This window comes from Leptodactylus fuscus, chromosome 7 (assembly GCF_031893055.1).
Source record: "Leptodactylus fuscus isolate aLepFus1 chromosome 7, aLepFus1.hap2, whole genome shotgun sequence".
NCBI lineage: Eukaryota > Metazoa > Chordata > Amphibia > Anura > Leptodactylidae > Leptodactylus > Leptodactylus fuscus.
The window spans coordinates 25,296,929-25,369,017 of record NC_134271.1 but is presented as its reverse complement, the minus strand read 5'-3'; the positions used below and the strand labels follow the sequence as shown (position 1 = coordinate 25,369,017).

Below are 72,089 nucleotides of genomic sequence, written 5' to 3'. Positions count from 1 at the left end.
GGGGCAGAGAACAGCATTATACAGTGCATGTATGTATGGAGGCAGAAGACAGCATTATACAATGATTATGGGGCAGAGGACAGTATTATACAGTGTATGGGGGCACAGGACAGCATTATACAGTGTATATAGGGCATAGGACAGTATTATACAGTGTTTATTAAGGGTACAGTAGAATATTAATACAGTGTGTGTATAAGTGGGACTAGGAGCATTATATATCCAGCACCCATTGAAGTCTATGGGATTTGGTTTTACAGTGGTCACTTTGACACGTGCTTATGTGTCTGAATGAGCGGAGCGTAAACTCAGAGCGAAAACACCCCCTAAAGAAACTGTTTCTATCAATGATCTGCAGTTAACTTTGGGTTTGGACATCTGCCATACTAGAAGTGACATTTTTTTGTTGACCTTCTCATCTTGAGCATCAATACATTTATAATACTAAAACAAAAATCTCTTAATAAAAGCTTCATTGTGATATTTTCATATATTTAGTCCATATCTTTTAACTGTGCCCACCGTTATACCCACATAGAAAAAGTTGTATTGCGGATCTTAGATTTTATGTTAAATTGTTCCCCTTCTGCAGACTCCAGTTATTGTAGCTCTAAATAAATTTATACAGATGTACCACAGAACCAGCCAGCCCGATTGCTTGTAATAATACACCTACCCACTCATGTCAGGGAAATCTTTCACAGCAACATCTTGATCAGTATTTGAAGGGCAAAATCCAGAGGGGGATCAAAAAGGGCTTATTTTTGCCACATAAAGCTATTTTTCCCAATGCTTAGGGGGATTTTAAAGGGATCGTAAAGAAAGAATTCCATTGCTTGTTTCGGATAGGTTATCAATATATAACATTGTTGAGGGTCAAACACCTGTCACTCCGACCATGTGATCCCACCCCGGTATGGTTACTACACAGTGGACAGAGTCAGCAGCTTCAGGAAAGCATATCAGTAGGGATGCCGAGTGTCTGACCTCTACCCGGGGCTGATCATGTAAGACCTCTTTAGGATCGGGTATTAATATCATAAGCCAAAAAAAATAAAATTTGGAATTGGTTGTAAAAAATTTGACACCAAGAATAACAAGTCCTGGACTGTATTGTGTGTATTATTTTAGAATAACAAATATTCAGAACCACCTCAAAAAATATAAAGGGATTTGGGGGAATAAAAGAAGATTGCTCTATATTACAGAGGGTGAGAAGTAGCAAGACCTATAAATTTAACCACCAAGATTATACAAAACTACACAAAATATTAAAGGCACAAAGTGTAATAATGATACGGAGGAAGGACTATAGGACTGTGCTTTTCAGTTCTGTAGATAGGGGGCGTACTGTGACTAGACTCTGGTTTAGGACTTATTTTAATGTTGTTTTGGTCTAAGAGAGATTTTTTTTTTTTTTTTAATGATTTGGCATGAGCTATAGGAAATAGCATACTATGGCTGGTGGGGTCTAAACTGGGAAGGGGGGGGGGGCGTTATTTGAAATGCTGAGCTTTACAATATAGGTTGAAAATCTAAAGATATTGATTTTCAGTTAAAAATTGTCAAATGTTAATCAGACATTATTTCAATAATTCCCCACTATCCAGGAGAGCCAGGAGGAGTACGGAGTAAGGGAATGAACAATTCGATGTAAATACCATGACAACCATAACTGGAATGAAGTCTGGGACTCTGGCAATCTGCCGTGTGATACTGAGATGTATGGATGATGTCTGACTCTTCACACACCATGTATGACAAGCTAACAAGTACTAGCTGAACTTCACTTTGTACTACTTCACTAAGTATTATCACTTATACTATTTGGACGATGTCATCATTGAGAATTTCCTTACCAATAGCACAAAAAAAAAAAGTCAACATAGATGCTGAAGTCTTTGATCTCCTGGTCTGTAAATGTATGATTGACATGGAGTAGAGCAATGTGAATACTGCCCAAGTCTTGAGTTTGTAAACGGCTAGAAGGAATGAAGAAAACTTGGCAAAAGCCCTCCCTAGTTGGGTAATGGGTTGGTCCAGTGCCCTCACCTTTTACAGATTTAAAGCAGTCAACCACCAATGGAGAAGGCTTTCCCCAAATATAGTGTATGGATGTTACACAGATTAGACTCAAAGCTACAAATTTACAGAATGGCAGCTAGTAAAATAGAATTACGGTAATTCAGATACCCATAACAGATCCATCATGTATTGTATAAAGGAGAACATTAAAATAAAAAAAAAAAAAGCCCATGTCCCTTGATTAAGCTTGAATTAGGGTTTGTTTTTGTGTGATAAATTGTAGTTTGTTTTTTGTTGCAACTATATAATATTTTTTAAGCAGTTTTAGGATTGGGGCATAATAAAGTCATCTTTAACAGCACTAAAAAATTATATATCAATTTATGAATTTCACCCGTTACAATTGCTGAGGTACTAATTTTTTATTTGTTTAATATTGAATTTTTGGATTATTGAAAAATATATGGGGGTTTTTTTTTTTATACTGAAGAACCATTTTATTTCCTTTCTTAAATTTTTTTTTTAACAGTTCACATTTCTATTTCCATATTTTTTAGTTCTGTGTCCCCCCCCCCCCCCCCCCCAATTAAGTTTCTAGACTGCAACTTCCTCATCACCTACTGGTTGTAATTTGCTCTTAGGGTGTCTCCTAAACATTGGAAGATCGATATCAACTGCTAACATGCTATATTCTCTTAGGGTAGATTGCAACATTTGTTATTTTTCCTTTGAACATATTCATACATCGGATACACTGTCACATAATTATGATGTATATGCCCATTTATTATCTCCAATCTGGTCATTAGCCCCTGGGAAGCCATGACAGTGGAGCCTGCCACCAAACATGGGTATTTTGCCCGTGTGTATTCTTATAGCACTTCACTAGGTTGTACTATTTTACTCTATGTGATGATTATTACCATAACTTGTATATTGTACACCTATGCTGCATGCAGATACACAATGTCACCCATGACAGAGTTTCCAGGGATTTGGTAGGGCGGAATAGTCCATCCAAACGAAAACAGAAAGGCTGACGTTAAGTGGGTCCTATTTTTAAGTGCTTTTAGATTTCTTTGCTAGGAATTATTGTAACCATAAGATTGGGACACATTAATAATAGTCTTATGTGGTTTCATTTACACGTCTCTAGGGTTATTGTTTCATACAGCCCTGTTCCAATCTTGTGGACGCATTGTACAGCACCTATGAGATCATAACTATTGATATCAATTAAATGGGGACAGGAGCCTGTTCATGACGGATGAGTCATGGGGTGTTGAGAAAAGTTTAAATCAATTTAATGATTAATTATATTTTTAACTTTTAGTTTACAAAGCATAAAAAAACTGTATACACATACAAGATATGAATAGGGCCTCAGTAGTACATAGACCCATCACCATGACTGCGCCGTACAGTGCCAGGACTATTCTGAAAACCCACCCACACTCACTGCTAGTGTGAAAACAAATATTTCAACCAAGTTTCAGTGTACCGATACTGGAATGTTAATAAGTTACATATAAGTATATGGGGTGGTATGGTGTTCGTAGGTTACAAGTTGTCTTTGATGCAACATTTTGTAATTTGGGATCTTTATACCTACTCATTTGGCAGCAGATTATAATAAAATCCGTGAACAGATCAACTAAACCATGATCATTTTACATCATTTTGGCACGTTCCAGGGCATACAGGGGAGCTTAGGTTGAATTCACTGTTCAGCAGTAGAAATGTGAATGTTTTAATGGCACATTTTTTCCATCTGGTGCATTACTACTAGTACTAGACACGGCCTGTTCTACCATTATTAGATACCAGCAATTGAGGATTATGAAGGGACTCTACATATGTTGAAGGCTGATGCAATTGGCATGCAAATGTGTCACTCAGGATTTGAAGAGCAGGTGATCTGCATTGTGGGCATGAGTGTCACTCCCTCCCTCCAGTTTGGACTAAGGCCCCTTTCCGTACATTTAAGCTTTGTATTAGACCTCAGACTTTCTTCACTATTGTACATCTCAGTAAGTTTCTCTCAATTACTTGCTAGCTTCATACATCTAATAAAGTTGGCCTATAGCTTATACCTCTATCAGACTTAATTTAGGTATTTGTAATTATTTTTTGAATCATTTTAGTGCAAGTTTTCGTTATTCCACCCATAACTTGTGATATATTCCTTTGTGCCATTTTTTGTTACAATTTGTTGTTGGTACTTTGTGGTTTTACTTTTTTCCTTTCGTGTATACCATATTATTGTTATCTGGTACTAGAGTATAAAACATTTTATTTTGGATCAGTAGATTTTTCTGTTAATCTCTGTAGTGTCCTATCCATTTGGTGACATTCGCCTCTTCCTTCTATGAATTAGGCGAAGGTTTGGTATCAAACAGTTTTCAGAGTTTGTGACCTCATTGTATTTGTATGCAATATTATCTTATATAAAACGTATCACTATAAAGCACACCTATAAAATTTTCTCCACTTTTTTTTGGAGTATATACATCTTTAGTTTATGGGACTCCAATCTTTGTATTTATTAGATGAGAACTTTGGTGGACACGACTGATCAAGAAAGGAAATAAAGGCTTATTAAATGGGCAGATTATTCATAGGCTAACCAGAAAATGTAATTTACCAGGAACAAAAGTTTGTAGGATCTTGTAGAGATGACCAATCAGGCAGCTACTTGTTTGCCGGGGGGGCTAAATCAATTTTTTCATATTAAAAGAATATATAAATTATGTAGCTTGTATCAAACAAAATTTGATTTAAAACAAGCACACAACTTGTTACTTTGGTAATGCCACACTCAGAACTTTATAGCACTATTAACCTCTTACTGAACCTACCTTGAAGGGTTAAAGTGATCAACCTTAAAGATTTTGGCTTTATCTATTGAGGTCCGATAATTTTTTGGGCTGTATTAGTTAATAGCAGGGGTCGGCACTCCAGCTGTTGTAAAACTACAACTACCAGCATGTATACTTGCTCTGCCGTTCTTAGATCTCCCATGGAAGTGACTGGAGAATGATGGGAGTTGTAGTTTGACAGCAAGTGGAGCGCTGAAGGTTGCAGATTCCTGGTTTATAGATTAAAGAAAATTTTAAAATTTTCACGGAGATTTCCAAAATAATTTTAAGCTTTAAGTCTGCAAGTCTATGCCAAAATAAATTAAAATGGATTCCCAATTGTATCAGTCATTTTGATAGCCAGTATGTACAATCTCAGGTAAACAGAAGTATGGAAATTGTTTGCATTTTTTGCTTTTCTTCCCCTCTAACCAATTTTTTTTAATGTATATTTTGTTTAATTCCCCAAGAGATTATAAGAGACCTCTGGTGACAGTCACATTTATTTGCAATTTTCCACTTTCATAGGAACCTACAGTGACAAGTCACTAGCACCGCCGATCTGCAGCTTTCTCTCTCTCTCTATAACCTGCAAAAGAGAGGACAGAAGCGGTTCTAAGTATTTGTGTCTTATAAACGACCTCTGTCTTCAGGCCCCGTTACCTTAGCAGGATCTTTAACCCCAAGCCATTTATGTTTTAGGACCAAGTCAATGTTAACTTATGTTTTTGCATTTTACTCACTTTTCACTGACATAATATGAGGGCTTCATTTTTGCAGGACAAAATGTATTTCACACTGGCTCATTATATTATTATGTCTGATGTACCGGGACAAAATTTAGAACGGGGCAAAATTTGTATTCCCCTTTTTACTGCATTCACCATGTATAAATGTGACAGGGCCAGAGAAGTCACAGCAATACCAAATTTATATAGCTTTTAGGTTTTAAAATGTCTAAATTCTCAGATTTTTTTTTTTAATATACTTTCACATACAGATCTGTATAAAGGTTTAACAGTCCAATGAGTTTAACGTGGATTTAATATATTTCTACCGACCACCTATAATCGTTTTGGACTTTGTTGCTATACCACTGTACAGCCTACAACATAACCAGTTGCCATACTGCAACCCCAAAATAAGTTTACAATTACCATATTACATTCAATGTCACCAATGACAAACCTTATGCAAACTCTCCCCACATATTACATCACATGGGCAGCTAGAGGCATTACATCTCTGCCTGCTGGGGGGAGGGGCACTGTAGCTTCCTCCATCGATCCATGTTCTACTGAATAACTAAGAAACTATAGGAGTCTGCACTGTATGTAGCAACTGATATGAACGGCCTTGGCAGTAATTGGAAGCCCATGAGGAACAGTCCAAGTATACAAGAAGCTCTCATGTGACTAAATCATGTTTTTTTTTTTTTTAATCATTTAAGACACCATCGTCATCTAGGTTAGTGTTCTAGCGGAAAACAAATACAGGAAAAGCAGAAGTAGGTGCTCAAAAATAAAAACCATATCCCACATGTAAAACTTATTGAAACAAACACTAGGATCCCTCCCACAACAAGCATCACATCTATATTAATGGTGAGCAGCAACTTCACATGAGGCCTGTTCACGTGTTAAGTAGGAATACAGGCACAGGATACAAGAGCGGTTACAGGATAAAGTGGAAACTCAGCATGGGGGGGGGGGCGGGGGCTGTTCTGCAGCACTGGGCCTAGGGTAGTTAGTATATAGAACACAATAGCTGAACAGCTTAGTCCACTTTTATTAACACTAAAGCCTGGAGGAAACAGTCAGTACAATAAGATTCTAGAATCAGATATTATAATTCAACCATGGTTGGGGGTGGGGGACGGATTTATGCACTTTTCAACCAGTGGAATGTCAGCTCTGTGGTGACTTTTGTAAAGAACAGGAGCCATGCTACTTTAAAGAGGTCGCTGAGATCACATGACCCAACTGAGAAGGACCCGATACATTTTCAGAGTTTAAGCAATAACTAATGTGACAACACTGCCGAAACTGAATTGTATATACTGAAGGAATACATAACAAATAAATAAATGATACCAATACTCTATGTACCCATCCACACAATGACTGATTAAATGGTCCCATTACATAGAGAATGAAAAAAAAAAAAAAAAAAAAATCAGACACCCATGACTCCCAACTCTGTTTTACTTCACCAAAGCATGCACTAATACCATTTAGAAAAAAAAAAAAAAAAAAAAAAAAAAAAAAAAAAACCAAACACTACCTTGATACTACACAGTACACAAAGTGGTATAATCATTCTGTTAGGCTGCCTCCAGCAAACAGCTGATCAGTTAGGGTGCCAGGAGACAGCCCCCTGCTAATCTACTGATTACCTATCCAGAATTATTAATGTAAAGCTATGGACATCCCCTGTAACTACATTGTAATCAGAGATCTGTATAGTTACTCAATATATAAAAGCAGAAACCCCTCTTGTCCAAGACCAAGTATAAAGCTCAGATTCATAGCTTAGATTGGGCCTGTAGTAAAGTGGTTGACAGTTATCAGACATGCACTTGACAGCATTGAAGAGCTACCAATATATCAAATAATATCAGGTGTTCTGACAATCTGCACATGCAGGAGCAATGAACGCTAAAGCACTGGCCTATAATACAGGAAGCAATTCAGCAAGAACCAGAGAAGGAGAAGTAATGCAGTGCAGTCACACATGTATTTATACCTGTAAAGCGGTGCACATGCAGTCATGAAAACAGACATGCAACTACATATATTCTTCATTCTAGCCCTTACAATAAATATAATGATAATGACTATATAATATAATTGGAAATAAACACGCTACAAACTGCAAATACCAGGGCAGATGTCCTAATCATGCCCCATACATGGATCCGGTACATGACATCCTGTTTGAATGAGGCACAAAGTACAGTATATATACACACACACACACACACACACACCACAATGTGGCTGAAGGCATGTATGCCACACAAAGTTGGAATTCTGGATCAATCAATAATAATCCAAATAAATCTCTGAACTTATTACCGGTTACCATTTTGCTCATGACATACATACTACGTAATGCAGACACTAACATTATGAGCTACGCCATCATCATCATCCTCCTCCTACTATCCGGCTCTTGCCGAGTCCTTTTTATGACTCCACCTCGGCTTCTTCCCTCTTGGCACTGCTTAGATACACAAATACAGTCCCTCCTACACAGCACGGCCACCATTAATACGCCATGAGGCTTACACTTCAGTTTAAAGGACTGTCTGTTTTAGATGTACTATAAAGGCCAGTATTTTTATATTCTTATTCAAAAGCTATGTTTGAGGGTTTTAAAAAACAAAAACACACTAGTCAATGGAAATAGAAATCATATGTCGGTAGGTTGAAGTTTCTCCAGGCAAAATGAAGGACATTTAGAGCATTACCTGACACTTTGATCATCATTAGATTCTTAGTTACCTTTCCACAGGAGCGAGTCTGACACTTTCAAGACCATCAACATTTTATTAGGCTTATAAATATTCCCATGTGATCACAGCATCGATAGGAGTGCAGAACTGTTCTGAGCAATATCCTGTCACCAGCAGGTGTATACCGCCATACCGAAGTGCAAGTTTCAAAGCAGAAATTGTTAACATTTATACATGGACAGGTTCACACCTGCGCCCAAACTCCATTCTGCAGGTTTCCTGCGTGAGAAACTGGGTAGGAGACGTAAACCGGCAGACACTCTTCATACCCATTCATTTGAAAAGTGTCCGGCTGTGAGCGCCGGGTGAGCATTTGGTGCTCTCTGTGGAGAGATTTTTTTTTTTTTTTTTTAAACTGGACACAAAGTCAGTCACACAGGACTTTGATTAATAAAAACAAACAAACAAAAAAAAAAACGGTTTTGCCGCAGAGAGCACAAAACTCTCATGGGCGCTCACCAGCGGGCAGTGAATGCAGGTTTCTGTCTTCTGCCAGCAGAAACCGGAAACCTGCATAATGGAGTTCAGGCGCAGGTGTGAACCCGCCCTGAACAGGATCGCTCCACAGTTTGAAGAGGTTTTATAACACCATCCCCCTCTGGAAAATTGTTGTTAGCCTGATGCCATTGGTACTTCCCAAGACCAGACATTTGTACACACCTGTATAAAGCTGCCCCTGCTCCTTTTGCTTGTTATCCCCCTGAACTTTCCCCTGGTGCACGCTTACTTGGGCAGACATCTATACATGCAATTTAAATGGGGAAAGGAGAGCAAGTTACTTCTCTGCTAGGGAAAATAAGTTAGCATGATTAACCCTTCCCGCAGCGCACCATTTACATCCTGCTGAGCGAATACTTGACCATTGTAGTATGGACCAGCAGCCTCCTGTCTATCCACAGTTCCCATAGGGAACCTATGTGCAATGTACTGCAATACCATGTATATTATGTATTGCAGTACATTGAGATCCCAGGTTCAAATCCTTGAGGAACATGTAAAGAAATTTAAAAAAAAAAAAAAAAAAAAAAAAAAAAAGTTAAAAAACCCCACAATGCAAACAAAACAAGTTAGGTGTATCTGTACATACAAGTCCCCACTATCCAAAAAGAGTGTGATTTAAACCCATATAGTGAACACCGTAAATAAATAAAATACCACAATGCACAAATTAGTGAATTTTAGTCACTTTGCTTTCCCCCACAAAAATTAGCAAAAAATTACAACTTAACAGTTTGCATTGCCATATGGTAAAATTAGTTATTTTTTTAGTTTGCTCCACGCTCAAAAAAAAAAAAAAACAAAACACAAAAACCCACCTCATTGAGACCAAGTTTTCTGACAGATTTTCAGCTGTACCACATATACATAAGGACCACAATATATGAGAAGACCACAAGCACAGTACACTGAACAGATGTACCACGGACACCAAGACTCTCCATAGGACAAGTCTGCTATGGACTAGGACATGGACTACAGTAAAGAATAGTCTCAAATAATGAATACACTTGAGGGCCCCTTCACACGGAGCATACGCTCGCTGATTCTGACTGTAACACGTTCCGAATCAGCGGCGTTAAAACAGATGCCATTGCTTTCTATGGGAGCCAGCATACGTGCGCTCCCCATAGAAATGAATGGGCTGCTTTTTTCCCCTGTTGCTTTCAATGTGATATGCGCGTACCACATAGAAAGCAATGGGATCTGTTTTAACGTCGCTGATTCGGAACGCGTTACACAGTCAGAATCAGCGAGCGTATACTCCGTGTGAAGGGGCCCTAAGACTGAAGAGAATCCATCAATTTGTAATTCTTAAAAATGGTTTCATACACCAGTATTCATTGCACCATCACTTACTTTGTCAACCCTTTATATAGTGTTCAACTTCTTTGCTGAGTTTTATAATGACCGATCTGATTGAGTTTGACCCCACTAATGTAACACTGAAGACCAATCCTGAGAACAGACCATTAATACGGCAGTACTGAAAACCAGACCATGTATCCAAACAGGCCAACGCTTTGCTAGAATATGGCTATAAATTGTTGCACTTTGGATTAATGTAGATCTTCTGAAAAGGAACCTGTCGGGGATCCTAAACCACCACAGGCCCTTTGGCTGTTTATTGTCCCAAATAGCCTTATTGTAACACACAAACATGATTAGATACCATTTATACTTCCCTCATATGCGACAATATTCTTTTCTTGTACATGTTCAGTCCCACTTCCAGCTCTTCGATAGCAATGCAGAATTTATACAGCATAGTTCACACAGTAGGTAGTGCTACATCATAGGTGACCAGAACAATGGGAAAGTGACTTCAGGAATTCATTCTATGGACACTTCTCTGTATTACAGTCCTATCCTGTAGCTTATAAAACAGCAGTGAGCTGCCAAGCTAAGACTTTATAAAGAAAATCCAAGTGTTAAACGGATGAGACAGAGCAAGGACTGTAGTAAATGCAGTAAAGCACCTCACTGTAGTGTCCTCATTGATCTATTATACAACACAAAAATGCAATGTAATAGTAGCAACATGAAGATATTCCTCGTGTAGAGGCAACTGAGAATTTTCTGCCGTTGTTTGATTTGAGGACCCCCCCCCCCCCCCAAAAAAAAAAAAAAAAAAAAAAAAGCCTGGTAACCTTCGTTAAAAGCATAAATAAAACTTTCACAGATTTATTTTCGGCTAGTATTTGGACCCTTTTGTGAAGTCCTGCATTTCTTTATTCAGAGCTGTACGCTGCTTCTCAGTATATTGACCTGTATGTAAGGTAGAAAGTGCGATAGGCATCCACGTGATGGGGCAGCACATGCCTCTGATGTCATATGAGGAGATTCGCTTTCCACCTTTAACATTTACAGAGAGATCACTGGCTGAAAATACAGATATTGATATGCAGCGGTTTTTCCCGAATGTTTTCAACCAGTGACCTCTCTGAAAATACCAGAAACTAGTTTCTACGTTATTATAACCTTTTCATTACTCACAAGCCCATACACTGTACAGCTTCTAATGGAAAACCTAAGATTATAAAGAAATACAGGATTTCACTGAAAGGAGGCAAAATTTGTTAACTCATTACAGTAATCAATAAATCCTGGCAAAAAAAAAAAAAAAAAAAAAATTGCTGATCATCAACATGAATTCTCATTAGTCCCCCAAGCAGGTTTCTGTTAGTACTTGCATGAAAAGTCTACACAAGTGATAAGCTGAGTTTAAGCGACATGTGGATAGTAATAGAGTGCTTTAAAGCTGCAAATCTGAATATGATTAGAGATGAGCAAGTACTAATCGAAACAATTTCCAATAGCACACACCCATAGGAATGAATGGACACAGCCGGCACGCAGGGGGTTAAGCGGCTGGCCACTTCCATTCATTCCTATGGGTGCGTGCTATTCGAAACGGTTGTTTCGAATAGTACTCGCTCATCTCTAAATATGATCCTTGATCTGGGACTACCCCCGATGTCTGAATAAGGTTTTTTTTGTTTGTTTTTTTAAACTAACAAGCAAAGGCTAGGAAACCAACATAACGGTCCTAAGTATATTTATTTCACTGTATCTGACACCAAATTTAGGCAGTTCTCATACAGATTTTGGAGGTCAATACCTGTAACACCCATTGCACGGTTTTTGGTGCGGATGAATTTTATAAAGGATTTTTAGCGCTCATTTTGCCTACAGATGGGAGAATGAGATCTCCAAATAGCAAATAAACTCCTGCATTCAAGCAATACTGTAACACACTGGCTGAGATTTAGGAAGTTGTCTTACCAAACATATGCAATTACATCCTTCCCCACCAGAGGGGGCTTGAAGCAACCCAGATAACTCATGACCCTGAGTTTCTATGCATTGCATATTTGACATGAGAGTTGGGAGGACCCGTCTGCTCTCCTGACTTAGGCCCAGTTCACATCTGCATTTGAGCCTTTCCCCCTATTCACATGAAATATGCGGATTTCTCAGGACATCAGATGGGGTAATGTTCCTGCACAGACTGGAATCACTATCTGCAGTGTAGACTGTGCAGGGACACAACCTATTGCTAAAGAGCAGCCATAGGCGGAACAGAGGAAAAAGCACAACAGATGTGAAGAAAAATCCAGAATCACATTTCATATGGAACACAAGTCACTAAGACAGGAGAGCCGATAGGAGGACTTTAAAGGTACCTCAAACCACATAAAATGGCACTTACCAAATCCATTCCAAAAAAAAAGCCAAGACTACATAAAATAGTAACAATAACTCAATTGAAACAAGCTGGATGTCAAATCAAGATGTGCGCTTTATTAAAGAAAAAATAAAGTTAGGTAAAAAATGACACAGGGGTAAAACCCTGAACGTACAGTTAGGAAAATATTCATCACTTACTGTTACAATAGTACTCAAAGCCACTCCGTATAAGCGCACCAAAAAGTGCATTAACTGTAGAGAGTACTAGAACGTACCCAACATTACACCAACCACTGCAGCAACAAACACTCCTCAGTACAACAAGACGTGATGCCGGCTTCTCGTTACAGGTATCGCGACTTATGGAGTGAAGACGGGTTATTGCGTTGACTTTGCAGTTTATACTGGTAGTATATTACGTCACAAGAGAAGAGGTAGTTTTGTTGGTTTTTTTTTTTTAAGTTTGTGGTGGTTTATGATGGTGTAACCATTATATAGTATTAGAGTAAGACTGTATAATGTAACAGTAACCAGTTCTCCAAGTGCGATGCATTGATGCGCATGTTTGGTGAATAAGGTATTAATTGATAATGTAGTTTATTATTTTAGTTAACCCTTTAAAGACGGTGTATACAAGTTTAGTTTACGCTGTATAAAGGTTTTATATTGTGTAAAAACCTACATTTTATGTATAAAGTAATGTGAATGATTTTATAGCAGTGAGAAGCTGTAGAGAAGTCCTCAAGGGTAAGTGAATAGCGCTGAATCCTGATGTAACTGTTCCATAGTGTGTCCCGGGGAAGGGGTGGCTGTAGCTGGGGTGAAGCTTTTCGGTTTTTTTCCTGTTATTCCTGGTTGTAGGTTCTCATGTTTTTAGTAGTATTGTTTTATTATGATAGTGTCGTTTTTATGTTAAGAGTTTTATCATTTGATACCTCATTCAGCAAATATACCCTTTACATTGGTTTATATCATGGATAGTTACGCAGTAAGTATACGCACACACCAATACCTCACCAATGAGATAAAGAATTAACCACAGGAGGCAAATGGGGATAAAAGCGCTCAACAAATACAAAGCACAGATCTGGAAAACAGACGTACAAACTGTGCTCATCTGGCACGCTAAAGCTATAGGCGCATCAAATAGGTAACGCAAGTGACATTACATGAGAGAGTTCATCCGCAAACAGAATATAAAGGCAACATATAAAAAAAAGATGACGATAATTCCCTTCCCCCAAAATACAAAGAGGTAAGATTAGCATTCTCAGCCATATAAAAGAATATTTAAGATACGGATTTCTTTTGCCATTACAGTTCTTGACTCGGATAGAGGTTTTGCTTCTACACAACAGTTCTTATCGGGATAGCTTCTCAGCAACGTGCAAAACAATATACAAGTTCAGATGCTTAAACGTACCCTTCTAGGGCTTAGGCATTTATATAAGGGACCGCACTAGAAACCCATCTTTATTTGGGGGATAGGGCATATGACGATGGATAGGAAGCAAGGAGTCCTTCCGGGTGGACGGTACTTGGGATTGCAGAACACCACCAGAATGTGTAGCGACCCATGCTCCTAAGAAATGGGGGGAACCTTCTAGATTCTCATCTTTTATTAGGGGCCCCAAGGCTAGGACATGTGATGATGGATCAGCAGGAACCAAGGAATCCTTCCACTGACTGGACAATGGGACTTTAGGATGTAGAAAACCACTGGCACATGTAGGGAACACCTCTGGCTCACAAGGTAGGGAACCAAGCTCCTAATGGTACACTGGGCTGTTGTACATCACAGGCTAAGGTAAGCCTCATCTAAGGATCCATTGTAGCTCTTGGCAGGAACACGTAGTGCTTGACATGTGGGTGTGTTCTGTAAAGAATCTAAAAATAGCCATTTATAACCCCTCCCCAGCCCACATTGAATGGGCGTACACACCCTTCCTTATTCAGCTAGCTACTACCCAGGAGGAGTGTCAAACTACAGACATAGCCCCACCCCCATTTAGATTGGGTCCTGGCTACAAACTAAGGCTCTATTCAGACGATGCAACGCAAGTCTATTTTTCATTGCCGTTTAAAATCCATAGCGTTTTAGACACCAGAGATCCATAAAAACTAGCAAAATACATAATCTCAAAGTCATGTGACCAGCACAATTGAAATTTTAATGCAGATGTCACAGCTGTGACATATACAGCTGCATTAAAATTTCAATTGTTCCGTAGATGTCACAGCTTATATATATCTCGTGTGATTAGAGCCTAAAGGGTTAACTCCCACAGATCACAACCCCATTATATACCATGATCAGATGTATAAGCCGCCTTTAGAAAGTAAGGTGAACATTTAAATTTACAGAACTGCTGATGGCGCTTAAATTTGTTCAGCTTATGACGTCATATAGTTCATTAAACCTGGAAAATAAAATTAGAAAAAAAACTCAATGTCCTCCCACCCCCCCCTTCCTCCCCACCAGAGCGCTCATCTACTGTAATAGCAGCTGGATGCATACACCGCCACCTAGTGGTTGCATTTAGTCACACACTCACAAGCCCCAGCCACACCCTTTACGACTGACTGTATACACCTGTATCCTGACCGCACTTCTGTCTGGGCTTCTAGGCGGGGGCTCCAGAGCGCGCCATTATGTTCTCCCCTACTGTAGGTACATGGTCACACTTCTGAGGATTATCTTCTCTTGACAGATCCTAAGAACCATAAAAGGACCACACACATGTAGATTGTCCCGACTACAGACCACTGCCCCATCCCTCCCACACAGCAAGCCATCCTTACACTTGCGGAACTACAACACCCAGCATGTCCAGTTTACTTCATAGACAGCTATAGCTTATTGAGTCATAGTCTAACATTCCTATTATGGCTTAAGCTTCATGTACCCGCTCACAGCTTGGGCTAAAATCCTTATAAAATCTCCTATATTAATCTCTCCCCACCATATACTCACCACTGAAGCTGTCCATATACATACCGTGTGTCTTCTTATGAAGAACCCCAGCTCCCCCAACGCCATCTCCTTCTCCTCTTCATTCAGCAGCTGCCCGACCCGTCCGCGCACTGACGGATCTCTTTCACAGCGTCTTCTTATATAGAATCCAGACACATCACACAGCGCTGCCGCAGGAATGCTTCCGCCCAGAATGAAAAAAATAGTCCCCTACTGCGTCACCCATTTACCGCGCTCTTACCCGCGATAACAGGCGATAAGATAGGAATGAACTGTGTCCTACACACAACGTGAAGCGAAATAATCGGACTCGCGCTTTTACTAAGTGAGAAGGCGGCATTTTCCAAAGCTGCTCGAACATTCCACTCGCGCATGCGCAGCTATGGTTTGACAAAGTTTGAAGCCCCTAGTTAGAGTAGAGCTATGGTCATTTTTACATAAAACAAAGGAGAATAAGGAAAATTCTATTCACAGTAAGGAACTTTAATGAACTTACAAGAAAAGGGACAAAGTCCGGGTGCGCTTTACTGCGCGGAAGAATACAGACCGAGTACACTATTTGCGGAAGGATTTTAGTTCAACATTACCTCAGCTGTGCTGTCAATTATGAAGAAGGCGGATGGATATGCGCTGAGGCTGTATGTAGATCTGGAGAAATCCAGTCAGAACTGGTTCTTACTCACACATGAATAATAGACGAAGGAAGGTTCTAGCAAAAATGATAATAACAATACCTAAGGGCTGTGACATATAACTAGTGTGGTAATAACTGGAAAAATACAGATTATACAACATAAAATATACAGAAAGTGATGAAGAAAGATACAAATACTCAAAATTGGGGGGTTTAGGCTACATTCACATCTGTGTGGTGTATCTGTGGCATTGTCCATCAGAAATTTGACAAAAAAAAGTCCTGCAACCCCATCTGGAAATTTCAATAAATAAAAACGTCATTATAGTCAATGGGATCCATTACTGTCTTGTTCGGTGACGGACCAAAAGAACGGATAGGACAGCGCAAATGTGAACGTAGCCTAAGTCTCTGTTCACATCTGCCTTCTTTGTCGCTTATGTGGTGGTAACACATTCTGCAGTACCTTACAGGTATTCATATACCTGGGTCTGCGGTGATAGAGGAGCCGAAAGACACCAGTGCCATATCTGATACCTCCTAAGATGGCGTTCACCCTAGTGCCCGTGTCCATCCGCCGTACACAACGTCCTACATGTCCGACTTTGCATCCAGCCAAAATAAACGGTTTCCCCGCGGAGAGGCTGTATACGGACATTGGTGGTTTGCTTTTAAAAAGCATTCAAATGAATGGGTTTTACAACTGACCGACGGGAAGCCGTCCCCTATCCAGTTTCTCTGGGGAAAAGGACGGAGACCCGGCGGGCGGACACGAGCGTACGTGTGAATGCCCCCTTAGGGTCCATTCACACGGAGGAAAGTGGCGCTGATTCTGGCACGATAACTCGCATAAGAATCAGCGCTGAAAAAAAGCCTCCCATCAACTTCAAAGGGTTCCGTTTTTCCGCAAGGAACACATTGAAATTAATGGGAAAAAAAGCCTCCCATTGATGTCAATGGGTTCCGTGTGAAAAACGGAACTTATTGAGATCAATGGGAGTCTTTTTTTCAGCGCTGATTCTTACGCGAGTTATCGTGCCAGAATTAGCGCCACTTTCCTCCGTGTGAATGGACCCTTACACTGTTGTTTTCCGTCCTGGCGTCTGGCATTATACTAGATAAACTGATACAACGTTCTGCACTATTTTGTCTGCTACTTTTGATTAAATCTTCAAAGGAAGCTTGTAACTAGGTCCTCCAATACAGATGTGGTTTAAAGGGAACCTGTCTGGTCCATTTAGAACTGTAAACCACCCTTGGTCCATATGGGCAGGTGATTTAGTGTCCCAAATAGCTCTCTTCTATCCCTATCTGTGCTCATAGTTCAAATCTATCTTACCCAGCTCCTGTACAGTTATTCACTTAAAGGGGTTATCAAATGAAGGAAGAACTGGAGACCCTTTCCCCAATGACACACGTAGGCCTGACCAATGGTGATCGACATTCCCATTAATTTCAATGGGAGCGCTGGAGAAAACCAAGTGCTTTACTTTGACTGTCTCTGATGCTCTCAATGAAGTGAATGGCAGTGCCAACCACCATCAGTCAGGCATATAGTCATGGCTGAATGTGCACCTGGGAAACTGGGTACACTTTGTACTCAATGCGTATGAGCTGGACAGCGGGTGTATGTATGGTGAGGCTGGGATGGCTGTGGAAATGAGTCTGAAGAAACTCACCGGACCAATATCTAGATAAGTATGAAGGTTTTTTTTTATTTTGGGGGGTATGTCCAGCCTCAAAGAGCACTAGGACAGGGCTATTTGGGACACTAAACTCCTGGTCCATGTACAGGGTAATCACTATGGGACAGAATAGGTCCAGAAATATTTGGACAGTGACACAATCTTCATGATTTAGGCGCTACATGTCACCACATTGTGATACAATTGTCGGGCATACTTTCAGGTTTGATGCAAGGGGTTGAATAAAAATATCCCTCATGAGCCTCCAAGCCTTCTCCATATTTTCTTCTTCCCATTATTCTGGTATAGGCTGATCTTAGTTTCATCTGTCCAAAATACGCTGCACCAGATCTGGGCTAGCTTCTTTAGATTTTTTTTTTTTTTCGACAAAGTTTAATCTGGCCTTTCTATATTTAGGGATGGTTCTGGTTTGTACCTTGTGGTGAACCCTCTATATTTGCTCTCATGAAGTCTTCACTTTATGGTAGACTTAGATTAGATACTGATCCACCTACTTCCTGGAGAGTGTTTTTCACTTGTGTGGATGTTGTAAACAGATTTCTACACCATGGAATGGATTGTGCAATCATCCACCACTGTTGTCTTCTGTGGATGTCCAGGCCTTTTCGAGCTCACCAGTGCACCCCTTTATTTTCTTTTTACCAGAATGTATCAAACTGTTGACTTGGCCACCTCTAAAATTCGCACTATCACTCTAGGATTTTCTCTCAGATTCCCTATTTTTTACCCAGCCTAATGATGGTCTGTTTCACTTTCATGGAGAACTCCTTTGACCACATGTTTTTACCTGGTTAATTGATGATGCCCATGCAGTCCATAAGGGTAAGTTCACACAGGGCTTTTTGGATCGGAACCTGAGGCAGAGGCTGCATCAGGTTTCCGATCCAAAAACTGGGTAGCCATGACTGAAAGCCGGTGCAATGCATCGGCATCCAGCCACGCACTCCGCTTCGGATTAGGCCCAATGAGTGGGCCTAGTCTGGAGGAGGGAGTGTCTTCAGACTGAATCGCGAGGCTACTCGGCCTGAAGAATGAGCATCTCGTTTCTTTTTTCCAGGAACCTGAAGAAACGACTCCCGGAAAAAGCTCCTTAGCGGCTCCCATTGATTTCAAGGAGAGCCGTCTTTTTGGTCAGGATTTTGAGGTGAGTACGGACCAAAAAACTACGTGTGAACTTACCCTCGAGTAGCTTTTAAGGAGATCTAGTCACCCCGGCCTTCTATATCGTCTACAATAATGATTGGGTATATCGGATTGGGTACATCCCCTATATACTCTCTTTCAGGTGAGATTCTTGCTAGCGAATCCATAAGATAAAAATTGACTCCAGCCCGGTCGTAGCGGAAAATACAAACTTCTTCTTTATTTGTTTAAACTCCACATCAATATTGACACACACACGAAACAGGAACCAGAATGTGGCGTCAGACTGACGCGTTTCGGATAGGTCTCCTTTCTCAAAGTCTGAGATTCTTGCTATACCCATCTCCTTCATACATGCCCTTTGGCACTGCTTACTCCCCTGTAATTTCCCCTAAATTGGTTTCAGGAGTTAGGAGTAACACACACAAGCTATTCCAAACTGCTCATCACTTTAGTTTTTGTTTTTTCCTTTCACTTGACTCAGAAGTTATCAGTCAGGGGTGGGTCCATGGTCAGAGATCCCCAGATCATAACAGTTCCCAAGTGGACTCCCCAAACGGAAACCCGAACGCAAATGTAAACCGGGCCTTATATTGCTTTCTATGTTTTCTCTTCCTGCAATATTTCAATAAATATTTTGGAAACTAAATAACTTTTGGGATAATTGTTCAATTATTTTGTTCCCTTGAAAATGAAGCAGCTACATATTACAGAGCTGTAATTCCTAAACCCTTCTCCCCCGTTAGGATGAGAGTATCCTCATATTAAAGCACTGTAAGCCCATATAGATTATATAACTGTATCTTGAATATGTTTTGATAAAAAGCTAAAATTCCAAATCTTGCGTCACCGTCCAAATATTTCTGTACCTTGCTGTACGTGTTTATGCAGGTTTTCCTATACCTATGATATACATTTTCGTAAAATTCTGTTTTGTGGTATAGAAAGTTACAGAAGTAGGCAGCCTTTGTGTTCCATATTCACTACGTGCTCAGCTTTGCCTCCGCATGTTCTCTATAATAGATGACTCACTGGAAAATTCCATTCTGGCCGCATTCCTAACCAGTTCCTCCCTTCCCCCTACTTGCTGCAGTGAAAAACAAGTTGATCATATTTCAAGCGCCTTCAAACCCGGATGTTAGGACTACGCCTCCCTCACAAAGATTAGTCAATATGTGCTTGGTTTAACCCCTTTGTGACCATTTTCTTCGCTGTTTTCGTCTACTTTTGAAAAGCTGGATTATTTTTCTTTTCTTTTAATGGTATAACAGAAAAGAAAAATCAATTTTTTTAATCTATTGATAGATACATATGTAGATATAATTATATATATATATATATATATATATATATATATATATATATATATACAGTGGGGGAAGTATTTAGGCCTGTAATTGACATCATAGGTAGACCTCAACTATGAGAGACAAAATGAGAAAACAAATCCAGAAAAATCACATTGTCTGATTTGGAAAGAATTTATTTACAAATGATGGTGGAAAATAACAAAAATTCATCTCGATACTTTGTTGGCAATGACAGAGGTTTCAGCCACAGTTGTGGCTGAAATTTTGGTTGGTTTACCTGACCGTAGTTTAGTTTTTACAGAGCCCCTGAGTTTGCATTTGTTAATCACAGTCTGAACACTGCTGACTGGCATTATAAATTCGTTGGATCTCATTTTGTATCCATTTCCTGTTTTATACGGTTCAACTACCTTTTCCTGTAGATCCGTGGACAATTCTCTTTGCTTTTCCCATGACTCACAATCCAGAACCATCAGTGGCTGGAGGAAAGATGCAACAGTGTGTCTGGATCCCAGAAACCCACTCAGCTTTTATGTACACACAGGTCACAGGTGAGGATGTTACCTTTAGTAGCCATTCAAACCCCTTTGTGTCAACTTCTGGGCATGTTGGGGTTCATTCACACGGAGGAAAATGGTGAGGAATTTGGTGTGGAATATCAGCGCTGAAAAAAAGCCTCCGATTGACTTCAATGGGTTCCTTTTTCTGCTAGCAAGTTAGAGTATTCATACTGACCCCCGTCCACTGTCAAAAACACCTACAATGGGCAAATCAGCATCAGAACTAGTCCATGGAGATAGAGAAGAAGAATGACTTTTATATTATGTGGATGGCCAGATGTGTGCGAGTTCCTTATCTAGGGAAGAGATGGCAGCAGGATACATTAAAAGGATTCTATCATTAAAACCTCTTTTTCTGTGGATAAGACGTTGGAATAGCCTTTAGAAAAGCTATTCGTCTCTTACCTGTAGATGTGATCTCCGCCGCGCCGTTCCTTAGACATACCGTTTTTTACCGGCATGTAAATTAGTTCTCTGGCAGCGATGGGGGCGGGCCCCAGCACTGAAAATGCGATGGGGACGTCCCCACTGCTGCTCGAGAACACGACCCTGCGACGCCTCTATCTTAGGCTGCATCCTCCTCTTCTCTGTTGTCTTCCTCCTGCGTCACCTCCGACGCCTGCGCAGTTGGCTCTGCCAGTGAGACACTAGCAGAGCCGACTGCGCATGCCGGCCGGCGGCCAATTTTGGGAGGCCGCTCCTGCATTAAACTACAAGAGAGAGAGCGGCCTCCCAAAAATGGCCGCCGGCTGGCATTCGCACTCGGATCTGGTGGTGTCTCACTGGTACCGTAGCTCTTCACTGTCAGAGGGGCGTTTCTGACAGTCAGTCAGGAACGCCCTTCCTCAGAGTAGTGTCTATTGTGCTGTACTGTGAGAGGGGGCGTTCCTTACCGCCTAGCGATCACGCTGAGCAGTGAGGAACACCTTCCCCACTCCTGATAGTACTTGTCCATAGATGAGTATTGGGAAGGAGTTCCTCACTGCTCAGCGTCATAGCTGGGCGGTAAGGAATGCCTCCTCTCACAGTATGCAATACAAGCTACTGTGAGGAGGAGCGCTGCTGACTGACTGAAACACCCATCTGACACTGAAGAGCTACGGAATGCCTCCCTCCCCTCCTGATAGTGCTCATCCATAGACAAGTACTGGGGGGAGTCATTCCTCACCGTTCAGCGTCATGGCTGGACAGTAAGCAATGTCCCCTCTCACAGTACAGCGCTATAGACGCTGCTGTGAGGAAGGGCGTTCCTGACTGATTGTCAGAAACACCCTTCTGACAGTGAAGAGCTACACAGAACGGGAAAGCTGATAGTGTGCTGAATTCAACGCATTGTCAGCTTTTTAGCGGTGTATTACACAGCATGTGCCCAGGAGGTAAAAGGTCCTCTGTAATGTGTAGATGATGCCTGGACATATAAAGTTACAGTCCGATGCAACATCATATTCTGTAGGGCAATGTGGGAGCGTGAACAGAGGTGGGTTTGTTTTAGGGATTCCAACTATGGAAGGGTTTAGATTGTGATAGACCTGCCTGAAAAGATGTGTCTTTAGTTTCCACTTGAAGCTGTAGAAATTGGGTGTTTATTTGATTGTCTGCTGTAGCGCAATCCAGAGAAGTGGTGCAGTTTGGGAGAAGTTTTGTATATGAGCGTGGGAGGTTCTAATAATAGAGGATGTTAGTATCAAGTTATTTAGTGAACGCAGAGCATGGATTACGCGGTAGACAGAGATGAGGGAGGAAATGTAGGGAGGTCCGGCATTATGGAGAGCCTTGTGGATGAGGGTGATGTTTATATTGTATTCTGTAATAGATAGGCAGCCAATGTAGTGACTGGCACAGACCAGAAGCATCGCTGTAGCATCTAGACTGATAGATCCGCCGAAGAAGTATGGCAACTATAGACAATCCATACCAATACCAATATAACATAATGTTTTGGATGTTCTGCCTATCACAAGTGCCAGTTGACAATATAGAAATGGATTAGTTACATTTTAATGTTTCAGAAGTATATTGAGAACAATCTTTCATATAATTGTTTCCTCCCATTCAGCTTGTCTTATTAGGGAGCGTTCACACTACCGTCGGTGTCCGACAGGTAGTGTCCGCTCCTAGTGTCCGCTCAAAATCTGTCACGGACATTAGGAGCGGATACTACCTGTGTCCGTGACACTTGTCATTCATTTCAATGGGCATCGGGTGCGTTCTTTTGCACTCCGTGCCCGTCCTTCCCTGTCCGCAAGTGAAGATGTCCAACTTCTCAAGCAGACAGAAGAACCCTGCATGCAGGGTTTTTCTGTCCGCTTGAGAAGTCGGACATCTTCACTTGCGGACAGGGAAGGACGGGCACGGAGTGCAAAAGAACGCACCCGATGCCCATTGAAATGAATGACAGGTGTCACGGACACAGGTAGTGTCCGCTCCTAATGTCCGTGACAGATTTTGAGCAGACACTAGGAGCGGACACTACCTGTCGGATACCGACGGTAGTGTGAACGCCCCCTTATTGGCAGCATATCACCTATTTATATGAGAGAAAAAAACACGAAGCATCAAAAAAATTAGTATTTGCTCATTTGTTGTTTGATCAGTGGACATAAACTAATTCAATGGGAATCCCCACAGATTTGATATTGATGGCCCAGCCTTAGGATAGGCCAACATAATTTTAGCCTGTATAACCCCTTGAATACTGTTGACATGTTAGCTCCTCTCCTTATTGTTACTATGACCTCAGTGCATATCTCTTATCAGGAATTTTGCACGTAAACACATTCCATCCCTTATAGCAAACACTTGTTACAGCTTGTCTCATGCTACCAGCAGGATAGTAAACACATCAGTTCAACTGTGTATATACGCTGAGCCCCTAAGGGCTAGTTTACACAGAGTTTTTGCCAGCGGATTTTGACACGGAATCCGCCTCAAAATCCGCCTGCCAAAACGGCTCGCATCGACTTCAATGGAAACCGTTCCCTTCTTTTTTCCGCTAGCTTGTAGTAGAAAAAAGAAGCGAGATGAGCTATCATGCCGCGGATTCTGTGGCTCGAGACTCCCTCCCAATTAGGCCAATTCATTTGGGCCTAATCTGTAGCGGAATGCCACGACGGGATGCTGGTGCACTACATAGGCATTGCGTCGCAGCTACCTCCCACACTGACTGTATCACTATTTCTATGTTTAACTAAATTTGTTTTACAGGGAAAGTGATTTTTGAAGATAAATTTATATATAAAAATATATTTTTAATAAAGTTTTTTTATTACAAAAATTGTTTGTTTTTTATCTACAAAATTACAAACAGAGCCACAAGGATGAACAAACACGCTTTCTTTAAAGGCGGTGTCAGGGCAAGGAGCCTTGGTGGAGAATGTGTATGTTTACACTTTCTTCACTGAGGGCCCCCCTCCAATGGCACCACCCTTAAGAAAGCGTGTGCAAAAGACAAGCTCAGGCAAAAGGATGAACAAATATGCTTTATTTAAAGGAGATGTCAGGGGAGGGACCTTTGATATGTTTACACTTTCTCCACTGAGCCCTTCCCCCCCCCAATGGGCACCACCCTTAAGAAAGCACATGCAAAAGACAACTGGGGATTAAAAGAAAAAAAGTCTGTGGCAGTTGCAAGCATTGAAAAAGGAGCAGTCAGCATGCTGAATAATAAAGTCTCTCATTTAAGTGCTCAAGACTTTACTCATCGAAACTTTGACTATCCAAAACAAAAATTTTTTTAAAAAATTCCAATACTCTGCCATCCTGTCAGTCCACCCAACCTGCATTGGAAAGAATAAACACTGCAAAATTGTCCCTCATGCGTCTGACAGCTACTGTAGACCGTGGGCCAGATGAGTCAAGACCATGTAACCCAGACTCCAGTTCCTCAGTGTCAACTGGCAATGGTTCCCTTGTCAGCAGGAAGTTATGGAGGACCACGCAGGCTTTCACAATGTCATCCACAGATTCTGGCTTCAGCTGGATAGTCGTGGTAAAAATTCGCCATTTCGCAGTGAGAATCCCAAACGCACACTCCACTCGTCTCCAAGCTCTGGATAGTCTGTAGCTGTAGATTCTTTTCTGAAAGTTGAGTCCACGGTTGGAGTACGGTTTGAGGAGGTTTCCACACATCTGGAAGGCCTCGTTGCCAACAACCACAAATGGCATAGGAGGTCCATCAGTTCCAGGAAATGGCTTTGGTGCTGGCAATCCGAAATTTTCAGAATAGATTCTCCGTCCCATGTCAGAGTCCTTGAAGATTCTGGATTCATTGGTGTGGTCATATGCCCCAATGTCCACAGCCAAAAATCGATACTGGGCATCAGCAATGGCCATCAGTACAATGGAAAAGTACTCCTTATAGTTGTAAAACAGGGAGCCACTCCTTGCAGGTTTCTGGATACGGATGTGTTTACCATCGACTGCTCCTACACAATTTGGAAAACGTGTCACCTCCCAGAAGTTTTCGGCAATGTCCTTCCATTGTTCTATAGATGGATGTGGGAGAAATTCTTCACGCAGCAAATCCCACAGGGCTTGGCAAGTATCTCGGACGATGTAGGAGATGGTCGACTTGCCAAGGTGTAGCTGGAAGTGCATGGAGGAGAAGCTCTCGCCTGTTGCCAGATACCTTGAAATAAAAAAAGAATTAAAAAAAATTAAATAGTGTATACTGTATATAACACACACACACACACACACACACACACACACACACACACACACACACACACACACACACACACACACACATATATATATATATATAATAATAAATATATATGTATTGGAAATAGTGTGTTGGTACTCACCGGAGGGTCACTACCAAGCGCTCCTCTGGTGTAACGCTTCTCCTCAAGTGGGTATCCTGCCTCTGGAGTCTGGTTGACAGCCGCCGAAGAAGTTCATCAAAGCTGGGAATTGACATACGCAGGTAATCGTGGAACTTCTCTGAATGTTGTCGCAGTTCTCCATACAGGCTTGAATACACTCCACTTGTCATGCGGGCGGATGTAATTGGATGGACCCGGATGCGTCTCCTCTGCTGCTGCCTCTGTCTTCTCCGCTTTGCCTTCAGCCGGATCACCTCTAGGTCAAAGAAAAAAGATGGAGGAATCATTTTCAAAAAATGACAGCGGCACCACGAGAAGAATCGGAACACAGAAACCGTAATCTCCTCTCCCAAAGCTGGCTCCAGAATGAATTGTCAGCTGACCTTCCTGCTTTTATATTCTGACGTCATTCAGAGTTTACGGAAAACAATAAAGCAAAAAACGGACTGAAAAAATAACGGACGCAAACGTATGCAAACGGACACGAACGGATGCTAAAGTGCCTGTTTTTTTAACTGATCTTCTTTAACTTAAAAAGCCCAATATTGCCACCTAGTGGACTGATGTTTCTTTATTCTTCATCCTGTTATGTGTAGGCAACGCCTCAATAACAATGACTGAACACTTAGGGCCCCTTCACACGGCGTAAGCGCTCGGCTCATTCTGAGCCGTACACGTGAGCGCTTCTAAACACTTCCCATTCACTTCAATGGGAGCGCTCGTAAAGCCAGCTTTACGCGTGCTCCCATTGAAGTGAATGGGAAGTGTTTAGAAGCGCTCGCGTGTACGGCTCGGAATGAGCTGAGTGCTTACGCCGTGTGAAGGGGCCCTTAGGCCTGTTTCATGCAAATGTTTGCATCTGTATTGCAGCATATCCTGTCCTGACAGCATTACTGATACTAGGATGCTGTGACTTCAGGTCAGTAGACTGACATTTGGTCTGGGAAATCTGCCATAATGCAGACTAAAAAAAAAGCGTGAAACTGACCTTTGTGTGTTTTTAGATCCTGTGGTTGAACACCCGCCTTTACAATTAACGTATGCAGCTCTGCCATAACTTTGCAATTCATTAACCCTAAGATTTTAGCAACAAACTCTAGCTGAACTGTCAGAAATCCGTAAAAATTTCCATTCATTTCAATGGGATTTTATCTTGTGTCCGTTTACACCCAATCAGTCAGAAGTTCGTTTTTTCCAGCGGACAAAAAAAATCCTACATGCAGGACTCAAAGGACACTTTCATAATGCAATCCAACAGTAGTATGAACCTTTCCTAATAGAGATGAGCGAACACCGAATATCAGGCCGTTCGAGGTATTCGATTACAATCCATGCTGCAGTAAAAATTCGATTCCCCTCCCACCTTCCCTGGCGCGTTTTTTGCACCAATAACTGTGCAGGGGAGGTGGGACAGGAACTACAACAACGGAGGCATCGAAAAAAATCGGAAAAAGAAATTGGCGGCCGAAATCAGGTGACCTCCACTTTAGACGAATGGTGAATTTAACATTTGATTAAATTGAGACTGTGAACTATGTGACTGTGAGACAGGGATAGATGTACTGGCAAGGTTAGCTTTATTTAGGGGGGAAATGTTGCTCACCCAGCTCTTTGGGGCTCTATCTGGTCGGGATCCCTGTCAGCTTGCGATATGTGCGAGCTGACTTTTTCCCATAGGAATGCATTGACCAGTGTTGATTGGCCAGGGTACAGCATTCGGCCAATCAACGCTGGTCTAAGATCCGTCCACAGCAGTTTCCATTGTGGTCCGATCTCAGATGTAGCATTGCTGACACAGAGCTCTTTACACACAGAGATGTAGCAGTCCTGAGTGTGCGTTGAACCATGCTGCACACTCAGCACTGCTACATCAGAAGCAGCAGAGCTGAGTGTGCAGCATGGTTCAACGCACACTCAGCACTGCGGAGATGTAGTAGTGCTGGCCGTGCGCTCAGCGCATCTGCATCTTTCTGACTTGTGTTTTGTCTTAGAGGAACTTTAATGTTATTATATACCCCTACACTGAAATTTCCCCATTGTGGGACTATTAAAGGATTATCTTATCTTATTTTACAAGGCTGATAGTGTGCTGAATTCAGTGTCAGCTTTGCCTGTATGTGCCCCGGGGCTGGAGATATCGATGTCCTTAATTTCAGCACCGCTATCTTTTCAGTGCTGTTAGTACAAGGCTATGGAAGAGTACTGTCAGGAGACGTTCCTCACAGACCAATGATGATACTGAGCTGTAAGGCCCGCTCTTCTGACAATACATAGATATTGGTACTGAAACTAACAGCTTATATGCAAAGCTGACAGTGACTGAATTCAGTGCATTGTCAGCTGTCTAGCGATACCGCTGATCTCAGAGAAAAGGAAAAGTTATTTTTAAGAATATGAAAGGCATGCTCAATCCAGTTGAGATCTGGTCATTGACTTGTTCATTGCAAAATATTGCACTTCTTTGTCTTAAAAAAAAAATCCTGCATTGCTTTAGCGGTATGTTTTGTGTCCATCTGTGCTGTGTCCAATCAACTTTGCTGCATTTAGTTGAATCTGAGAAGAAAATCTATTAGAGATGAGCGAACACTGTTCGGATCAGCCGTTCCAAACAGCACGCTCCCATAGAAATGAATGGAAGCACCTGGCACGGCGACCGGCCGCCAGCAAAGTGTACGTGCCAGGTGCTTCCATTCATTTCTATGGGAGCGTGCTGTTTGGAACGGCTGATCCGAACAGTGTTTGCTCATCTCTAAAATCTATCCCTGTACACTCCAGAATTCATTCAGCTATATCTGTCTCCTGTCACATCATCAATAACAGTGACCCGGTGCCATTGAAAGCCATGCATGCCCATGTCATTGTACTACCTCCTGCATGTTTTACAGAGGATGTGCTGCGCTTTGGATCACGGACTGTTCCAAGCCTCCTCCATGCCTTCCTCTTCCCATCATTCTGGTACAGGTTGATCTTCGTTAAATCTTACAAAGAATGCTGCTCCAGGACTGGGCTTTCGTCTTCAGATATTTTTTGGCAAGTCTAAGGGTGCATGCACACTACGTAACGCCGGGCGTGTATGAGAGCCGTACACGCCGGCGTTACAGCAGGGCTGCCGAACACTTCCCATTCACTTCAATGGGAGCGCTCGTAAACGCCGCTGTTACGAGCACTCCCATTGAAGTGAATGGGAAGTGTTCGGCAGACTGCCGTAATGCCGGCGTGTACGGCTCTCATACACGCCCGGCGTTACGTAGTGTGCATGCACCCTAAGGGTGCATTCACACTACGGATATGCTGCCTGATTCTGAATGTTAAAACACGTTCAGAATCAGCGCGTATAAAGCAGATCCCATTCATTTCTATGGGAGCCGGCATACGAGCGCTCCCCATTGAAATGAATGGGCTGCTTTTTTCACTACGAGCGCTTCCATTGAAGTGAATGGGAAGTGCTCGCGTGTACAGCTCGGAATGAGCTGAGCTAGCCGTACACGCGAGCACTTCCCATTCACTTCAATGGGAGCGCTCGTAGTGAAAAAAAGCAGCCCATTCATTTCAATGGGGAGCGCTCGTATGCCGGCTCCCATAGAAATGAATGGGATCTGCTTTACACGCGCTGATTCTGAACGTGTTTTAACATTCAGAATCAGGCAGCGTATCAGTAGTGTGAATGCAACCTAATCTGGCCTTTCTATTTATGAGGCTGATGAATAGTTTGTACCTTGTGGTGAAACCTCTGTTTTTGCTCTCATGAATAGAGATGAGCGAATAGTATTTGTGGAATACCTCGCTCCCATAGGAATGCGTGTAAGCGGCTGAACACCAAGGGGTTAAGCACAGTGAATATTTGATGCTTGGTGTTTGGCCGCTTACACGCATTCTTATGGGAGCGAGGTATTCGATCGAATACTATTTGCTCAACACTACTCATGAGGTCTTCACTTTATGGTAGACTTCAAAACTGATCCACCTACTTCTTGGACAGTGTTCTTCACACGTGTGGATGTTATGAAGTGTTTTTTCTTCAACATGGAAAGGATTTTGCAATCATCCACCACTGTTGTTATTTCGGCTGTCTCTCACATGTATTTCTTCTGGGTTTTTCTTTCAGCCTAATAATGGTCTTTTTACTTCCATTGAGAGCTCCTTTGACTGCATGTTGTGGGTTCACAGCAACAGCTTCCAAGTACCAAACGTGGGACTACTCCAGACCTTTTACCTGCTTAGCTGATGATGGATGAACGAGGGAGTAGACCATGGAGCCCATTGCATAGCAATGAGAAGAGGCAGCTACATATTACACAGCTGTAATTCTTAAACCCTTCCCCCAATTAGGATGTGAATACCCTCATATTAAAGCTGAGAATCTGTACTCTCATATGGATTATATAGCTGTATATAACTTGAATACGTTTTAGTAAACAGCCCAAAACTTGTGTCACCGTCCAATTATTTCTGGACCTAACTGTATACGTCATGATGAATACTCTGAAAACAAACTTCAAGAACAATGGTGATTTATTTCTTACTTTACATTTTCCCACCTTAGAATGCAGGGATTCAAAATGTAAATAAATGAATACAAAATCCTGCTGTGTCTATTTCTGATCCTGTCCAACACCTTTAATTTTCCTCTGATGTATCACAGTCGGAGTCCTGGCCATGCAGATTCTCACTGAGTATTCATGAATATTATTTTACCTGCTGGTTACAGTGGAAAAGTACTTGCACCGCAGGTCCTATAACTTAAAAAGCCCAATACTGCCACCTAGTGGACTGCGGCTTCTTTATTCTTCATCCTGTTATATGTGGGCAACACCTCAATAAAAATGGCTGAACACTTAGGCCTGTTTCATGTGAGCAAATAGTTTGTGTCTGTATTGCAGCATATCCTGTCCTGACAGCATTACTGATCCTGTGGTTGAATACCCGCCTTTACAATAAACGTATGCAGCTCTGCCATAACGGTGCAATGCATTAACCCTTTAAGGGTGTGCTATGAGTGTATGTGTACACAGTGTTTGTTATGAACAGTATGAGGTGTGTCTGCCACAGTCCAATCACGTTAATGACTACCTGTCAAAATCCAGAATAACCCCCTTTGGCAGAGCGGACCGCTGCGAGACGTGCAGGAACAGAGGGGATGTCATGATGATGTTCACTGAGATGTTGAGCCATGCCGACTCCAGTGCCGTGGCCAGCTGCGCTAGGTCATGTGGGTTGAGCATCTATGGCACGAACAACCCAATCGAGGTGGTCCCACAGATTCTCGATTGAGTTCAAGTCCGGAGAATTTGCTGGCCAAGTGAGTACGGTAACCTCATCCTGGTGCTCCTCGAACCACGCACATACACTGTGAGCTTTATGACACGTCGCATTGTCCTGCTGGTAGATGCCATCATCCTGAGGAAAAACAATTCGCATGTAGGGGTGAACATGATCCACAAGGATAGATGCATACTTGTGTCGATCCAACGTCTGTGGCGTAACTAGGTATGGCAGGGGCCTGTAGCGAACCCCTGATATGGGCCCCCCCCCCCATTTCTGCGCGCACTATTATACCCCATAGTGGCCCATCACCCAGTATTATGTTCCATTGTGGACACCCATTAACAATTATTATCTTTTCAGACCCCAGAGTATAATAATCGGAGACCAAGAGGGGGATACAAACATAAACATTGTTACTTACCTATCCCTGCTCTCCCCGGTGTCGGCTATCTTCAATGTCAGGAACATCATGTGACCAGGGACCTGCGTCGCAACACATAAGGACGCAGGCCCTGGTCATGTGACATCTGAGACGTCACACAAGTAGGCCCCGAAGCCTTCGCGGAGCGTGGAGAGGTAAGTAACACTGTTTGTTATATTCACTTACCTCTCCTGGGCCTCCAATCATTATACTCGAGGATCTGAAAAGACCTCTCCACCCCGAGTATAATAATGATGTTTGCAGGGCCCGCGGTGTCACTTACCGATCCCGGCCCCTGCCAGGATCGGTAAGTAGGGCCCGTTACCGGCCTATTGAAAAAAACAAACAAACAAAAAAACGCAGCGGTAGTGGCTGTCACCGGACCCCTAATGTCCCGGGCCCTTTGGCAGCTGCCTCCGCTGCTTCACCGATAGTTACGCCAATGTCCATCATGCCTTCCACAATGAGGAGTGACCCAGATGGCTGATGACATGTGCCTTCTGCGATTGGTTAACTTTGAAGTCGAAAGTAGGCGGTGGTCACATTCATATGACTGGACTGTGTATATACAGATGGTGTACACTACCACTTTTCTAGTCATGTATCGTGGGTATAATTCTCAGCATCTTTTCCTATTCTGTATACATGGATGGTGCAAAGTACCACGGGTGTCATTCTCAGCTCAAAATAGAATCAGTCTAGTGGCACCTATTGAAGGAAGCAATATATTGGAGGTGAAAGGTCCTTTTTAATAAAGCACTGAATTGAGGAATGTTATATATTAAATCTATTTATCTATCTATCTATCTAATGGATGAGTCATAAAGAGTGCAACAGTGAAGAGCAATTTATTTCAGCATGTTTTACATGAAATGCATGAGTACAACTGGAGCTGCATTTCAGTATCAAGGGAATAATAATGTTATTTACACATGGAAGACATTAGTTAGTGCAGATCACTCATAAATACCTAAATGCATTGGCCAAAATATGGTTGATGATATTCTGGCCTCTACATTCTCAGATATAGACTCGTACAAAATCCTTTTACTGTTCCAGGAATTAATTTGTGTATGACACAAAAAAAGATGAAGGATAACTTTATATAGTAACACAATTATACAGCTTGGTCACAGGATAGATGTTTCTTGCTCCACAGATATGAAGGCACTTTCTACCTAAAAAAAATTGGATTGCTAAATTTCCAGAGTAAGTGCTACCTCCTGGCTACCATGAAGGTCCATCCCTTTTTGGACACAGCAGTGAAATCATCAGGCACATTTGTTAATATTTTTCATTTTTGGCTTGGTCCATACAGTGGATACTTAAGGTTCTTCAGTGCTTTAGAAGTCTGTTTGGTCTTTGGCTTTGCAATCTACTGCCGCAAAGGTCAGCTTTGGCCGGGTGTCTCCGAGGGCTGCACAGAGGCATATCCGTGAGTCGACTGTCGCGTGAAAAATGATGCTGCTCTTTTAGGCTTCACGCGCTTAATTTCAGTACCTGAAAAAGGAAAGTGATCCGGTCAAGATCCGTATCTCTATATGTATAGCATTTCTGTATATACCACCACTGTGCCAGTATCTTACCACAGTTCCTCTGCCCCATAGCTAAAATAAATTCCATAGATTCACAAGTACAGTAAGTACTTCCCTGATAAACTATAAATGTCATACAACGGGGGTACAGACACACATTGCAGGAACCGTATACAGCTGAAACCTTGCCCTTTCGTACCTATGTAGGTTATTCTGCGGTCATCATAGTTGGGTGGCGTTTTAGATGCTTTTGGTTGTCACATACTGTGCACTTACGCTAGGTTCACACCTGTGTTCGGCACTCCGTTCTGTGGTTTCCGTCTTCTGCATGCAAGAAGACGGAAACCACAGACCGGGTCCGGCCGTGAGAAGTGATGAGCGTTTTATGCTCTCCGCCGCAAAACCATTTTTTTTAAAATCCAGACACAGAGTACTGCATGTCCGACTCTGTGTCTGACAAGAGGGTGTAGTTTGCAATACAACAACGTGTGCAAAAATTGCATCAAATTATTGGTACAAGCAAGTAAATGGTAGAAATAAGACTAATTAAAACAGATTAAAGGGGTTGTCCGGGATATTTTGAAATCCCAAAACTGATCTAAACACCCTCATACTTTCTAAATAACGTTATTAATAAAAAAAAAAAAAAAAAAAAAAAAAAAAATTATTATTTACCCATATCCCTAGGGCAGTCATATGACCACCCCGGGGACATTTCCTGATTATCCAGTGACGATCTGCTCCCCAATTCTAGAAATGGATTGTGACTACTACTTCCCCCATCCACTCCATTCATGCTTACCCATCCATGGCTTCTTCTGGCGAGACGGCTTATCCTCCTTTACTGGCAGAGTGCGCGCACAGCTGCCGGTAAATCACCTGTACTGTGCGTCCACGCATGCGCAGTAGAGGTGACTCGTCACTGGAGAAGGAACGCACACACAGTACAGGAGGAGGAGTGGCCGTATCACAGGAAGAAGCATGGAGGGTAAGTATGTAATATGGGTCGGGGGTAGAGCAGAGTAGGTAGGGAAGGACATATAGGATAGCTAGACAGACAGGGAGGGGGTGTATGAGAGAGGGAGGGGGGAGGGGGAGAGAAGTGAGAGGGGTTAGGAAGTTATATAACAGGAAGCAGATGGATGTAAACAAGTAAGTAGGAGACACTAGGGGTCCCCAGAAATCAGAGAAAGCACACTAACAAGTATATAGGAACATTTATTAACCCATTAATAGCACCAATACACTTTTTTTTTAAAACATTTTTTTTGCCCGGAAAACCCCTTTAAAGTGAGACTATCATTGGTTATAGCGATATAGCACTGGAAGCCTTCTCTGAGCACCGCTTGTGTCATCAGCCTTCCCCGGTTCTCAGAGTCTCCTTTACAGATAATAGATGATCCCTCCTCCTACAGTTCTTCAAGTCTTCCTTCAGAGCAGCTAGTTACGTACAGCGCAATTAAAATCGTGCACATGCGTTGTACGTGACTAGCTGCTCTGGAAACGGTGAAGAACTATAGGAAGAGGGATCTTCTGTAAAGAAGGGAGTGGTGAGAACCAGGGAAGGCGATTGGGCCCCAGCGGTCTCAGACATTATTCAGGAGCCCGGAAGAAGAGGAAGAACAGCGCTGAAGCCCAGGGGAGGGGAGTAACTTTTTTTTTAGGTTTGATCACCTCCCATGAACCTCTGCTCATTATACTCACAGAATCACGTCAGTTATCTGTATCGATTAATTGCCCAGCCCTAACTCAGCTTGTGTATTCATTTACAAGCTATACCACCATTCTGCCGACAGGGCGCAACTGCTTTGATATAAGAAAAGCCATGTAGAGAGAATTCTAAATGCACCTGTATATGAATCATGTATTATTTCCAATTATGTAAATTTATATTATATAAGAGTTAAATTCATTATATTATATTAAGATTACCCCTAAAGATCATAATGGATATTTTGCAAAGAAATCTACAAGCTAAAACCAATTTAGACCATGATATTAGGAGTTCATCTACCTAGGTGACTACTGCAGTCAATCGCTTGGGTATATGGACATGTCACCACTGCAGCCAAAGTGTACAGACCACACTGAGGGGTACCAAAGGGGTAGCACAAAAATAGCAAAAAACTGAGGAGGCACTAATACTACTTTTTATTATTTTACCACCATTTCTGAATTGGACCATTACTCGGAAAACCCATTTAACATGACCAAACTATAATACAGCCATTACTGCCATTCAGGGCTGCTGTCGTTTCACTTACCGTCATCAACGTAATCTATAGTAGCAAGATTTTTAATGCGATTACACAGGACACTCTCCTGTCTGCGTAGCTTGGTGCGTTTCTCAGAAACTTGGGAATTTCCAGGATTAGTGTCTGGAGATGGCAAGTCAATACCTTGACTGAGCTCTATGCAATACTCAATTAAGCCACTCATCAGCTCCGCCTGTAAGAAACAGAACGAGCGCCATGTCATTTAGTCAGCTTGTCAACAGGTTAGAATATATATAAATTGCAATTACGGGAGAATTTAAATTTAAAATCAGATATAAAAACAAATTACTACTATTACGATGTCATGTTCTTCTCCAGTTTTCACAGGTTGTTGCATGTGCTATAGGGACTGGCTTTACTACAGCCAGCCACCACACCATAGGTAATTACCTGCTAAAACGGGAGAGGTGGGAGGGTCCCAGGTGACAGGGACTGGTTCTGATCACATGACCCAGGGTCAGAACCAAGCCAGAATCCCCGGGTCCAGCAAGAAGAAATTATTGGGCAAGTTTAACTCCCTGGACAATGCATTTATAAGGGAATTTCCAGGTTAAAAATAGTGAAGAACTACAGTATTCTAAACCTAGGTCACTAATATCTGATCTGTGGGGGTCTGACATTTGGCACTCTCATCAATCCGACAATGGAACAGGAAGCAGACAGGCATTCATTTCCAGTACCTAGTCTGGCCACTACACAGAGAACAGCGCTGTTGGCTTCCTGCTCCAAACAGCTGATTAGTGATGTGTCAGGTCCTCACTGATCTAATATTAGGGATCTATCCTTACGATAGGTCATCAATATTTTTAGTTGGGAAAACATCATTAAACTAAGGCCCCACATATGGAGTCACAGCCAAAAAGCTCTGCGGTAAAACCGCGGCAGAAACGCATTACGGTTTATGATGCAGTGTTTTTCACAGACAGTCCACGAAGTTTTCCTCTGAGGACTTTCTGCTTCAATTATACCTATATGATTAGAGATGAGCGAACACTGTTCAGATCAGCCGATCCGAACAGCACGCTCCCATAGAAATGAATGGAAGCACCTGTGACGCTGACTTTGCCGGCGACCGGCCGGTGTCACAGGTGCTTCCATTCATTTCTATGGGAGCGTGCTGTTCGGATCGGCTGATCCAAACAGTGTTCGCTCATCTCTATATATGATATATGACTCATACAATAGGCAAAAGCAATCTTTTTTCTAATTGCTGGCGATCTCATACACTCGAATACTAGTCACTATCAGAGGAATACAATGGTGTCTCTTCTTTACAGATGTTGATTGTCTGATCACAATTTTTTTTTTTTTTTTGCTAATAAATTTCACTGATGAAATTGTATGTTATCAACTTTAGACCAATTGACACCTTAAAACAAGACCAGGATTACAATCTTAGGGTGAGTACACACTGAGTATACGCCAGCTTATTCTGAATGTAAAACACGGTCAGAATCAGCGCGTATAAAGCAGTTCCCATTCATTTCTATGGGGAGTGCTCGTATGCCGGCTCCCATAGAAATGAATGGAACTGCTTTATACGCCGCTGATTCTGAACGTGTTTTACGTTCAGAATAAGCTGGCGTATACTCAGTGTGAACTCACCCTTAGGGTGCATTCACACGGAGTAACGTGCTGCGTGATGTGGTACGTATACGGCGTGTGATAGTTTGCGCGCCGTATACGCTCCCATTAATTTTAATGGGAGCCAGGATCACGGCCGCAAAATAACACGGCGTATACGATCCAGGCTCCCATTGAAATCAATGGGAGCGTATATGGTGCTCAAAGTCTCACACGCCGTATATGTGCCACATCACGCGGCACGTTACTCCGTGTGAATGCACCCTTACGATCTATGGCCCGTGCAAGTAAATCCAGAAGGTTACCAATGCTCTCTACAGTGCCAAAACCTCTTTGTTCTAGTTATTTTTGGGGTCGCAGCACATGCCCTCCTGCAAAAACAAACTGCAATCTCCCCATTTAATAAAACATCAGATTATTATAAAGAACTGTCTTATCTAAACACAGACAGAGATCAAAAAGTTCCGGTTACCTGCTTAGAATAGATTTTCAGCAATTTATTTACTGGCGTTCCTTCATTGTCTCCATCAAATTCCAGCCACAGAATATGTTCTTCCTCGCCTGGATACGTGTGATCCCAGGACAGCTCTCCAAACTTTAAACTTAGAAGGACATGCTGGAAGAATAGAACATAACACCCATTTTATTTATTTATTTTTATGTAGATTGTGAGCCACATATAGGGCTCACAATGTACATTTTTTTTCCTATCAGTACGTCTTTGTAGAATGGGAGGAAATCCACCCAAACAGGGGGACAACATACAAACTCCTTGCAGATGATGTTCCTGGCAAGATTCGAACCCAGGACTCCAGCACTGCAGTGCTAACCACTGAGCCACCGTGTTGCCTCACACCCATTTTATTTGAAGGGTTTTCTGGCATAATAAAAACCCACAATGGTCTAACATGCTGTCAATAACTTTTCGTTATGTTACATTTCTTTTAGAACTTAAAATACATTTTTACTATGTTCAACATTTGCAAATTAAATTATAAAGAAATGACTTCTTCTATAAGAGAACACAATAAAGAAATGACAAAATACCTTTTCCTTGCGGTCTATCACCGACACACCTTCCATATTAATGGCTACCGATACAGTTTTGCGGCCATTCCTGTTGAGGAAGCCTTGAGAGGGCTTGTCTACTTCTCCATGGAAAAAGGCACATCTGAAAATAAAATCGAAGTCACTTAAAGGGGTTTTATGGGACTTTTTAATTGATGGCTCATTGCAGGAAGATCCTTGGGCGTCTTGATACTTGGTAGCAGCACTTCTTAAACTATTAGAGATGAGCGAACACTGTTCGGATCAGCCGATCCGAACAGCACGCACCCATAGAAATGAATGGAAGCACCTGTGACGCTGACTTTGCCGGCGGCCGGCGTCACAGGTGCTTCCATTCATTTCTATGGGAGCGTGCTGTTCGGATCGGCTGATCCGAACAGTGTTCGCTCATCTCTATAAACTATACTTTCACTTCACAGACCACGTGACGTCATTCATTATCACTTGGCCTGATCAAGTGAATGGGCTGCACTGCCATACCAAGCACAGCCGCTATACAATTGTAAGATACTGTCCTTGGTAAGTACATAAGATTTTACAGAATTAACTCCAACAATGTAGTCTCTTCAACCAGCTGATCAGCCAGGGGCTTGGGTGTTGAACCCCTGCTGATATGGAATAGATAACCAATCCTAAGAATAGGTCATTAATTAGTAAGCTATATAAACCGCTTTAATATTAGTAGGATTCTAACCTCAGATGCCTCAAATGACATTCATATTGCACCTTGTTACTCCCCATTATCACACATACCCATAGTAAGGAAGCTCATGGCATTTCTTCAAATACTCTTTGAAGTTTATTACATTCCCCTCTTCAGATGTGACATTTTCTGTCGCTGCTTTGTACGTATTCACCAGTGTCTCTTCAAAACTCGCTTGCCGATTTCCTCTATTCCGAAAAGCATTTAGTAGCCCTATCTTCTTTTTGCATATATGTGCAGGAAGAAAGGACTCCAGCTGTGGCCTGTAAGAGAGGAGGCAAAATAATGTCATTTATTCCAGCTATCATATAGAAGAGCGCCATACTGGAGTGCACTACATATACACAGTATTAGGCCCCATGCAGATGACTGTGGTGTGGGTCAGTGGATATCCATGTATTTCACAGACAGCACACTGACCCACTCTTTTCTATGGGCCCGTACACATGACCGCAATTTTCACGGATTGTATGCGAGTCTGGGCTGCATCAGATAGGACAAGTCCTATTCCTCTCCTATTTTGCGGCCTGTGCTTCTGTAGCTCCTAGTCATTTAATCTGATACTGGTGGTTTATAAGAAGCCATAAAGAACCCCCTTAATTTGTTGGGTAATCTAAAACTGGAGTTCACAAGGAAGAGTACTGAACTGTTTAAGCTACACATAGAGTCCCCCAAAGTCTGAATGCCTGGAGTATGGTAGCGCCTGTCAGACGTCTGCACCTGTTTTCACTAGTTGTACACTATCCCCTAACACAGACAGACTGGTGAAAACAGGTGCAATGGCAGATGCAGCCACATGCTGGGTGCACCGAACAGCTCAATTGATACAGAATCAAAGTTGATTTTACTTAGAATTAATATTGCACTTTAATACAAAAAAATTTAAAAAAACTAAACATGTTCACTATATCACTAACCACAGAATATACCTTAACCCCTTCCCGACATCTGCCATACTAGTACAGCGGATGTCGGGTGTTTAACTATGGCGGCCGCCATAGCTGCTGGGTGTCTACTGTTTTACACAGTAGACAACCGGCGCTAATGCTCCTGGTCGGTGCCTGCAACGATTGGGGGCATTAACCCCTCCGGGCGCCACCATTTTCCCGGCAAGCAAGCTCCGGGATCCCATTGCCATGACAGCAGGGAGCCTTGTGAAGGCTTCACGGCCTGTCATTCACTGGCTTCTATTGCAGGCTACTCTATGTAGTCTGCAATAGAAGCCCCAGTATTTTGCAATGCATTAGCATTGTGATGCACTACATTAGTGATCAGACCCCCTGGGGTTCAAGAACCCTAGGGGGTCTAATAAATGCAAGTAAAAAAAAATTCAAAAAAAATTCAAAAATCACCCCCTTTCCCTAGAACACATTTAAAAGTATGTAAATACTGTGAAACACATACATGTTAGGTATTCCTGTGTCCGAAAACGCCCGCTCAAAAAAGAAAATCAAAAAATGCCATCAGCGGGAGGGATTATAAGGGTATTTCCATGAACCTAACCATATGTAAATTGAAGATAATTTAAACAGTTTTGCAGATACAAGAAATTTAGAATTTTGTAGAGTTTTAAAGATTTTCTCTAATCCTCTTAGCGGTGATGGCTTTTGTCTTTATTAGAGACGAGTGAGTACTATTCGAAACTCCCGTTTCGAATAGCACGCACCCTTAGGAATGAATGGACGCAGCCACGCAGGGGGTTAAGAGGCTGGCTGCTGGCAAAGTCTGCATGCCGTCCGCTTCCATTCATTCCTATGGGTGTGTGCTATTCAAAACGGCCATTTTGAATAGTACTCGCTCATCTCTAGTCTTTATCAGTTGCCAATGGATACGACCATGATTAGAGGAACTTTCAATTGTCAGAAATCCAGCCACAATTTATTTCTTCTAGCTGAATTATCTTCTTCTGCATCTAGTTTCTCTCCTTGGTAACTTGTCAACAATAGGGGTAAGTCCATACAGAGTTTTTTGGACTGGAACCTGAGTCGGAGGCCACCTCAGGTTCCGGTCCAAAAACCGGGTAGCCATGACTGAAAGCCGGTGCACTGCACCGGTATCCAGCCACGCACTCCGCTCTGGATTAGGCCCAATGAAGGGCCTAGTCCGGAGGAGGGAATGTCTTCAGGTCAAATCGCGAGGCGACTTTGTCTGAAGAATGAACATCTCGCTTCTTTTTTCCGGGAGCCAGAAGAAACGGCTCCCGGAAAAAACTCCTGAGCCCGAATACGGCCTCAAAATCCTGACCAAAAAAACTCTGTATGAACTTACCCATAGGAAATTATGGCTGGATTTCTGATAAGTACCAGACCACAGAAAGCTCCTGCATTCATGGTCGTATCCACTACCAACCAAACAAGACAGCAGATGACCCCACTAAGATTTTTTTTTTTTTTTTTTAAAGTTAAAAATCTTTACAACTCTGCAAAATGTTTCATTTGTTATATTTAAAAAAAAAATGTTTAACTTTTCATTGCCTATGAATTTATATATAGTCATATTCATGGGAATACCCCTTTAAGTGGTGGAGAAGTAATTTTGATGGTGTTATACTACCTTTAATACCTTCCAGGTTAGATAAATATATGGAAGCTATGCTGCAGTAACCCTCCACTACACACGTTACAGAGTCATATCATCTGGCTCCATCACTGTATACAACGGCTAAAGGCAGCTGCCAACAGTGGCTGATCAATGGCAATACTGAGTGTTTCCTAAGGATAGGTCGTCAATAGCTAGAGAACCCCTTTAATACTATATTTAAAGAAACAGATGATAATGATGTTGAATAAATAAGCATACATGCTTCCATACCTTAGTGCAGAGGGTGTATGTTTTTCATGGCTGTATGGGCCCAGCTCCAAACAGCAGGACAAACCACCCAAGAGTTCACAGTCCTCTATATCACATGGGTACCTGCCCTCCAGAACATTGTATTTTGCCTCCTCGTACAGCAGGCGCAATATGCCCGTATCAGAAATCTGCAAAAAAGAGAAATAATACTGTTAGGTCTAAATGTCAATTCAATTCTTAATTTTTTAAGCGACACACAGCCCATGTGATCATATGTCGTGCTAAGATTATATCTGTATTTTCATACCAATTAGTTTGGAATTTGTAACTGGAAATAAAAATTATTTTTTTATTTATTTGTTTTTAAATAATCTACTAATTTATATATGGCTATGTTCATGGGAAAACCCCATTAAAAGCATAGGGGGGTCTGTCTTATGGCAAATTTAACAAGAAGTTGTAGTATTGTATATTGTGTGACATGTACACGGCCTCAAAAGCCTCAAAATGTTGCCAAAAGAAGAAGTTCTAGCTCCGGAGAACCTACCGCTAGTGCTTTACTGACATAAATAGTCATTTCCACATACCTGAAGTTCTCTACTTTTGGGAAAGAAAATATTTCTACGGAACTGGAGTGTAGGCTCATCTGAGAGAAGAAATAAAAAAAGAAAAAAGAAAATGTATTGCACAGTATTACACCTTAATTCTTAACCCCCTCCCCCAACAGTGAGGTTTTCAGTTTTTACTTCATTTTGTTTTCAGTTCCAGATTCTGACCCGTAGCTTTTTATATATCTCTATTTCTCACTACTAAATTGTGTGTCTTTTTCTTATGTAGATTATGAGCCCCACATAGAGCTCACAATCTACATTTTCCCCCTATCAGTATGTCTTTGGAATATGGGAAGAAATCCATGCAAACACAAGGAGAACATACAAACTCCTTGCAGATGTTGTCCTTGGCAGGATTCGAACCACTGAGCCACCGTGTTGCCCCAGGGTTCTTTTGTTTTTGCAGGATAAGCTGGAGTTTTTATTGGTACCATTAGAGGATACATAAGTTGTTTTTTTTGTTTGTTTTTTTTTTAAATCACTTTTTATTCACTCCATCACAGTTTTTCAACATATGGGATAAATACTTTGATATGGACATTTTTTGGTATGCAACTCCTATGCAAATTTAATAAAGAACAACACTTTACTGGATTTCTTGTTTTCACTTATGAATATGGTCAGCAGGCTCAAAGGGATCCTATCATTCAAACTCATTTTTTTCTCACTAACACGTCATTATAGCCTTAAGAAAGGCTATTTCTCTCCTACCATTCGATGTCTTCTCCACGCCGCCGTTCACTTGAAGTCCCGTTTTTTGGTTTTTTTTATTTATTTATTTTTTTTAAAATGTAGATTGTGAGCGCTATGTGGGGCTCACAATGTACATTTTTTTCCTATCAGTACGTCTTTGGAATATGGGATGGAAATCCATGCAAACACGGGGAAAACATACAAACTCCTTGCAGATGGTTTTTTGCCCTTGGCGGGATTTGAACACCAGGACTCCAGCGCTGCAAGGCTGCAGTGCTAACCACTGAGCCACCGTGTGGCCCCTGAAGTCCCGTTTTTTTGTCGGTATGCAAATGAGTTCTATCGCAGCACTGGGGATGGGCCCAATGTTACGAGAGAACTCTCTCCAGCGCCACCTCTATCTTCTTCAGCAACGGCCTCTTCATGAGTCTCCTTCCGGCACACGGGGGGGGGGGGGGGGAGAAGAAGACTGAAGTCTGCTATGAATCTGCATGTATACTGTACATAACAGCCATCAAACAGAGTTGACAGGGTCTTGAATACAACAGAATCATAACTTTTAGGTTAACGCCTACATAGCGTCCTGCAAAAAACAAAGTGCCAACACATCGTGGTTTTTCTAGCATTGTTTTTTCACAGACAGTCCGCAGATGTTTTCTTTGCAGACTTTCTGCTTCCATTATACCTGTAGAGGAACCACCAGTATAGTAGGGAAATTGTCTCCCTATTATACGGCCTTTAAACAGTTCAGCAAGCGTGATGATGGAACCACTTTATATAAACTATGATGTACTGGTTGCCTTATTGGACTTGCTTAAAAATACACATTGTGCTATTAAAGAGGACCTTTCATGGTTTGGGGCACAGGCAGTTCTATATATTGCTGGAGAGCCGACAGTGCTCTGAATTCAGTGCACTGTCAGCTTTCCCAATCTGTGCCCTGGGTGAAGAGCTATCGGTCCCAGTACCAGAGCTCTTCACAGTCAGAAGGACGTTTCTGACAGTCAGTCAGGTACGTCCTTCTTCACTGTAGCGCCTATATACTCGTCTATGGACAAGGACTGTGAGCAGAGGGAGGGGACGTTCCTCCCCGCTCACACAGTACAGCGCTATAGGCGCTGCTGTGAAGAAGGACGTACCTGACAGACTGTCAGATACGTCCTTCTGACTGTGAAGAGTTACGGTACAGAGACCGCTAGCGCTTTACCCGGCACTGTCGGCTTTCCAGCACTATATAGAACTGCCTGTGCCCCAAACCATGAAAGGTCCTATTTAAGCAACATTCAAAGAATGAGAAATGATAATTTACCGTGGTGAACATCCTCTAGTGTACAATTTGTGAACCGTGCCAGTAGATCATGCCACTGTCTACAGACTTTGTAGGGATGATGCTTTGGTTTGAGTTGTACTTCTGCAAAATGGATAGAAAAACAGCAGAGTTAAAGCAAATAATCCAATAATTTTAGTTGTGAAGTAGGCCTATGAGATCTTCAAGCTCTTTACCTAAAAATGGAGAAATAAGCCACAGAGAGAAGACTTCCTGAGCAATATCAGGGAGATTAAGAACTTCTATAACTTTCCTGTGCAATTCATGTGCTGTTGTGGCGGAAAGGCCGTCTACTGTAAGTGGGATGGCGCCATCATTTACCAAGTATACGATCACATCCACGGCTAGGGAGAGAAAAGATAGGAGGATTTCAGCAATATGTAATATTATTATTCTGAATGTATAACAAGGACTTTGACAATGTATCTGGACTGCTAATAAAGCAGATATTTATTGCCCAATACTAAAACATTTTTTTTAAATAATACATTTGAAGCCAATGTCGCATTTTGTAAAATTTTTCTTTAATATGTAGTGGGATCAGTCACTCGTTTGACAGCTGACATTAATCCTATTAAGCCTCACCTCTGGCGGGATCTAATGAGTGTACTTAGATGATGGGCATAGGGGCGTTTATTAGACATCCCCTACAATGACACCCAATCACAACCCATGACAGTGTTACATTGGTTACAAGTATCTCTATTTAACTGCTGTATCCATTACAAGGAGGGGGGGGGGTCTCTCGCGTGAACAATCCAGCAGTAGCAGCAGCTAGGGCGGTGGTGTTGGTAGGCCAAACCACGGACTCAGCCATGATCAGCTGCAAAGTTCCTCCAATTCACATAAAAGCCAATCATTGAGTTTCCATGAAAGTAAATCTAACTAATATAATTAAAAATGATTTTGGAGCTGGCATCAGTAACTCTCTTCCAATTCCACCCAAAACTGTCCCCCAACTCCACAGCCCTGGTGGTAGCCATTCACTTTTATACCAACTTTTGTGGCGGCAGAAAAATAGAAAAAAAAAAATGTATACAAACCAGAAGTAAATCCTTTTTCTATTAAAGTCAATGGATCGGTGTGTTTTTCTTGTAATATATATATTGATAATATATATATATTACTTTTTTATTTTATTTTATTTATTTTTTTTGGGGGGAGGGGGGTTTCAAACCTCATCTCACATTCAGGTGTTAACAAGGAATAATAATAATCTTTTAAAAAAAACTGTGACAGAAAAAAGAAGCAGATGTGAATTCAGTGCAAAATATATACTAATAGGCTTTCCTTTGTTAATTCATGTGTCAAAAGAAAATAATTTTGGAGACCAGTTTTATATACATACACCGTGCCCCTGAAGAAGACACACTGCTTCGCAAGAGATACTCATTGATGGCTGATGGTGGGGAGGTTCCACTTCTATCCATCTGAACAAATAGGAAAAAAAAATAAGTGAGAATAACACAGGCACTCCATGGATATTACTCTATAAACTCTATACTGCATTGTAATTATCGTATTTGGACTTATGCTATATTCACATCTGTGTCTGTTGTTCTGGTCTGTCGGAGGACCATCGGTCAGGGTATTCCCATTCACTTAAATCAAGCTGGCAATACACATTAGATGTATGTTGGACAAACAAGTGGATTTTGGGGAAACCTGTCAATCATCTGATGTGTATGGAGTATGAGGGGGAAGGGATAGGCATGTTAAAATTCCACACCCTATTATTCTAAGGATGATAAGTCAGTTCCCGAGGAGTCAGTGGCTTATTCCCTTGTCCCTACTGACATACACTTTCGGCCAAGCACACATGGTTATGAGAGGGATTGGCAAAGATGGCTGTCGACTGACAGGTATCCCATGTATATGGCCAACTTCGATCTTAAGAGAGATAAAGATGGATTACCAGCTCATTCACGGATTATATCCGGAGGCTAAAAACTAGTCCAGACAATGCGCTGCTCATTACAACATGCCAGATCTCTCACTCAACATGTAACTGTGTGCAGCACATTTTCTGGTCAAGTTCTCTGTCTCTAGATATTAACATGGAGTTTTTTTTTTAAGTATTTTTTTTTTTTTTTAACTTTGAGACCTAAAGTAAAAATCTAAAATAAGAGTAATAATTAAAAGGTCCAAAATATATTCTGACTAGCTAGTACCCGCGACTTCGTCTGCGGTGATTGTAGAAGTCACACACACACGTCATATATATCTAGATCTGTGAGGAATTGGTATAGAAAGTATACTGGAAAATTGCAGAACTTTTCATTCTACAAACAATAACATTTATTTGCTCAACCCCTTAAGGCTACCTAGAAAAGAAGAGTGTAAATACATTTAGAGATGGCTGTATACACAGTAATGGGGAGAAAGCTGTCAATCAGCAGCAAACAACAAAACTGGGAAACCTGCAGCTCAGGAATAGCAACAACTCTGGGTTCACTATGCTCAGATCATGCTGCACCTCATAAACACTGACTTTAAAGAGGACCTGTCACCACTTCCACCAATTCAAGTTCTTAGCATTTATTAATAGGCACGGATCCCAGTGCAGTTGGAATTTTCTCTTTAGCCCCCTCCATTCCTGAACAACAAGTGCAGTTAGTTTTGGTGCCTAATGTGCTATTTTAAGAGGACCTTTCATCACTTGGGGCACATGCGGTTTTATATACTGCTAGAAAGCAGACAGTGCGCTGAATTCAGCACACTGTCGGCTTTCATGATCTGTGCCCTGGGTGAAGAGCTAGCGGTGCCGGTACCTTAGCTCTTCACAGTCAGAAGGGCATTTCTGATAGTCAATCACTGAACGCCATTCCTCACAGCAGAGCCTATAGAGCTGTATTGTGAGAGCGGGAAGGAACACCTCCCCCAGTACTTGTCTATGGATGAGTACTGTGAGGAGAGGGAGGGGGCGTTCCTCACCGCTCTCACAATATGGTGCAAAAAAAAATTCTGTCACCAGAACCCAGCCCCCCACATTTTGATAGGTTACGGTGGCCTGAATCAGGCAGACCCCCCCCACACACACACGTTGTGAATCAGTGACTCCATTACAGAGATAAAGTGTTGTCATTAGAGATGAGCGAGTACTGTTCGGATCAGCTGATCCGAACAGCATGCTCCATAGAAATGAATGGATGCACCTGGTACTTCGCATTGACGTCGGCCGGCCGCTTAACCCCCCGCGTTCCGGCTACGTCCATTCATTTCTATGCGAGCGTGCTGTTCGGATCGGCTGATCCGAACAGTACTCGCTCATCTCTAGTTGTCATTGATCCAATGAGCTAATTTGCAAATTGACAAAAACACTGATCTTGACAATGGAGGCAGCGAGTCACAAAACACTGCCTGACTCAGGTCACCATAACCTATCTACCTGCAGGGCTGGGCTGATCAGGCTGGGTTCTGGTGACAGGTTTAATATAGTAACTATAAAATGGTTACTAAAAATAGTAATGTATAAATTAGCAACCTAATAAATTACAAGTCATGCAAATTCAATGAGAAAATATTCATACACAAATATTTTATATATACTGATCTATCATATCTCTATACACACACATTTCTATATTGAAACAATATATATATATATATATATATATATATATATATATATATATATATATATATGCGAGTGTATAGATAGAGAGCTGTAGCAGAGTTAACTTGAACTTCTGCAATTGGTTACATTGTTATAGTGTGAGATCTGATCACAGAAGGCAACAACAACACAAACAAAAAAAGTCATTGGGAAAACACTTCCTAGCTTTTGTTGTCTTCTTTGATCAGATATCACACTAACAATTTAACCAATTGCAGAAGTTCAGGTTAACTATATATCTAATCTCAATCAATATATATCTGTTTCTATATAGCAATATATACACATATGCGCACACACACATAATATACTGTATATATATTAGTGTAGATCAGATGGCAGTAGTTCTCCTCCCCTTCTCGATAACTTCAGAGACCTTTGCACTTGTTGAGCCTGGTAACATACGGCACTCCTGTCCAGACTATGTCCTGTACAGACTATGCGGAACAAACTAATATGAATGAAATACCGCAGACTAATATTCTTAAACACAATGCACACCAAGTAAACCCTTGCCTATACCGCACCCACAGCGGCGCTCACCTTACTGCAGACTCCGTACCAACTCCCGTTTACTTGCTCCCCACTTTGGTTTAACCAGGAAGCTGACGTCACCAAACCACCGCAGCCACCAGCCAATCACAGCACGCACTCTGCGTTCCATGCCTCACCGCGCTCGAAAAGCCAACTCAGACGTCAGCCAATAGTGATCACGTCCCCGCCCCTTTCCGGTCGTTGCCGCTGTAGTACTGTTGTGGAATGAGCCGCCTGTACAGAATTCCAGCTCACAGTCTGGGGTGACGTCACCGCGCAGCCCACAACAGTGCAGTGCGCATGCGTCTTACTCCTTTCCCGCCTAATCCGTCTGGAATGTGTGGAAAGTATCCAGGATACAGAGACTCAGAGGAAAACAACATGTGCCAACCGGCGGGGTCACCCATAGTTTAGGGCTATTAATTAAAGGGCATTTTCCATATGTTGTGGTGATGGTGGGGTAATATTATGTTGCTAAAGCACTGAAAGAAAATCATGGGGTTCCAGTTTTATTACACAATGTTTTTTGGTGAAGAAAAAATCTAGAAATCTAGAGTGTTCCTCATCTTTTCTCTTAAATATTATATATATGTATATATACATATACACATACAATATATATATATATATATATATATATATATATATAATATTTCTAGGGTCAGGGTGTGTTCACAGTAGCGTTTGGTGGACTCAGCCCCCCATTCTGCACATAAGGGAGAAATCTGCTGGAGGACCCCCAACAATCTGAAACCTTATTCCAGTGGCGTAACTAGGAATGGCAGGACCCCAGACCCGAAGCGCAGGAGAGGTAAGTAACAGTGTATTTTATGTTCCTTCACCTCCCCTGGCCCAACAATCATTATATCTTGGGGTCTGAAAAGACCCCCGAGTATGATGATATTGGTTTTTGTGGGGTTCGCTGGCCCACGGCCTCACCGATCTCCGCTCCTGCTCACAGCTGCAATCGGTCTGATGTCTGGACCATTTTTTTTTGGTTCCGATCACCTTTGGGGCATAGTGACTGCAGGACACATCAATGTGTAGAAAACAGCAAAATATTTATGTATTTCATACTAGTTACAGATTTTCCTTTGTCGGCACTCCCATTGAAATAATTGGGCAAGTGTGCACACTGCCTGACCACTGCATGACCTAAACATATCATATGGTCATGTGCTAGACACCCAAGTGAATGGCTCGTTACAGGACTGATGTCTGATTACTGTACTGTCACTGTAATGAGCTGTGCACCTGTGTGTCCATCACATGACTATGGACTGTATATCACATGACCATGGACTGTATACCACATGACCGTGGCCTGTATATCGCATGACCGTGGCCTGTATATCGCATGACCGTGGACTGTATACCACATGACCGTGGACTGTATATCGCATGACCGTGGACTGTATATCGCATGACCGTGGACTGTATATCGCATGACCATGGACTAATTTTTATCCATTTTAACTAACCAAAGAATGACAGCAAGCAGAGATCTGGGAAACTCTGAGGAATTGATACAGAAAGTATATTTATTACTTATGACTATGCAAGCAATATGAGACAGTGAAACAGTACCGATACTCGCCGCTACAGTTTATACAGTGATTGAGCAGTGCGGCTACTGGATTATATACAACACCAAGAATCATGGTGTCTTGATACAGCTCATCTGCGGAGGTCCTGGATGTCGGACCCCCACTGATCTAAGAATAAGCAATCAATACTAGAAACCTGTATAATCCCTTTAAAAACTGCATCTGAAAACCTGAATGTGTAAACACACCACAAGGATAAAGACACAATAGGAGAATAATGATTGTGCTACCGGTCTTCCTCCTTCATGTTCTTTGTGTCAGTCACTGTAATGAAGTTTAATCTCAGTCAGAAGATTAACAAGAGAGGGTGGTCTGTCTAGACAACTGTATGACCCTGGAAGCCATACTGTCGCCTGCTTATGTCATTGGGCTTTGGCTCCTGTCATCCGTTTCAAAGGTGAAATACTTAAAAGCATTTTGTTTGTGCCCTAATATATAATATAATGAGTGTAAACTTTCAAGAATGTTCAGAATGTAGCACATTTGCTTCTAAACAGCCAATACAAAAATTTTGCCTACTAGGAACATACTTATCACACATCACGACCTAGTACATTGTCTGAGCCTGCAGGTATTTCCACATAAATTGAACCTGTACCACAGTTTTTGGATTTTTTTGTCAGTGTGGGTAGGGTTCTCAATTGGTAAAATGCCAGAAAAACTGTAAACCGGGAGAACCATTGCTCCGAACTAGAATATTTGTTATTTCTCTTGCCCTCATGAAAGCAGAATTGCCACCATAAGGTTATGTTCACACATAGGAATTTGGAGCAGATTTTGATACAGAAGGATGAAAAATGAAGAGTGATCTGAGGCAGTAGTCAATTCCTCTTCAGTTTTGCTGACTGAATGGGTTCTTATAGTTAAAGCAGGTTCTATAGGTCCACATATCCAATTTTTCTTGTTTTAGCACACCTTGATGTTTTCTTTTGCGCCAGTTTTGAAAATCTATGCGATTGAGTCTTCCAGCATAGGAAGAAGCAAATCCCAAATCTATGATTTCTAAATGTCCTATAAAGCACAAAAATGTATACTCCTATTTCTCTGTTATGTGATTTCAGATAACGTCACCGCAGTTGGCAGCAAGATAACATTTGTAATGGAAGTGGCTGGTGAACTGTGGTACGGGAACAATACAGTATTGAAATGGTGAGTATGAAATAACCCATAGAAACAAAGATAACCCATTAAACAGGAGCTTTCATGTCCTCACAGATCAGTGGTATGAGAACATGAAAGGTCCGATTTAAAGGGTGGCTCTATGAGTAGAACCAGATTTAGATTTCTAGATAATTAAAAGTGAAACATTTTTGCAAATATAACAATTAAACAGTTTTAAAGATTTCCTCCAATCATCTTAGGCCCGGTTCACATCTGTGGTTGAGTTTTCTTTCGGGAAGTCTACTTGGGGGACCCCCTGAATGTAAACCTATCCACATAAGAAAGCAGTTACCTGAAGAAAACCGCAGGCCCATAGACTATTACTATTTGATGCCTGCCTCCTTTTGGGAGAAGGACGTAAAGGTAACCATATACTCCAAGATTACTCTTGGTATTATAAATCTCATGATTAATTGGTATTGCAACTACTAATGTAGGAAACCGGTGTAAACAGTGGCTTAACTAGGAATGGCGGGGCCCCGAGGTGAACTTTTGACATGGCCCGAAGCCTGTCTGAAACCCGGAGAAGTAAGTAACAGTGTTTTTTATGTTCCCTTCCTCTTCTGGGCCCCCGATCATTATACTAAGGGGTCTGAAAAGGCCCCCGAGCATAATAATAGTGTTTGTGGGGCGGTGTGACTTACCAATCCCAGCCCCTGCCAGTATCAGTAAGTAAATAGGGCCCGTTACCAGATGGAGTAACTCCACTCTGTAATGGCCTATTAAGAAAAAAAGCAACTCAGTGGTAGCGGCTGTCACCGGGCCCCTAATATCCCGGCCCCTGTGGCAGCCACTCCTGGGTGTAAATTATGATGAATTTGGCAAGCATGGTGGCACTATACTAAGCCCCCTTTATGGAAAGTGGTGAGGATGGTGATAAATGGCACTTTATAGCCCATGGGGTCTGCAGGTTTCCTTAGGTAATCACTTTTTTGTGCGTATAGGTTTCCGTTCAGGGTGTTCCCATGCGATTCTCCAAACAGAATCCCGAACACAGATGTGAACTGGGCCTAAGAGGAACAACCATCTATTGTTTAGATCAGTTGCTTGTGTATATAACCTTGAATGCAGCAACTCTCTATGGCCTGGGACTTGTCAGAAACCCAGCCATGATTTCCTTGTTATGGCCAAGCTGTCTACTCATGCCTGATAAGCTGGCCACAATAAGGAAATAACAGCTGGGTTTCTGACAAGTTCCAGACCATTAGTGTCAGACTGGTTCACCATTGTGTCGGGAATAATACTAAGTCGGCCCCACTGACAGTGCACTGATATTGATACTGGAAACGAATAGCACGGATATCTCTGGAACCAGGGCAGATACTTGCAAAACAGAAATTGTGCTGAATTCAGCGCACTGTAAGCTTTCCAGTGGAATATAACATGGCTTATTTTTGTGGACAGGAAAGGCCCTCTTTAAGACTCAGACTATTAAATATTTCTTTAGAAAACACTTTATAGGGCAAAATTATTATCTTATGTATTTTGTGCTTTGTGAATTGCTAATCTTGATGTAAAGAGAAATTAGCAAAAGAGGTGTGAGAGAAATATAATAACATGAGAAATCATCCCCATAAACCTGAAGCTTAAATAGCATTGGACAAAGCTTTGTCAGTAGACGGATTAACATTCAGAATAGGGAGGTTGTAGCAACCAATATTTATATGTTGCTGAATGGTTGTATGAACAGATGGTGGTGTGAACAGCTGTGGGAGCGACACACACTAAAAATGACTTCGTCCGGACGTCAGCAATACTATTTATGTTTTTGATCACTAAATAAGCTAGTGAGGTTGGAAAATAACCTGCAAACGCTAACAATATAATAACCTTCTATTAGGTTTTAACATGTTTACTAAGTCACATTGAGCACTTTGTTTTACAGAAAAAAAATGTAATGCATTTAAATGTATTTTCAAGTAGTTTTGTGATAGAAAGAAGAAGCAGGGTGTTTCTTTTCAATCAGCTTTTTCATGAATGTAAATGTTATTTCCATGTTTCTCATTTATTTCAGTGTCTCACTCCAGAAGGAAATACGCAAAAAGGCTGAACCAAAATGTTGCAGAACCAGAATATATTCCACAAAATAGTTCATGAAGACATAAGTGCTATTTTTTGCTTGCTTTGATGGTCTGCTATATCCGGGGTCCATCCAATAGAGCCCCCCTTTGAAGACTCACACGATACTGAAGGTCTGAACTGAACTTTGTAAGTTATCTACTCCCCTTATTTTTGTCACTTATAGGTAACCATCTGTTAACATGTGTCAGGGTTTTTAGAGCTTACACAATACAACAGTTAACTAGTTAGCCATGTGAGGTTCAAGTTGGTGGCCTATAGAGATGAGCAAACTCTAGTTTCAAATACCTCACTCCCATAGGAATCAATGGAAGTGGCCGAACACCAAGGGGTTAAGCGCCGGCCGCTTCCATTCATTCCTATGGAGTTAGGTATTCGAAACTAGAGTTTCGAATACTATTTGCTTATCTCTAGTGGCCTATGCTTAGGATGAACCATCAATATTAGACTGTGAGAAGCAAAAAAGTCAATGGTACCGCACACTCTAAAATTATATGTGGTGCTAGCGAAAAAAGGTCCTTCGACCCAAATATACTAGTGAAAATAGATTTTGCTGCACACACTGTTTTGTGATCAAAGGAATATAGAGATTTATTTTACAATATAGTTAATGTCTTTTGACACAATGCAAAATATTGACATAGAAAGACAGGCTAGATCAATTGGATATGACGTTTCGGTCCTTAGACCTTCATCAGATGCGATCTAGTGTGGTAGCAGGATCAGTATAAGTGTCAAGGAATTACATATTGTTTAGAAAAGGATAGGGGATACATTTCAGATTGCTGATCCATTTCATCCCTGCCTGGGTCCCGTGTTCATCACTACTTGCTGGCCCTTCTTGATACACAGGAAGTGACCACTCAGGTAGACTCCTCAGCCCATGATTTGCTGTCTAGCATTTTCTGTGTGTGGAGAGGAAGGAGAGACCAGCACTGAAACAGGACAGGTGGTATGTCGATGAGGAGAGTATTGTTTGTTGTAGTTTAAACCTACACAGAGCTCTTTTCCCACCATAGAACCCTTTAATTGTTGCAAAAAATGACTCCAACTCCCATCTTCTTTACTTTAGGTACTAAGAACCACCTTACCAGCGGATTTCTCTTTACTGTGCCAGGGAACATAAGTTAATAGTAAAATCAGAAAGAAAATCTGATGTTTTTGACTTGAAATGACAAACAGTAAATCAAGTTTTTAGAATAGTTTATTTGAATAACAATAGAGTATCATGGGAAAAAGATGAAGAAATCGAACATTATACATGTAAAGTAAATCCAATTTTTAATTTGATCGAACAACATATTGGATTCTGTTCATTGGTCACATCTGTATTTGTTTAAGATATTCAATTAAAACATTGCAGAGAAATATCTATTGATGAGCAAATACAACGCCGAATCACAAGTAAAATCTCTGCTGGTTCAGTACAATGTGTATTCCTATAGACATGATTATGACAGTGGTTGGTAGGTATACAGGGAATCATGTAATGTGTAGTGATGTGTTTTTATTAGGGTGATGGCTTGTGAGGAAATATCTGAACACAACATGAATAATGGATAAAAGTAGCGTCCTTGTGTCTACCAGTAAACAGTCTGAGATGTGGATATGTGGCACAAGAAATCTGCTCCCTGTGAATGGTGAAATTAAAATCTATGGGGTTTGGATTTTAAAGTGAAATCAGACATGTGTAGTACGGTGCTTTATGGTTAAAGGCTTTTCTGGCTTTCTAAAATAGATGCCATATCCTTAGAAGAGGCTGTCATTGTGAGATCAGTGGGATTTTAGTTTTCGATAAGCTATGTGAAGGTACTTGTGTCTTTATGGTTTATGCTGTACCATATAAGCACAGCTCTATGCCTTTAATTATTTATATTTTTGCTATTGTGTTGGGGGGTTGTGGTGGTGGTGGACATTTTTGTAATATACTTTATTAACCTAACTTCTTTTTCAATAGAAAACAGGCTTTAAAGATTCCAATAGCAATGCTCCAACTGAGCCTTAGGTAAAGCAATGATTGCAGTGAAAGCCATGGTGGAAACCAGTTGAGTTCATCTGGCCACTACCATGAGTGGGTCTGCTGTTTGCATGTCTGCTATGGAAATCCTGCAGTGGACCCATCTGGGTGCCTGTAGCCTTATGAAGTTCAGCAGCAGTTAGTTCACAGAATTGTATAACACAGTAGTTACTGAAAAACCTTTCGTGGACCGGAGCCCCTCATGGCAAGAAAACGTGGAGGAAAAAGTGTGGTTTTACAATCACAGCAAAGTGAATGGGATTCTAGTGTATCGCATCCCCACTTTGCTGGAAAATACACGCAGCAGACATGGTTTTGGAAATTGCAGCGTGTCAATTATACTTAGGATGTGCTGATGGTTTCCCTATAGGTATAGATGAAGCAGAAAGCCTGCGAAGGAAACCTCTAATCTTTTTGTGAAAAACACTGCTGGTCACCACATGGGGCCATAGCTCAAAAGTCAGAGAAACTATATTTGATGGCAAATGAGTGATTGGCAGAGGAAAAATGAATGTCCTGCAAAAGCGACCTATGACAGATGAGCGATATGTGTGTAAAGTTATCAGATATGTTTAGTCTTGGGTCATTATTTAGTCAATAATATTGTTCAGATTTTACCCCTAATATTTAGTTATACCTAGTATACCATATAAAACCATAAAAAGGAGCTTTGATTTTTGGAACAGCAATACAATATGCCATGCCACAATTTCACAAGTAGATTTAGTGCATTCTTTAGATCTCGGTCCTGAAGTGAAGATCTGTGTCTGCCATCTTCCTCTTGTAGTCTTCATCAAACTGTTCATTTTGAGCTACAGTGAAATGGTTCTTCCAGTCCCCGACAATACCTTATTGAGAGCAAAATATGGCATATTACATCATTTAATAGTAATAAAGGTCTCCTGTCATCAGATTCATGCTAGGAAGAGATCTGCAATACGGTAGTGTCACAAAGAACACGATCCATTGTAATGAGGAAGCCTGATGTCATTTATATCCATGGTTAGGGCAGCCTAAATCTGCTGACAGGTCACTTTTAAATCTTGGGCAAGTTTAGGCAACCTACAAGATTTAAGGCAGGGAACGTGACCCTTCTTTGCTAAGTAGTCACTTGGTACAGAACCACGCCGCTTTAACCATAAGGCCAACGCATAGGGCAGCTGCATCGGGCCCTATGATTGCGGCGGCCTCCTCAGCCACCCCAGATCAAGCGGGACAGTCCCACATTAAGGGTACTCTTCCAAGCAACAGGCAGTGATTTCAACAGATCCATGGATCTGCAGGTCCGTGGGAACTAGGTTTGGTGAGTATTTTTTTTTTCTAAATGGTGGTTGAAATTAAATTATAGGTGGAGGAACATTGTGGGTCCCACTTTCAAAAAGTTTGTACAGGGACCCCAATGTATTTAAATGGTTCTGTACAGAGCCATACAGACTAGGTGTGCCATTGTATTGTGTTCTGCCAGGTATCATATACAGTATACAGAACATATTTCCCCTGGAAGCAATTCCTTTAGGGCAAAATCCCGATGTTCATACAATCTGACAGTATGCTACAAAATCCCATATGCTTTCTAATGACGCAAGCATGAAAGGTACTGTAAGTTACTCAGTAAGTAGGTTGTGCACAGAAAATATAATTGTGTTCACAAGGCCTCAGTCACTAATAGATCCTCTTTAAAGGGAGTCTGTTAGCACCAAAAACATTATGAAACCAGCCCTAGTACTTTACACTGCTCAGAGCCCTGAGCTCAATGCTATTCTTTGTAGAATGGCTTTTTCCTATTGACAAAAAACAGTTTTTTACTCCTATACAAATAAGCTAAGAGTGTATCGGCGGCATTCTCTGAGGCGGCTGAGCATCACAGCAAAATCTCTCTCTCACTCGATACCTTTCCAGCAGCGATGACATAATCAGAGCATTCCTCCGCCTCCTTATGATGATGCTCAGCCCCAGAACACTCCCCCTCTTTTTGTAGGAATAAAAAGCTTTTTGTCAAAATTAAACAACCATTCTACAAACAAATCCTATCACTGAGCTCAGGGCTCTGAGCATTACAAGGTGCTGGGGCTGGTTTAATAATATTTTTGCTGCTGACAGACTCCCTTTAAGTCAGGGCCATTAGTGCAGTAGGTTAGTCCCTGTGAACTTGCTGATGATTCGTTGATGTGCTGCGGCTATTTTAGATAAATTAGCATTATATTCAAATGAGCTACAATGTCTCCCTGCGCCGCCCAGCGCAAGTCTTACCTTTTCTCATGAAAGGAGATATAGTCTGGTTCATAAACTCCGTCGGTATAGTTTTATAATTGGCCATGTCATTGTCTTTCATGACCTCAAAAGACGTGAGATAAACAATCTTATCCACAATGGCCTCACTCATCTCTTTTCCCAGGAATTGCAGAATCTTCTTAATTTCTTTCTTTGGATTCTGTAATGATAAATTATTGATAAATGAATGATAAAATTGTTCTCAATCAGTAATTGATAATGACGTCATTGACCTGACGATAAGTCACTGTAAGACCTCTGACATACAAGTATATTGCCTCTGCGTACATACAACCAGCTAAGGTAATAAAACCATGATTTTATTAATATAATAAAATACAGTAAACAAAGTACACGAAGTAGAAAAAGGGGGAAAAACGAACAATACCCAAACCCAATGGAAAGGGGACTATAGGATGATAAACATATACATAACCAAGGTCCCAATAAACGTTTGTGTATAAGGGCAATATTGGTGGGTTAATGTAACCACATACATCAGTATCACTATGAAATCACGAGAAGTATAAACATATGTATAAATACACCAACAAGCCTGATAGAAATACAAACAAGGGACTACTTATCAAGGATATTACCTATACAACCAGAACCATAGGGACCCTTGACAAAGCCCATTTTTGGGCGAAACGTATGTCGGGTGGTCGCAGTTCCCTATGGTTTTGGTTGTATAGGTACTATCCTCCAAGTATCTTTATTATGGATATGCCTGGTGGATATGCCTGCTGTGTCATGTCAGGACCCCAGGGAGGGCGGCATTTTTGATTACCTAAGCCAGTCCAGGACAAGCTGTCCTGGACTGGCTTAGCACCGAGCGGTGGATTGGGGAGGCCACTGAAGCAGCGCTGCTCCAGCAGCCTCCCCTCACGCTCAGGCAGAGAGCAGGTCATCTCCGTGCCTGCTCTCTGCCTGCGAACAGTACTAAGTCCGCCCCTTCGCTAACCCCGCCCCCTCCGCTCAGCCACGCCCGCTCCGCCCCCTTTCTGTCGTTCGTCTCGGGCGGCAAAAGGGGAAGGTTCACCCCTGGGCCCAGCCATTGGTCTACTGACCCGAACTTACTACATTGTAGATCCATACAGTGCTGTGAGTTCAGATCACCAGACCAAGACACATATCCGTATTAAGAACATTTGTATACAGAAGGTTCAAGCCATACACTTGTTTGTAAGAGTTCTTATACAAAGTATGCTTCTAACCTGATTCTATTAGGGCATATAATAGAGCTGTGGCTAGATTACCCATCATCCAGGGCAAAGGTTCAGCTCACTGATCTTCCTCTCTATCTACATACATAGAAGTGGTTCTTGGCGTCCGCCCTTTACAACCAGCACCAAGAGCACATGCCCCAGTTGTCTCCTCCTAGTGATAACCCTGCTTATAGATTTCATAAAAGTGACTGTCAGTTAGACCTGAGCTGTCTCTGCTTTACATTGTCAGCCATTCATTATAATGGGCACACATGTCAATATTCCCAGTGATAACAGCTGATCACAGGGAGAGGAAAGACTCAAATATATAAATTGTAATATATGAACAATTGAATCTAAAATGACAATGATCTATATGTAATTATTATTTATTGCAAAATTTACCTCTTTCATATCTTCATAGAATATATACAGGATTTTGTGGTCATGTCTCTTTTCCCACCAGCCTTTAACGTTATCATACCAAGAACTATAGCACACTAAGGCAAAATAGCAAATGTCAGACTGGCTATAGTGATACATTTTATATAATATTGCTTCTGTAGAATCATTATATTGTATCTTACCATTAGCTTTCACATAGTTATCTAAGAATACATCCCAGGGTCCTGGATCAGGCATAGCACTGGACATTTTGTGGAGATAATAATATGATACTGCCACATCTTTAGCATTTCTTGCAACATAAATAACCTGTTTGAAAGATAAAAAAAAATACATATTTTTTTATTTATAAAACCAAACTAGCTTTTGCCCACGACTTTGTCTGCGTGTTGTTGGCGTTGATGATCTTCCTGCTCTGTTGTTTTGGCAGCTCTCAAGCTGACCTGCCACTGAACTTGTTCCTTGTGCCATGCCTGTGATTGTTTAAGCATCTCAGCAGCTTGCTGGGACGCCATATAATGAGCCTGTTGTTGGCGTCGATGATCTGCCTTCTCCAGCATTTCAGCTGCTCTAAGATGCGCTTGACGCCTAGCTTGCTCAATTCTCCTCAGCTCTGCTCGAGAAGTGTTTTGACATCTGGCTACCTTCACAGCTCTCGTTTTTTGAGACAAGTTAGATTTTTGTTTTCCCGGCATGTTTGAGATAGGAAAACCCCTTTAATCCAAAATAGCAGTTTCCCAATTTTAGTGTCTCAGCACTCTGCCTGCAGTATCTGCTTCTCACATCCTGTAGTTCTTTCCCCCCTCCTTCCTCTGGCTTAACGGGACACAGAACACTTATGCAGATCAGATAATATGCAGAAGCTTCTACAGAACGAACTCGGTGCTATCTGTGTGTTTACATAGAGAGATAACAGAGCAGGCTTTATCACCAAACTGCAGTTAGCTGAATGATTGTCCTGCTGGTAAAAAACTGTTTAATATCAGTAGGATACATAAATTGATAACAGTCGTGAAGCCAAGTCATTTACTGGGATAAAAAGTATCCTATGTGTTAATTGAGGTTACAAACTACGTACCAAATTTCATCTAAATACGTTCAGCCGTTTTTTGCGTGATTGAGTAACAAACATACAAACGTTCACATTTATAATATCAGTAGGATGACATTTGTTATTCTGCAGATTAAATCCAGAAATTCCAGATTAAATCCCGAATTCAGCAATAATATCTAAGACCACTCTTAACTAAAATTGTACAGAATAAAAAGAATAAGTCGTAAAGTACCATATATACTCGAGTATAAACCGACCCGAATATAAGCAGAGGCCCCTAATTTTACCGCAAAAAAACTGGGAAAACTTATTGACTCGAGTATAAGGGGAGGGGGGGGGGGGGAATGCAGCAGCTACTGGAAAATTTCAAAAATTAAAATGGTCGTAGTTTTTGGGTGCAGTAGTTGCTGGGTGCTGGGGAAGAGGAGGGGGTGTTTTGGTTGTCTGTCTGCCCCTTCCCTGAGCTTGAGGACTGTTCCCCCCCCCCCCCATTTGTAATTCAGCCTGGCTCAATATAGGGCATCTGCAGTGCTCCTATTAACCCCTTCCTAAGAGAACAGGAGCACTGCATATCCCCTATATTCAGTAGACTGGGCACTGTCAGACACAGGGATACCTAATGTGTAAGTGTTTCACAGTCATTTTCTACTTTTATATGTATTCCAGGGAAAGAAGGGATTTACAACTTCTATTTATTTTATTTCTTTATTATTATTTTTTTAAGCTTCTTTTTTTCCCCACTATTTTATGGGAGATTCTATACATTACTATTGTAGCTGGTCAAACCCCCCCCCCCCCCCCCCTCCAAAAAAAATATTTTTTTTTTCTTGTTTGACTCGAGTATAAGCCGAGGGGTTTTTTTTCAGCACAAAAACTGTGCTGAAAAACTTGGCTTATACTCAAGTATATACGGTATATCTATTGTTTGAAATGTTATTCTTACACCTACTAACTTCTCAGTTTTGCTGTGTAGATGAAAACAAGATAACCGTGGAGCAGTGGATGAAATGTAAAGATTGGGAGTTCTCAGTAGTTGATACCTTTTATAATGGCTAACAAAAAATGATGACATATTGTGAGCTTTTGGAACTAGTCAATTCCTTTATCAGGCTGGTATAACACAATATCTGAAGGCAAGCACATTTATACAGGAATACAGTGTTTGATGCACCATTGATGGAAAGCAGTAGAAGCAAATAAACACATAAGTCCAAAAAAAAAAATAAAAAAATAGTCAGTTCACAGAAAGGCTCTCTGAGTTTTATGATTCCCTTGATCAGTGATTTGGTGTCTAGTCGTTGTCACTGATCAAGGAATCCCTGAACGGAATACTGAACATAGATGTGAGACGGGCCTAATACAAAAAGAACTGTCAATCAGCCTGTGTGGTTCGAGTAAAGATAATGATAATAAAAAAAATATTAAAATTTGTATTAGTAAAAGAAATAAATTTGTCACGAAAAATGGCCTGAGCCGTCAAATTGACTTGAAGGAGTTACAAAACTGAAATATGTGACTTTTTAACAGCAGGGTTTTCTTTTGTTTTTTGTTTTTTTTACAAGTGTCATTTATCGCCACCCTCCCCACTTTCCATAATGGTGGCTTAGTACAGGGCCATCATCCATGCTCGATTCATCATAATTTACACCAATTTCCTACATTAGCAGTTGCAATATGAATTAATCATCATGAGATTTATAATACCATGAGTAATCTTGGAATATATGGTTACCTTCACGTCCTTCTCCCAAAAGGAGGCAGGCATCAAATGGATGGGAAGATGGGTTTTCACCAGTCTTGGGAATGCTGCAGCATTAAGTTGATCTATACCTGTTAGAGTGACCAGGATTCATAATAAATTTATGTAATGTGATGTATCCTAAATATATAGACATTGGAGAGATTTGTACAGCAGCGCAGGGTATTGCAGCTTTGTCCTGTTCACTTGACTAGCACAAAGTTGCATTACCATACACCACCATTAGCAGCCAGGCTGTGTGCAGGTCCTCAGGCTGGAGGAAACACTGTACAGGTTGCGGCATTAACACAATCACTAGGGCTCTTTCCTTAGCAGATTGTTGGGGGTGCCAAAAACTGGCCAGCACCAAGTTGATATTCATGGCCATCAGTATCCTAATTCTTAAAAAGGCATTCAAGATATTCTTTATTATTACCTGAAGGCATTCCTGGAACGCATAACTCTAGAAATGGTACACGATTATATATAGCATCTCGGCGAGCTTTTACTTCATCTCCGTCACAATAAATCAAATCAACAATTTCACTTGTCCACGTATTGCCTAAAAGAAACAAAAACAACTGTATCATGATGAACATCTAAGTACTTAAAGAGGTTGTCCGGCCCAAAATACATATTTCATGTTGACAGCCGTCAGCCAGGGGTGAACTTGCCTTTTTCGCTGCCCGAGGCGGATGACAGAAAGCCCCCCCCCCAGGAGGAGGGAGCGGAGCGGAGGGGGTGGGGCGGAGCGGCCTTAGCAGGCAGAGAGCAGGCACGGAGAGGACCTGCTTTCTGCCTGAGCGTGAGGGGAGGCAGAGTAGATTTAGTGCATTCTTTAGATCTCGGTCCTGAAGTGAAGATCTGTGTCTGCCATCTTCCTCTTGTAGTCTTCATCAAACTGTTCATTTTGAGCTACAGTGAAATGGTTCTTCCAGTCCCCGACAATACCTTATTGAGAGCAAAATATGGCATATTACATCATTTAATAGTAATAAAGGTCTCCTGTCATCAGATTCATGCTAGGAAGAGATCTGCAATACGGTAGTGTCACAAAGAACACGATCCATTGTAATGAGGAAGCCTGATGTCATTTATATCCATGGTTAGGGCAGCCTAAATCTGCTGACAGGTCACTTTTAAATCTTGGGCAAGTTTAGGCAACCTACAAGATTTAAGGCAGGGAACGTGACCCTTCTTTGCTAAGTAGTCACTTGGTACAGAACCACGCCGCTTTAACCATAAGGCCAACGCATAGGGCAGCTGCATCGGGCCCTATGATTGCGGCGGCCTCCTCAGCCACCCCAGATCAAGCGGGACAGTCCCACATTAAGGGTACTCTTCCAAGCAACAGGCAGTGATTTCAACAGATCCATGGATCTGCAGGTCCGTGGGAACTAGGTTTGGTGAGTATTTTTTTTTTCTAAATGGTGGTTGAAATTAAATTATAGGTGGAGGAACATTGTGGGTCCCACTTTCAAAAAGTTTGTACAGGGACCCCAATGTATTTAAATGGTTCTGTACAGAGCCATACAGACTAGGTGTGCCATTGTATTGTGTTCTGCCAGGTATCATATACAGTATACAGAACATATTTCCCCTGGAAGCAATTCCTTTAGGGCAAAATCCCGATGTTCATACAATCTGACAGTATGCTACAAAATCCCATATGCTTTCTAATGACGCAAGCATGAAAGGTACTGTAAGTTACTCAGTAAGTAGGTTGTGCACAGAAAATATAATTGTGTTCACAAGGCCTCAGTCACTAATAGATCCTCTTTAAAGGGAGTCTGTTAGCACCAAAAACATTATGAAACCAGCCCTAGTACTTTACACTGCTCAGAGCCCTGAGCTCAATGCTATTCTTTGTAGAATGGCTTTTTCCTATTGACAAAAAACAGTTTTTTACTCCTATACAAATAAGCTAAGAGTGTATCGGCGGCATTCTCTGAGGCGGCTGAGCATCACAGCAAAATCTCTCTCTCACTCGATACCTTTCCAGCAGCGATGACATAATCAGAGCATTCCTCCGCCTCCTTATGATGATGCTCAGCCCCAGAACACTCCCCCTCTTTTTGTAGGAATAAAAAGCTTTTTGTCAAAATTAAACAACCATTCTACAAACAAATCCTATCACTGAGCTCAGGGCTCTGAGCATTACAAGGTGCTGGGGCTGGTTTAATAATATTTTTGCTGCTGACAGACTCCCTTTAAGTCAGGGCCATTAGTGCAGTAGGTTAGTCCCTGTGAACTTGCTGATGATTCGTTGATGTGCTGCGGCTATTTTAGATAAATTAGCATTATATTCAAATGAGCTACAATGTCTCCCTGCGCCGCCCAGCGCAAGTCTTACCTTTTCTCATGAAAGGAGATATAGTCTGGTTCATAAACTCCGTCGGTATAGTTTTATAATTGGCCATGTCATTGTCTTTCATGACCTCAAAAGACGTGAGATAAACAATCTTATCCACAATGGCCTCACTCATCTCTTTTCCCAGGAATTGCAGAATCTTCTTAATTTCTTTCTTTGGATTCTGTAATGATAAATTATTGATAAATGAATGATAAAATTGTTCTCAATCAGTAATTGATAATGACGTCATTGACCTGACGATAAGTCACTGTAAGACCTCTGACATACAAGTATATTGCCTCTGCGTACATACAACCAGCTAAGGTAATAAAACCATGATTTTATTAATATAATAAAATACAGTAAACAAAGTACACGAAGTAGAAAAAGGGGGAAAAACGAACAATACCCAAACCCAATGGAAAGGGGACTATAGGATGATAAACATATACATAACCAAGGTCCCAATAAACGTTTGTGTATAAGGGCAATATTGGTGGGTTAATGTAACCACATACATCAGTATCACTATGAAATCACGAGAAGTATAAACATATGTATAAATACACCAACAAGCCTGATAGAAATACAAACAAGGGACTACTTATCAAGGATATTACCTATACAACCAGAACCATAGGGACCCTTGACAAAGCCCATTTTTGGGCGAAACGTATGTCGGGTGGTCGCAGTTCCCTATGGTTTTGGTTGTATAGGTACTATCCTCCAAGTATCTTTATTATGGATATGCCTGGTGGATATGCCTGCTGTGTCATGTCAGGACCCCAGGGAGGGCGGCATTTTTGATTACCTAAGCCAGTCCAGGACAAGCTGTCCTGGACTGGCTTAGCACCGAGCGGTGGATTGGGGAGGCCACTGAAGCAGCGCTGCTCCAGCAGCCTCCCCTCACGCTCAGGCAGAGAGCAGGTCATCTCCGTGCCTGCTCTCTGCCTGCGAACAGTACTAAGTCCGCCCCTTCGCTAACCCCGCCCCCTCCGCTCAGCCACGCCCGCTCCGCCCCCTTTCTGTCGTTCGTCTCGGGCGGCAAAAGGGGAAGGTTCACCCCTGGGCCCAGCCATTGGTCTACTGACCCGAACTTACTACATTGTAGATCCATACAGTGCTGTGAGTTCAGATCACCAGACCAAGACACATATCCGTATTAAGAACATTTGTATACAGAAGGTTCAAGCCATACACTTGTTTGTAAGAGTTCTTATACAAAGTATGCTTCTAACCTGATTCTATTAGGGCATATAATAGAGCTGTGGCTAGATTACCCATCATCCAGGGCAAAGGTTCAGCTCACTGATCTTCCTCTCTATCTACATACATAGAAGTGGTTCTTGGCGTCCGCCCTTTACAACCAGCACCAAGAGCACATGCCCCAGTTGTCTCCTCCTAGTGATAACCCTGCTTATAGATTTCATAAAAGTGACTGTCAGTTAGACCTGAGCTGTCTCTGCTTTACATTGTCAGCCATTCATTATAATGGGCACACATGTCAATATTCCCAGTGATAACAGCTGATCACAGGGAGAGGAAAGACTCAAATATATAAATTGTAATATATGAACAATTGAATCTAAAATGACAATGATCTATATGTAATTATTATTTATTGCAAAATTTACCTCTTTCATATCTTCATAGAATATATACAGGATTTTGTGGTCATGTCTCTTTTCCCACCAGCCTTTAACGTTATCATACCAAGAACTATAGCACACTAAGGCAAAATAGCAAATGTCAGACTGGCTATAGTGATACATTTTATATAATATTGCTTCTGTAGAATCATTATATTGTATCTTACCATTAGCTTTCACATAGTTATCTAAGAATACATCCCAGGGTCCTGGATCAGGCATAGCACTGGACATTTTGTGGAGATAATAATATGATACTGCCACATCTTTAGCATTTCTTGCAACATAAATAACCTGTTTGAAAGATAAAAAAAAATACATATTTTTTTATTTATAAAACCAAACTAGCTTTTGCCCACGACTTTGTCTGCGTGTTGTTGGCGTTGATGATCTTCCTGCTCTGTCGTTTTGGCAGCTCTCAAGCTGACCTGCCACTGAACTTGTTCCTTGTGCCATGCCTGTGATTGTTTAAGCATCTCAGCAGCTTGCTGGGACGCCATATAATGAGCCTGTTGTTGGCGTCGATGATCTGCCTTCTCCAGCATTTCAGCTGCTCTAAGATGCGCTTGACGCCTAGCTTGCTCAATTCTCCTCAGCTCTGCTCGAGAAGTGTTTTGACATCTGGCTACCTTCACAGCTCTCGTTTTTTGAGACAAGTTAGATTTTTGTTTTCCCGGCATGTTTGAGATAGGAAAACCCCTTTAATCCAAAATAGCAGTTTCCCAATTTTAGTGTCTCAGCACTCTGCCTGCAGTATCTGCTTCTCACATCCTGTAGTTCTTTCCCCCCTCCTTCCTCTGGCTTAACGGGACACAGAACACTTATGCAGATCAGATAATATGCAGAAGCTTCTACAGAACGAACTCGGTGCTATCTGTGTGTTTACATAGAGAGATAACAGAGCAGGCTTTATCACCAAACTGCAGTTAGCTGAATGATTGTCCTGCTGGTAAAAAACTGTTTAATATCAGTAGGATACATAAATTGATAACAGTCGTGAAGCCAAGTCATTTACTGGGATAAAAAGTATCCTATGTGTTAATCGAGGTTACAAACTACGTACCAAATTTCATCTAAATACGTTCAGCCGTTTTTTGCGTGATTGAGTAACAAACATACAAACGTTCACATTTATAATATCAGTAGGATGACATTTGTTATTCTGCAGATTAAATCCAGAAATTCCAGATTAAATCCTGAATTCAGCAATAATATCTAAGACCACTCTTAACTAAAATTGTACAGAATAAAAAGAATAAGTCGTAAAGTACCATATATACTCGAGTATAAACCGACCCGAATATAAGCAGAGGCCCCTAATTTTACCGCAAAAAAACTGGGAAAACTTATTGACTCGAGTATAAGGGGAGGGGGGGGGGGGGAATGCAGCAGCTACTGGAAAATTTCAAAAATTAAAATGGTCGTAGTTTTTGGGTGCAGTAGTTGCTGGGTGCTGGGGAAGAGGAGGGGGTGTTTTGGTTGTCTGTCTGCCCCTTCCCTGAGCTTGAGGACTGTTCCCCCCCCCCCCCATTTGTAATTCAGCCTGGCTCAATATAGGGCATCTGCAGTGCTCCTATTAACCCCTTCCTAAGAGAACAGGAGCACTGCATATCCCCTATATTCAGTAGACTGGGCACTGTCAGACACAGGGATACCTAATGTGTAAGTGTTTCACAGTCATTTTCTACTTTTATATGTATTCCAGGGAAAGAAGGGATTTACAACTTCTATTTATTTTATTTCTTTATTATTATTTTTTTAAGCTTCTTTTTTTCCCCACTATTTTATGGGAGATTCTATACATTACTATTGTAGCTGGTCAAACCCCCCCCCCCCCCCCCCCCTCCAAAAAAAATATTTTTTTTTTCTTGTTTGACTCGAGTATAAGCCGAGGGGTTTTTTTTCAGCACAAAAACTGTGCTGAAAAACTTGGCTTATACTCAAGTATATACGGTATATCTATTGTTTGAAATGTTATTCTTACACCTACTAACTTCTCAGTTTTGCTGTGTAGATGAAAACAAGATAACCGTGGAGCAGTGGATGAAATGTAAAGATTGGGAGTTCTCAGTAGTTGATACCTTTTATAATGGCTAACAAAAAATGATGACATATTGTGAGCTTTTGGAACTAGTCAATTCCTTTATCAGGCTGGTATAACACAATATCTGAAGGCAAGCACATTTATACAGGAATACAGTGTTTGATGCACCATTGATGGAAAGCAGTAGAAGCAAATAAACACATAAGTCCAAAAAAAAAAATAAAAAAATAGTCAGTTCACAGAAAGGCTCTCTGAGTTTTATGATTCCCTTGATCAGTGATTTGGTGTCTAGTCGTTGTCACTGATCAAGGAATCCCTGAACGGAATACTGAACATAGATGTGAGACGGGCCTAATACAAAAAGAACTGTCAATCAGCCTGTGTGGTTCGAGTAAAGATAATGATAATAAAAAAAATATTAAAATTTGTATTAGTAAAAGAAATAAATTTGTCACGAAAAATGGCCTGAGCCGTCAAATTGACTTGAAGGAGTTACAAAACTGAAATATGTGACTTTTTAACAGCAGGGTTTTCTTTTGTTTTTTGTTTTTTTTACAAGTGTCATTTATCGCCACCCTCCCCACTTTCCATAATGGTGGCTTAGTACAGGGCCATCATCCATGCTCGATTCATCATAATTTACACCAATTTCCTACATTAGCAGTTGCAATATGAATTAATCATCATGAGATTTATAATACCATGAGTAATCTTGGAATATATGGTTACCTTCACGTCCTTCTCCCAAAAGGAGGCAGGCATCAAATGGATGGGAAGATGGGTTTTCACCAGTCTTGGGAATGCTGCAGCATTAAGTTGATCTATACCTGTTAGAGTGACCAGGATTCATAATAAATTTATGTAATGTGATGTATCCTAAATATATAGACATTGGAGAGATTTGTACAGCAGCGCAGGGTATTGCAGCTTTGTCCTGTTCACTTGACTAGCACAAAGTTGCATTACCATACACCACCATTAGCAGCCAGGCTGTGTGCAGGTCCTCAGGCTGGAGGAAACACTGTACAGGTTGCGGCATTAACACAATCACTAGGGCTCTTTCCTTAGCAGATTGTTGGGGGTGCCAAAAACTGGCCAGCACCAAGTTGATATTCATGGCCATCAGTATCCTAATTCTTAAAAAGGCATTCAAGATATTCTTTATTATTACCTGAAGGCATTCCTGGAACGCATAACTCTAGAAATGGTACACGATTATATATAGCATCTCGGCGAGCTTTTACTTCATCTCCGTCACAATAAATCAAATCAACAATTTCACTTGTCCACGTATTGCCTAAAAGAAACAAAAACAACTGTATCATGATGAACATCTAAGTACTTAAAGAGGTTGTCCGGCCCAAAATACATATTTCATGTTGACAGCCGTCAGCCAGGGGTGAACTTGCCTTTTTCGCTGCCCGAGGCGGATGACAGAAAGCCCCCCCCCCAGGAGGAGGGAGCGGAGCGGAGGGGGTGGGGCGGAGCGGCCTTAGCAGGCAGAGAGCAGGCACGGAGAGGACCTGCTTTCTGCCTGAGCGTGAGGGGAGGCCGCTGGAGCTTGTCCTGGACTGGCTTAGGTGAGCAAAAATGCCGCCCTCCCTGGGGCCCTGGTATAGCGCCACCTGAAGCGGTCGCTTCAGGTCGCCTCATGGGAGGTGCGGCGCTGCCGTCAGCATGGAATCTGTCAGGTTCTGAATAGTTCAAGTTCTGAATAGGATTTTCTAAGTTGTATTACCACATTTCGGATAAGCTGCAATAACCACGTCATCGGGACGGGCCTGAAATTTTTCCACATTTTCAAAGTTCTCAGCTATATGTTCAGTCAGTAGAAGTCCATGTACAGGAACCAGTGTCTGAGATGAAGCCACGTCCATTGTTGAGAAACTAGTAGCCACGATCAAAGTTGCATATCAAAACAGAGATGCTCTTCCCAAGTTATGAAATGTGACGGCCATTGTTTTCACTCTGAACAAAGAAAAATAGTTATCTTAATTTTTTTTTTCCTGATAAATCAATGCATGAGAGCCTGGTACAAGCAGCCAAAACTATCAATTAACCCGCTCTTCACTACTCATTGACTCATTGTGACAGTAGAACATGAACAGACATCCCTATAGACATGCCAAATTGACCAAAGTGACTCGGGGGCTGTGTACTGGTTCTAATCATACTTTTTTTTTTTTTTTATATCTCAAAAAAGTAAGTTCTGATAGACTTCGTGGATACCCCCTTTAATGTAGGTTTTGAATATAGTGGGTGTCACGCATTCACCACCATTTTATTAGACTCTTTGTGACTACCAAAGAGAAATTCAGCACTTAGCTATCTTCAGGAGTCAACAAAATCAGCACGAAGGTAAATATAAATAAATTATAAAATGTAAAGGGGTTGTCCCGTTATGAATACATGTTAAGGGTACAATTGCTGGGGGTTTGACAGCAGGGGACAGTGGGCCGAAAGTCCCCCTACAGCCTCCTTGTGAATGGAGCTCCAGTGGGCTTATGTGAACGGCGCTCTATTCACTTCTATTGGACTGCGGAAGCATTATAGTTTTGGCAGCCCCATGGAAAAGAATGGAGCACGGGTCAGAGAAGTTCACTGGCACTCCATTCCCAAGCATCCGGTAGAGGGATTTTCAGTCCCCCATCCTCTGGATCACTGGGGGATTTGGTGATCGAACCCCCAGCAATCGGACACCTATCCCTTGTCCTGTGGATAGAGGATAAGTGTCCATAATGGGACAACCCCTTTAACATATAATAATTAAATGAAAACATGGCCGCCATATTAACTCACAAACAGAAATACCCAATTTTATCAAGAGGCCCCACCAACTGTGTCTTCATATGGAATACTCTCAGACATACATAAATATCGGCTGTATTTTACCCAATTATCATGGTGAAATAGGGTCCTCAAACTCTATATGGTGTTCATTGGGTGGCAACTGCAGAGATCCACACAGGTAAAGGGCCCCATCCATGGGAGTCACCAAACCAAAGAGGTCTTACCAACTGATCCTTTTGGGTCCTAGAAGCCTCATCCTGTGCCCCAAATAGCTCTCTCACTAACAAGGGCAGTACCCAATCTCTCCCTTTCATAAATGCCCTATAAAACCCGATCCAAAAACACTGGTACTCATCAGGGGACTTTCAATATTTCTATAAAGTTTTAAAGGTCCTCTCTGATGAGTATTAGAACAGCATTTTTCCAGATGAAATACATATCAAAACAGGATTCTATAGGGTATTGCTGTAAGTAAAGAGTCATCTATGTGCTTGTATCGACTTCGGACTTCTTGTTTGATTACAGATGGGATAATATTCACACACAGCAAGAATTCTTTTTGACTGTTTTCATAGATTCATGCATTTGCCAGTTGTTTCCAGTCCAGGGTTCCTGGTCCCTTATATTTTGGTCACCTACGCTTTCTTTAGCTGTTTGTTATTGTACAGTTACTCCTAGCAGAATTACATAAATAGAAACCAGTATTAGTAGTAATGGATAGGGAGGGGGGGGGCAGACTGCTCCTGACTGTACACGCCTACTTCCTCAGAGACAAAATGCAAAATGTGCTTCAGCCATGACGTGATTTTTAGCAGAAGAAAAACTGATGAGACACAATGTATGAAGGCTTATGCAGTCATAGATCAGACTATCCAGCAAGACACTGCACACTGCCTTTCATAAAAATGCAGGTGCCCTTTAATTCATTGGATGCATGACTATTCCACATAGTCATTACTTTTCAGTTTCAGACTTATAACCTGCATTACTGAGTTATTGTGGTTGCCCTTTCACCTGCAAGGCTATAGGATAGTTCACCTCAGAGTTCTCATAATAGACCCAAGTCCAATATATTTCTTTCTTTAATCTTTATAGATTATGTGCAAGCAAACAAAGTGCTTAGATATTGGTGTACAAGGTTCATGTTTCCATGCCTTCCATTATTGGCTCTTTTGAAGTAAAACTCACCATACATAGGTAGGCCTTTGGCAGACATCTGTCTGATCTACACTCTACATGGGAGTCTATGGGCAGGAGATTTTCCCAGTGACTGTAAAGAAAAAAACTGTGTTGCAGATTGGGCAGATATGGGCTTCTCTGAAAGATGTGTGCCATAAATGCACCAAAACATGGCCATTTTTTTTTTGTCAGAAACTAAACCAAATAATAGGGGGTATACACTTAAAGGGATTGTCCAGGAGACAGACTAACCACTGAAGAGGCCAGGGGAAGTGTAACATTACAAAAAAAAAAACAAAAAAAAACAAAAACCACACACTCTCACCTGTTCCTGGTGCCGCCACTGTTAGTTTGGTATTGCGCCATG

At 41.5% G+C, this 72,089-nt stretch overlaps 3 protein-coding genes and 1 long non-coding RNA gene across 5 annotated transcripts; all 4 read right to left on the bottom strand.

Moving 5' to 3' along the window:
* Positions 1–12,682: 12,682 nt before the first annotated feature.
* On the bottom strand, positions 12,683–15,790 carry LOC142213148 (uncharacterized). The gene is made up of 2 exons (XR_012717227.1): positions 15,587–15,790; positions 12,683–15,302 (listed from the first exon to the last, which is right to left on the bottom strand). It is a non-coding gene; the product is annotated as an uncharacterized LOC142213148 (long non-coding RNA).
* Positions 15,791–32,262: 16,472 nt separating this feature from the next.
* Positions 32,263–48,222, bottom strand: FRMD8 (FERM domain containing 8). Of its 2 annotated transcripts, none has more exons than XM_075281359.1 (11): positions 48,177–48,222; positions 45,366–45,447; positions 44,194–44,361; positions 44,000–44,101; positions 41,974–42,032; positions 41,408–41,574; positions 38,647–38,859; positions 37,873–37,996; positions 37,298–37,441; positions 35,230–35,413; positions 32,263–32,930 (listed from the first exon to the last, which is right to left on the bottom strand). In XM_075281359.1, the coding sequence occupies exons 2-11, from the start codon at positions 45,445–45,447 to the stop codon at positions 32,821–32,823; spliced, it is 1,353 nt and encodes a 450-aa protein (XP_075137460.1). In that variant the 5' UTR covers positions 48,177–48,222; the 3' UTR covers positions 32,263–32,820. The 2 variants fall into 2 exon arrangements, with proteins under 2 accessions (XP_075137460.1, XP_075137459.1); XM_075281358.1 differs by lacking the exon at positions 48,177–48,222 and adding an exon at positions 47,936–48,151.
* Positions 48,223–55,766: 7,544 nt separating this feature from the next.
* On the bottom strand, positions 55,767–62,297 carry LOC142213305 (sulfotransferase 1 family member D1-like). Its single transcript, XM_075281623.1, has 6 exons — positions 62,144–62,297; positions 61,702–61,799; positions 59,098–59,224; positions 58,916–59,010; positions 57,282–57,462; positions 55,767–55,879 (listed from the first exon to the last, which is right to left on the bottom strand). Exons 1-6 carry the CDS (start codon positions 62,295–62,297, stop codon positions 55,767–55,769), a joined length of 768 nt encoding a protein of 255 aa, XP_075137724.1.
* Positions 62,298–62,545: 248 nt separating this feature from the next.
* Positions 62,546–69,630, bottom strand: LOC142212540 (sulfotransferase 1 family member D1-like). The gene is made up of 7 exons (XM_075280500.1): positions 69,492–69,630; positions 68,925–69,050; positions 68,483–68,580; positions 65,877–66,003; positions 65,695–65,789; positions 64,061–64,241; positions 62,546–62,658 (listed from the first exon to the last, which is right to left on the bottom strand). Exons 1-7 carry the CDS (start codon positions 69,628–69,630, stop codon positions 62,546–62,548), a joined length of 879 nt encoding a protein of 292 aa, XP_075136601.1.
* Positions 69,631–72,089: the final 2,459 nt, after the last annotated feature.

Bases quoted from the DNA above. Each gene is read 5' to 3' on its own strand.
- FRMD8 (XM_075281359.1), bottom strand. From the start codon at position 45,447: ATGGATAGAAGTGGAACCTCCCCACCATCAGCCATCAATGAGTATCTC. The intron at 44,362-45,365 runs GTATGTATATAA...TTCTCTCCCTAG, and splicing joins GTCTTCTTCAGGGGCACGGT to CCGTGGATGTGATCGTATAC. The intron at 44,102-44,193 runs GTAAAGAGCTTG...TCCATTTTGCAG, and splicing joins GCTTATTTCTCCATTTTTAG to AAGTACAACTCAAACCAAAG.
- LOC142213305 (XM_075281623.1), bottom strand. From the start codon at position 62,297: ATGATACAGTTGTTTTTGTTTCTTTTAGGCAATACGTGGACAAGTGAA. The intron at 59,225-61,701 runs GTAACCATATAT...TCTTTCAAACAG, and splicing joins TTTGGGAGAAGGACGTGAAG to GTTATTTATGTTGCAAGAAA. The intron at 55,880-57,281 runs GTAAGACTTGCG...GCTCTCAATAAG, and splicing joins ATCTCCTTTCATGAGAAAAG to GTATTGTCGGGGACTGGAAG.
- LOC142212540 (XM_075280500.1), bottom strand. From the start codon at position 69,630: ATGGACGTGGCTTCATCTCAGACACTGGTTCCTGTACATGGACTTCTA. The intron at 68,581-68,924 runs GTAATAATAAAG...TCACTCTAACAG, and splicing joins CGTTCCAGGAATGCCTTCAG to GTATAGATCAACTTAATGCT. The intron at 66,004-68,482 runs GTAACCATATAT...TCTTTCAAACAG, and splicing joins TTTGGGAGAAGGACGTGAAG to GTTATTTATGTTGCAAGAAA.